Here is a 72,089-nt window from a genome sequence, read left to right on the forward strand (position 1 = left end):
ACACTTCAGCAAAATAATCACTAAATGCCCCTTCAATTTCTGCCTGATTACTCACTAAAATCCCTTGGGCATTAGTAATCTCAGAGATGGAATTCTTTTTCTTTCGTTGGTTGACACATGCATGAAAATATTTTGTATTTCGATCTCCTTGCTGCAACCAGTGAGCCTTAGCTCTCTGCTTCCACCAAATATTCTCCTGCTCAAGTAGCTCATCCAACTTTCTGCTAACATCTTTTATTTCAGATATATTTTCAGGCCCTTCCACTTCCTTTAACCTTTTGAGTCTGCTAGTTAAGAGCCTAATATTAGCCCCTTTGTTTGCAATCTTTTCTTTTGCCCATAATCCAAGAGCCTGTCTACATGAATTCAATCTTCTTTGTGCACTTGGTAGCCTTCCAAACCCAATACCATCATACCTCTTCCATGCCTTTTCTACTGTCTTCCCACACTCCTCTTCCTTATCCCAGCACATCTCATAACGAAACATCCTCTTACATTTCTCATAGATAAGTCTATCTTTTGAGTAGGTGAGGATTATAGGTACATGGTCAGAAACCCATGTTACCACAGTATCCACTACTACTTTATTAAAAAAACTCCTCCAAACTTGATTAGCAACAGCACGGTCTAACCTCTCTTTAACAAAAGAGTTGTTATCATGACCATTGCTCCATGTATACTTAATACCCCTCCAGCCCAAATCACACAACCCTCCATTAGATAATGCCTCTCTAAAATCCTCCATTTGCCCCTCCTTCCTCTCATTTCCTCCCCATTTTTCCTCCTGTGACACTATCTCATTGAAATCACCTAATATGCACCAACCTACATCAGGAGAAGGTTTTAGCATCTGCAATAACTCCCAAGAACCCCTTCTCTTTACAGCCTCTGGATGCCCATAAAAACCAGTCAAGAGCCACTTTGAACTCTCCCCTTTATTCTTCACCCATAGACTTATATGCCACTGTGAGTAATTCCATAATTCCACCTCCTCAACATACTTCCACATCATCACCAACCCTCCACTCAACCCTCTCGGTTCTACCACCATACATCCTTCAAAACCCAATTTTTTTTGCACTGCTTCTACTTTTTCAACTCTTAACTTTGTCTCCATAATGAAGATAAAGTCTGGCAACTTTTCCTTTGCAAGTCTACAAAGGAACTGAACTGTCCGAGGGTTGCCAAGCCCTCGGCAGTTCCAGCTTAAAGCCCTCATTGCTCTTGGCAGGTCTGCCTTGCAGCACCTGCCAATAACAGTACACTACCTGAGTGAATATCCTCCCTCCTAACTTTTTTTGTTTTTACCTCATCCCTTTCCTCCTCCCACTCATCCCTCCTAATCAACCTTTTACTCTTCCCTGCACACTTCCCCGGGCTTTTTGATTTTACCATCTCTCTAGCTCTCCTCTTCCAAGTCTTTTTAATCTCATTTATTTTTTCTACTTTTTCTAACCCAATCTCCTCCCTACCTGCCACCTCCTTACAACCCGTAACTTGTTGCCCCACCTCCTCCTCAACCACTTTTTCTAAACTACCCTTCCCCTCCCCACTTGTCATGCTATTTATTTTCTCCTCTAACCCCTCCTGCCTCTTCACCACCATTAACTCCCTTCCACTGCCCATCTCAATGCTTTCTCCCTCACCTTCCATTGGTTTTACCACCAATGACTCCTCTTCTCTAGTATCAGTAGCCTTATCCTTACTCACAGCCTCATAAGAAGCACTCTCCTCCCCTCTGCTACTATCCTCCTCATTTATTTTTCTCTCCCAATATTTTTTCTCCCCTCCTCCCTTATAACCTTTTTTTCTAACTCCCCTCTCAGCTCTAAGTCACGAGCCAAATTGCTCTTGAGAAGAGCTTTCATTCCTTAACCCCTCTCCTCCCATCAAACATCCCTTCTCCCCATGAGTTAACCACCCACAGTGAAAGCACATCCTAGGCATTTTTTCATACTTCACACTAGCCCATACATTCTGGCCATTTACTTTTATCCATCTCCCTCGAACAACAACCTTTTTCAAGGGAATTTCTACTCTGACTCGCAGAAAACCCCCCCAACCTATACCATTCTCCGGTATATCCACCTTCATTAATTTTCCTAGAGATTCACCAATCAAACGTCCCTTCTCTTTTATCATGCAAAACATAGGTAGATTATGGATCTGGATCCAAAACAGCTCATGATCAAAACACCATTCATGCGGTTGAGTAAACACATCAAACACCTTGAGGACAAACAACTGGTTATCAAATAACCATGGTCTGCCGTCCATTACTCTCAGTTTATCAGCCACAGTATGAAATGTAATTACAAATTTGTTTTCACTAACCTCACGAAATTCAGCTGGCTTACTAATGCGCCAGATTCTGTTCATCGTACTGGACAGAACCTCCTTACTAATCAACCTCTCTAGGCAGATCTTTCCAACCAAGCTGCATTCCCCCTGTTCCCAAACTTCACCTTCAACCTCCTCACCAACATCTACTACTACTCTCTCTTCCTCCGAAAGCCTCAGCTTCTTCCATTGTTCTTCCAAACTCCTCAATCCTCCACCATCAGACTCGTCCATGGCAGCCTCACACTCACTGTCCTATCGGTTAGTTATAACCGTTTTTCACCACCTCTATTTCCAGAGAGAAAATAGAGAGGAGACTTTCAAAATATATATTACTTATTTGAAAACTTAAATAATCACATCTATCATCAATGTGTAATTTACTTTTATAGATGTGGTGTGTAAACGTAGAAGGATTCTATATGTTAAGACTGATGAGCACGTGAAGAGAGAGAGAGTTTGGAGAGAATAACAGAAAGAGTAATGCTAGGTGGTCGGCGGAAAGGATGATAAAGATACACTTACAATCTCCTTATCACAGTCTTACTGAAATTTTTATTTATTTTCTTTTAATTATTTTTTTAACATTTAATCATTAAGAAAAATTTTAAAAAATATACAACCTTACTAAGAGTCACTTTTTTAACTATTAAGTAAATAAAAAAAAATAAAAAGAATAGTAAGATGGTAATAAGTTTATCATTATTCCGACAGACATCTCACCAGGGGTGCCTGCTGATAAGCCCTACTTAGCTGATTTTATTTTTTTAAACTTCAGCGGTAAGACTTCTAACACTATAAGTAAGGGGGCACCATTGGTAACTTGTGAGCAGTGAAATGTGATAGACGGCAAAGAGGCAAGGTGTGAAGTAGTTATGGAGTAGGCGAGAAATAGGTGTGTGCACGAGAGAGAGAAATGGTGAAAAATATAAGGAGAGAAAAATAGAAAGGTGATGACATTGCTTTAAACATTTCCCCATAACAAGCTTCATGCTTGCAAAAATAACATTGTTTTAATCATGTCCTTGTAACGAGCTGATGGAATTATGGAGATAATGTTGGTCAATTTTTATAATTAAAAGACTCAACCAAAAATATTTTGGTCTTGAGATTGATACAAGATCTGACTATGGGACAATGCAAGACATCCAATGATGGCGAATATAGTCCTTTGGGGGATGCATACCTTGTGGCAGGAGACTAATGGTGTAGCCGGTCTAATTCAATCAAATTTTAGATAAATTTTATAATCGAACCGGTATACACTGATTTTGAAAATTTAAAAACCGATACGAACCGATTAATCAGGGAAACTAGAACTTTCAATTTTTTTTTTTTTGTTTTGATTCGGTCCTATCCGGTTTGCTGGTTATTGTTTACACGTGTGGTACTATATAAGTTTAGTATTATTATTTTCTCAATACTAAACTTAATTGTTAGAACTAAGTATTTCTTATTACCAATTATTAATTCATTAAAGTTCAATTATATTAGTATAATATAAGTGGTGTCTAACTTATTTGTGAGATTAATAAAATTGAATAATAAAATTAAAATAATATAATTGATGTCTAATTATACTAGTATAAGTAGTGTCTAACTTACATAAAATATTATATTAATTTGACGTTATAAGATCAGTAGACTTGAATAATAAGATTATAATTTCATGTTATATTAATTACCAATTTAGCATATAATATATATACTATAATATAAAAAATTATATATATACTGGTCCGGCTCGATTTAAAACGTTTTTCAAAATATAAAAATCGATACCACACCGGTTTAAGACCGGTTTTAATCTTAAGAACCAATACCGCAATAAACCTATTACGAACGGGACCGAACCCACGAGTTAATCCAGTCTAGTTCAACATATATATATATATATATATATTTTTAACATCCCTACAGAAGACCAATAAGTCCTGTGAGGACAACCCTAGATGATGAAGGGAAGTAAAGGGCACACAACCCACTTTTTTCTTAGGGGGTGGGGCTGGGGGCGATAAAACCATATACGCAGGTTACAAGATATCGTGAACAGTGATAAATCTGAAAAATCTGGGATAATGCAATATAAAGATGAAAAATGAGCCTGTTGATAAATGATACATTTTCTTCATATGATTATGGCTCAATTATATTCAATTTTTCGTTAATAAATTGTTGATATTAGTGGTATTATTTTATTTGGATCAAGCTTAGTTCTACGTATTAAATGTCTATTTATTTCATGAGGAGGCAGACATGAGTGAAATTTTTCATAGGAAGGGCGGGATTAGTACCACGGCTGTCCATATATAATAGGAAATCTTGCTATGTGTTATAACCCTCTTATGTTTAATAACGTTTTGAACCTTTTTGTCAGTCATTTTGCTGTGTAAATAACAATCCACTTTTGATGTTTAATACATCTTCTTGATATGTCATGAGTTTCCAAACATATTTACTCCCATTAACCAATAATTACTCATGCAAAAATGCTCGCAACCAGGCAAGTATTATAGAATACAATTACTCGCCATTTGGTGAGCAACATAAGGAGTGATAGTGCTCATCATCTTGACTTGAAATATACATAGGGATAAATGCCCACACTAGGTGAGCATTATAGTGTTCAATAGAAGCACAATTCTCGTATCCTGAGCGAATGTTCTTGAAAGCACAGAGCTTGCCACTTTGGTGAGAGAAATAAAGAGAGAAGGTGTTGGGCGAGCACCTCAGTGACAATTCAGATAGGACGGAAAAATGAAAAGAAGAAGGATAGGTGATATTATCAATTTTGAGAAATATCTTAAAATTATCTATATGGAATATTATTAATGTATTTATTTTTTTCCGCGGCTCTTCCATTTTCATTTTTAATTGGCAGCACACCCTTCTAATATATATATATATATATTTAAAAAATTTTCAGTTCGCTTTTGAACACACTCCCCCTTTAATTTGTTAACTGCAATGGGTTTAGACAATCAACCGAATTACAAACGATCAAGGTATTACCACCTCTAAATCATGCGTCCATAGGAAACAATTAGGACGTTCAAACCTCTTTAAACAAAACTAACTGACGAGTAGTCCAAGGTCTCTCCAATACTTGGAACTTCCTATAGCATCTTATAGGCTAGAGTTGCCACCAATAAAGGTGTACCCTTTTTAAGACACAAATCGACATGGAAGCTAAATGATTTGCTGCTTGGATGGATCGAAAGTCTATTCTTGGAAAAATTTATCCATGCCAAGTGCTAGTAAGTCTTGACAACATCGAGACTTTGATTAGTCCCCATTTAGATTACAAGATGGTCTCATCTCAACATTCAAATATCATAAATACAAATAATTTTTTAATTTTAAATTTTCAACATTTTCATTAAATCATTATCTACTTATTATAAATTTTCTAAACTTAAAAAAAAAAAAAAAACACACACACACACACACACACACAAAAACAATTCAAGTTTTTTAAATTTTAAAATAAAAATTATATTCTAATAATATTTTAATTTTATAATATTTTTATTTAACTTTTTCTTTCATTTCCCAAAACCCCATAAAAAATATTTAACTTAAACTATTTCATTATTATTCTCAAACTATTTTACTATTATTTTCAAACTATTTTACTACTATTTACAAATTTCACAACTAGATGAAGTCAAAGTCAAATTAGGGACTAGTGACTGGTAGCTTTCAAATATTATAAATATGTTGTAAAATAACATTGTAAAATTGTATGACCACCTTGAGCTAGCCGTCAAATGCACAGTGCATAGTGCCAGCATAGTACTGCATAGTAACTGGCATAGTAAATGGCCGACATCGCACAGTGTGCATAGTGCCAGCATAGTACTGCATAGTAACTGGCATAGTAAATGGCCGACATCGCACAGTGCGCATAGTGCCAGCATAGTACTGCATAGTAACTGGCATAGTAAATGGCCGACATCGCACAGTGCATAGTACTGCATAGTAAATATGCACAGTACCAGCATAGTACTGCATAGTAACTTGCATAGTTCCCTTTGTACGCCTATATATATCGTTGAATTCTTTAAGAAATTCATAAGTTTCATAACTTCTCTGAGTTCTATCTCTCTCTCTCTCTCTCCTTTCGATAGTTTTATAACACGTTATCAGCACGAGAGTTCTGACGATCTTGAAGCTAATAGTCCTCTACTTCAAGTAAGTCTTTCAATATATTTTTTTATAGTTTTCAAAATGAATATGAAATATTAAACATACTTATGTTCTTGATTTATATATGTAGAAAATGTCAAATCTTACAAAATTGGAATTCGTTGCTCTTGACATTTCTGGGAAAAATTATTTATCTTGGATCCTTGATGCTGAGATCCATCTGGATGCAATGAACCTGGGAGATACAATTAAAGAAGGAAATCAAGGGTCCCTGCAGGACCGTGCTAAGGCAATGATTTTCCTTCGGCACCATCTTCATGAAGAATTAAAAACTGAGTATCTAACGGTGAAAAATCCACTTATTTTGTGGAATGATTTAAGGGAGAGATATGAACACCAGAAAACTGTAATCCTCTCAAAAGCTCGTCATGATTGGATGCACCTGAGGTTGCAAGACTTCAAGAGTGTTAGTGAGTATAACTCTGCACTCTTTAAAATTAGCTCGCTATTGAAATTATGTGGTGAAAAAGTCACTGATGATGACTTGTTAGAGAAGACATATACTACTTTTCATACCTCGAATGTGCTCCTGCAGCAGCAGTATCGAGAGCGAAAGTTCAAGAAATATTCTGAACTTATATCTTGTCTTCTATTAGCTGAGCAAAATAATGAGCTTTTATTAAGAAATCACCAGTCACGTCCTACTGGTTCTATATCATTCCCTGAAGTGAATGGTACTAGATTTACATCATTCCCAGAAGCGAATGGTGCATCTTTTCAAAGAAAAAGAGGGCGTGGACGTGGTAAGAAAAACTATAAAAGTGGAGGTCCTAGAAGTGACCACACTAAAAGGGAAAATAATAGATATACACCGTACCACCAGAAGTGGTTCAACTCAGACAAGGGCAAAGGTCCTCAAAATAAATTTGTAAAGAAATATGAAGATGAATGCCATAGATGTGGTATGACTGGACATTGGTCTCGTACCTGTCGTACAGCTAAACACTTGGTTGACTTATACCAATCTTCCATAAAAGAAAAAACAAAGAAATTTGAAACAAATTTTGCTGAACCATCATATGCTTTAAATTCTATAGATGGAGAAGATATTACAAGTCTTGATGTTTCTGATTTCTTTGAGGATTCTAGTGGTAGAGTTGATCATGGAAGTGTTCCTTTTTAATTAATGTATTTCCTTTATATTATTGTAAAATATTTTTATTCTGTAATGTTTTTTTTTTAGTAATGAAAGTTTTATATATTTTGTAGAATCATGAGTCTTATTGATGAACTTTCTATCTCCGAGATGAATAATAAAGATGTATGTCTGGCTGACAGTGCTACAACTCATACAATTCTTAAGGATAAAAAATATTTTCAAAATCTAACATTGAGTAAAGCCTATGTTCATACCATCTCCGGTTCATCGAATCTAATTGAAGGCTCCGGAAGAGCTTATATTGTGTTGCCTAATGGCACCAAATTTTGCATTGATGATGCTCTATTTTCTTCACAATCCAGAAGAAATTTATTAAGTTTTAAAGATATACGTCGTAATGGTTGTCATATTGAAACCATTAACGAAGACGATAAAGAGCATCTTCTCATTACTAAAATAATTTCGAGCCAGAAGCTCGTATTAGAAAAACTGCCTGCCCTCTCATCTGGATTGTATTATACAAAAATGAGAACAATTGAATCACATGTTGTAATGCACCAGAAGTGCATAGATCCTAAAATATTTATGACTTGGCATGATCGCCTTGGACATCCGGGATCAATAATGATGAGACGAATAATTGATAATTCGTATGGGCATCCCCTAAAGAATCAGAAGATTATCTTACCCAATGAATATCCATGCTCTGCATGTTCTCAAGGTAAATTGATTATCAAACCATCTATCTCAAAGGTTGGTTTTGAATCTCCATCGTTTTTACAAAGGATTCATGGAGATATATGTGGGCCTATTCAACCATCAAGTGGACCGTTCAGATATTTTATGGTTTTAATTGATGCATCAAGTCGATGGTCACATGTTTGTTTACTTTCCACTAGAAATGCTGCATTTGCTAAACTTCTTGCACAAATAATTAAGCTACGAGCACAATTCCCTGATTATCCAATTAAAACTATTCGATTGGATAATGCAGGAGAATTTACATCTCAAGCTTTTGATAATTATTGCATGTCAATAGGAATAGATGTTGAACATCCAGTTGCCCACACACATACTCAAAATGGTTTAGCTGAATCATTGATTAAAAGGCTTCAGCTAATCGCTAGACCTTTACTCATGAAATCAAATCTTCCTATTTCTGCTTGGGGACATGCTATAATTCATGCAGCATCATTAATTCGAGTTAGACCATCAGCATATCACAAATATTCACCATTACAGCTTGCATTTGGTCAGCAACCAAATATCTCTCATCTTCGTACTTTTGGATGTACTGTATATGTTCCAATTGCACCTCCACAACGTACAAAGATGGGCCCTCAACGTAGACTTGGGATATATGTTGGGTTTGATTCTCCATCTATTATCAGATACCTTGAGCCTCTTACAGGGGATATGTTTAAGGCACGTTTTGAGGATTGTCATTTTGACGAATCCATTTTTCCAACAATGGGTAATGAGAAGTCGGTGCCTGAAGCACGACAAACATTGTGTAAAGAGAAGTCGGTGCCTGAAGCACGACAAGAAATTACTTGGGAAAATAAAGCTCTTTCCCAATTTGATCCTCGTACAAAAGAATGTAATCTAGAGGTTCAAAAGATTATTCATTTGCAAAGTGTTGCAAACCAATTACCGGATGCATTTACTGACACTAAAGGTGTGGTAAAATCATATATTCCTGCTGTTAATGTTCCAGCAAGGATTGCAGTCCCTGAAGGACAAGTTGCCAAAATAGCAATAGGCGAGTCTAAGATACGCCTGAAGCGTGGACGACCTATTGGTGCTAAGGACAAAATTCCTCGAAAGAAGAAAATACAAAATGAATTTGGTACTCCTGAAGAATCCATACCAACACAGGCCATAAGAGTAATTGATGCTCATGAAGAGAGTAAATCTCCTGAGAAAGAACCTCCTGAAGAGGTATTTCATGAAATGTCTTCCCTTGAAGAGGGACAGGTACCTGAAAATAACGAGATCTCGATACATTTCATGAATACAGGAGAAATTTTGAATAGAAATAAAACTGTTGTCGACAACATATTCTCATATAAAATGGCTCTTGACATTACCAGAAGTAATGAAGAAATTGAGCCAAGAACTGTCGAAGAATGTCGACATAGAGATGACTGGCCAAAATGGAAATCAGCTATTGAAGCTGAATTAAACTCGCTAGCAAAGCGAGAGGTCTTTGGACCAATTATACAAACACCAAAGGGTGTAATACCCGTTGGATATAAATGGGTATTTATACGTAAACGTAATGAAAGTAATGAAATTGTGCGATATAAAGCACGACTTGTTGCACAAGGTTTCCTGCAGAAACCAGGGATTGATTATGAGGAAACATACTCTCCTGTTATGGATGCAATCACATTCAGATATTTGATTAGTTTGGCAGTTATAAAAAGATTGGATATGCAGTTGATGGATGTGGTCACCGCATATTTATATGGATCATTAGATCATGACATATATATGAAAATCCCTGAAGGATATAAAATGCCTGAAGCTTCTAATCTGAGTACATCCAGAAGTATGTATTCTATTAAGCTTCAAAGATCTTTATATGGGTTAAAACAATCCGGACGCATGTGGTATAAACGCCTTAGCGAATATCTATTGAAAGAAGGATTTGAGAATAATCCAATATGCCCATGTGTTTTTATTAAGAAATCAGACTCCGGATTTGTTATTATTGCGGTTTATGTTGATGATCTAAATCTTGTTGGAACTCCTGAAGAGATTAGAAGAACTGCTACATATTTAAAGAATGAATTTGAAATGAAAGATCTTGGCAAAACGAAATTTTGTCTCGGCCTGCAGCTCGAGCATTTGCCAAATGGAATTCTCATTCATCAATCAAATTATACAGAGAAAGTCTTGAAACACTTTTACATGGACAAAGCTCATCCCCTGAGTACTCCAATGGTTGTTCGATCACTTGATGTGCAGAAGGATCCATTTCGTCCTTGTGAAGACAATGAAGAAATTCTTGGTTCTGAAATACCTTATCTCAGTGCAATTGGAGCCCTGATGTATCTTGCAAATTGCACTCGGCCTGATATTGCATTTTCAGTTAATTTACTTGCAAGATATAGTTCCGCACCAACTCGAAGACATTGGAATGGCATTAAACATATCCTTCGATACCTTCGAGGTACGGTTGATATGGGATTATTTTATCAATATGGTTCAAGTCCACAATTAGTTGGATATGCAGATGCAGGTTATCTTTCAGATCCACACAGAGGTAGATCTCAGACTGGATATGTATTTACTTATGGAAATTCTGCTATATCATGGAGATCTGTCAAACAAACACTATCTGCTACATCTTCAAATCACTCAGAGATCATTGCAATTCATGAAACAAGTCGAGAATGCATTTGGCTAAGATCAATGATCCAACATATTCAAGAAAAGTGTGGTCTTCCAGTGATTAATGATAGTCCAACAACTTTATACGAAGATAATGCTGCTTGTATTGCTCAAATTAGAGGAGGATATATCAAAGGTGATAGAACCAAACATATTTCACCTAAATTCTTTTATACTCATGAACTTCAAGAAAAAGGTGAAATTAAAGTCAAGCAGATACGATCAAGTGATAATCTGGCAGATTTATTCACAAAAGCATTACCAACTGCAACATTTAAGAAGATTGTGCAGAACATTGGAATGCGGAGACTTGAAGACCTTTTATCATGCACTTTTCAGGGGGAGTAACGTCTTGAAGACTTATGCTGATTGTACTCTTTTTCCTTCGCTAAGGTTTTATCCCACTGGGTTTTCCTTCGCAAGGTTTTAATGAGGCAATCTTAAAGCATTTTACGGTACACATGAATATTGTACTCTTTTTCCTTCGCCATTGGTTTTTTCCCACAGGGTTTTTCCTTGGCAAGGTTTTAACGAGGCATATTCATTATAAGTGGTCATCCAAAGGGGGAGTGTTGTAAAATAACATTGTAAAATTGTATGACCACCTTGAGCTAGCCGTCAAATGCACAGTGCATAGTGCCAGCATAGTACTGCATAGTAACTGGCATAGTAAATGGCCGACATCGCACAGTGTGCATAGTGCCAGCATAGTACTGCATAGTAACTGGCATAGTAAATGGCCGACATCGCACAGTGCGCATAGTGCCAGCATAGTACTGCATAGTAACTGGCATAGTAAATGGCCGACATCGCACAGTGCATAGTACTGCATAGTAAATATGCACAGTACCAGCATAGTACTGCATAGTAACTTGCATAGTTCCCTTTGTACGCCTATATATATCGTTGAATTCTTTAAGAAATTCATAAGTTTCATAACTTCTCTGAGTTCTATCTCTCTCTCTCTCTCTCTCCTTTCGATAGTTTTATAACAAAATACAAATAATTTTTTAATTTTTAATTTTTAACTTTTTCATTAAACCATTACCTACTTATTATAAATTTTCTAAACTTAAAAAAAAAAAAAACACACACACACACACACAAAACAATTCAATTTTTTAAATTTTAAAATAAAAATTATATTCTAACAATATTTTAACTTTAAAATATTTTTATTCAGTTTTTTTTTTCATTTCCCAAAACCTCGTAAAACATATTTAACTCAAACTATTTCATTATTATTCTCAAACTATTTTACTATTATTTTTAAATTATTTTATTACTATTTACAAATTTTACAACTAGACGAAGTCAAAGTCAAATCAGGGACTAGTGACTGGTAGCTTACCCACACAACACACTTATTTTATTTTTATTTTTTAATTTTTTTGTTTTATTTTTTGTAAACAAATTGAATTCTTCTATTCATCATCTATATACCACACATTTGGTAAAGAAAAAAATAATTAAAAAATCATATGTTGTATATGGTGAGAAAATAATGAGTAAAATTTTTAAAAAGAGAACGTGTAAAATTTTAAGTATATGTAACATTACTAAAATAAATTATATGACAATAAAAAATAAATACAGCGAGCGGAAATAAGAACCAACATAAAATTGTTGGTATGATATTTTGGCCAATCGACTGTTGGTTAAGAGAAAAGCAACCTTGAAGGTGCTTTTGTTTCGTTCTTTTGTTTCCTTTTTGGTAAAAGTGAATGGACTGCAACGAAACATCAGCTACACCCACCAGATCATGGCAGAATAGGAGGCATTGAGTCTAATTCGACTTCACTATTGATGATGAATGCCTCCATGATCACCTCTTTGGTCAGAGAACTACGAGTGTGGAACCTTAAGCCTTGGTAAACAAGTGTGTCGGAATATAAGGAATCAAGGATCGATCTTGATTCTCATGTAGTAGATTTATAGACTTGTGGGCTTGTTAGATTTCCATTGGGTCTGGTGGGTAAGTGAGGGCCCAGACAGTGTTCTCAATAATCTGCTCACCCAATTGGTGAGTAGTGGACGACGACTGGAAGAAAAAATTTCATCCTGCCCAAGCCGGCTTTGAAATGGTTGGGAGGGAATCTCAACAAAACAATTCGTTTTCAATATAAGGGGCAGGGTAGGATTGATAATATATAACACGATCCGTGAATTTAACATAAACATAATATAAAATTAGTAGGTTTGAATTTGATGTTAATAGGTTCGGGTTAAAACGGACTGATCCGTTAAAATACGATTTATAAACGGATTAATAGCTGGTCAATCTGCTTAATACGAAATCAACTCGGGGTATAAATTGGTTCAGTCCAGTGATGGACTTATAAATTTTTTCGGACCAGATTGAATATCCATAGGGATTGAATCGGATCGGTAACTATCGAGTTGGTCCAATTGTTCTGTTCGGTCTGGCCTAATTATTTTATTAATTTTTTCATCTTTTTTTTTTTTAAAATTAATAAAAAAAGTTATTTAAGTTACTAAATTAAAATCAAGTAAATTATTAATGTGGATTATGTAACTAACTTATTAAAAAAATATTTTACTATAATTATATTTATGATGTTGATAGTTACTACTTACTAACTTAGACTTTATTCTTTAGTATGCATAATTATTAATAATGTCATGAATTTTATAAATGGTTAATGAATATCAAATAATTTTATTGTACATAGATTATTCATGCTTGCTTGCAACTTGGGTATTTAAAAAAAAATTACCTAATTAGTTTAATTAAGTGTAAATAGTATAGTATATATGAATGTATGATGTATTAAGTATTTACATATAATGACATAAATTATCATAAGATTTATGATTTATTAGTAATTGATAGCATATATTATTTTATATTTTCTATGGTTAATGATAATAAATTAAATGAAAAGTACATCATTAACTTTTATAATTATTATATAAAAATAATATATTAAATTATTACAAATATTTTTAAAAAATATATCTAGGGGTTCGGTCTTGTCCAATTCAAAACTTGCAGACTCCAAGACCGGACCAAATTTCATCGGTCCACATATTTTGGGACCAAGACCAATCAGTTTAGAATTCAGTCCAGTCCGGTCTGAATTGAAAATTTTGGTTTGGTTGGCTTTGTCGATCTAGACTAAATTATTTACAACCCTAAAATCAACTTGTTTTGGCCTATTTAGAATTTATTTCAAAATTAGAATTTTATTACTGTTAAGTTGTAATATTGATATTTCTTAATATACTTATGTTTATATTTTTTTATTGTTAGGATTGTAATTTTAGACCTATTCTCTTATTTGTTATTATATGGCTTGTAATATTGGTTTTATTATATGTTAAAATTTCAAAATTATTGATATATATATTTTTGTGGTTATTAATAAATATAGAATTTAACTTTTATGTGCAATTATGTTAACTAGGTTAAATGAGTTATGCATTTTAGTTCAACAAATTTACATGAAACAAATTGGTTTAAATGAGTTGGGTTGTATTAACATATTTTTAATTAATTATTCAATGGGTTAAAATGGGTGATACAACACGACTCGTTATTTAAATGGGTTGGTTAGGATTTGGAAGTTTGACATGTTTAGTTTAAAGAGTTGGGTTTAAGTTAACTTATATAATCGAATATTCATGATTTAACATGAGATGATTACGCCCAAAGAATAATACGGTAGTTATAGTACAATTTTGGGGTGTCGATTCCACAGTGAGACAAATTAAAGAAATAACAGAAGGAACAAAGAAACTAAAAAATAAGACTAAATGATTAATGGAGAACAAAAATTAATTTTAAATGCAAATTGAACTGAAATAAAGTTACTAACGGAAGAAGTAATCAAATTGACGAACAATAGAGCATCTGGAATCTCTTACACAAATTCGATATTTGGATTATTCTTAATTCATTAAATAACTCAATTGGCAACTCAATTCTCGAAATTTCCAATCGAAAGGTATAGATTTATCATCCAAAGTTAAACCAAATGTAACCGATTGAAAAATCATTCATCACTTTTAAATACGTAAATTATTATTTTTATTGAGAAAATCCAACGACGATAATATATTCAGGAAGCGATATTGCAATAAAGAACTAAATCAATATAGATAAATAATTAATCTAAACATAATAAAAAAACCAATCCATTCAATAGAAAAAATTCTATAAATAAGATAAATTCTATAATTATTCGGAAAAGAAAATATCAACAACGAATTGAAAATGATAGAAAAAGAGTTTTAATAATTGAAAATCAAATATATAAATTAAAAATAAATTAGAAATACTATCTAATGTGTAAGTTCATCTCTAGCCCTACTTAAGAATTTAGTTACCCATAATTATAATGTACAACAAAAATCTCAAGAGAAAAATAATGCAAACGGCGGTCATGGAAGTAGTTTTCTCCTCTTTTCAAATATGTCTCTTGTGCCTCTTCTTCTCTCCTATTTCATGCTAAAGATATGCTTATATAGGGTAGGAAAGAAACCCTAATGTCTTCATAATTTCCGTATAAAAAAATCGCCTAAATTTTAGGGCTTATCTTGATAGCCACGTACGCTTTTCAGGAATTTGAATTTGAAAATTCTTATTAAAGACAAATTTATAGAATTTTAAGATAGATTTTTAATGCATTAAGAATTGCATCAATCCGATATGTGAGTAGAAAGTTACGGTTAAAATACTAAAATATGTCTAGCAATCTCTTAGTGAATTTCATACTTGGACTTCCTGCAGTTTCTTTTTGTGATTTTTTTTTCTTGATTCAAATTTCTCTGAAATCTCATAAAATCCCTCATTTTAATTTGACTAGGCTTTGATTTGCTTTTTTATAAACTCTGAAATTAAACATAAAAAGCTACTTATGAGTATCCCAACGTAAATCAAAACTCAATTCAAGAATATACATTAATTTCTATTATTTCTATTCACATTTTAGCATTCTAACTCAATAATAGGGTATTTAGAGTGTACTTTCATACACCCATCATGACACGAACACGACATGGAAACTCGATTTGCCACCCTTGGTGGGGAGTGTGTCACTTGCACCTGCCTCACACAAGCGATTTGCACATCCCACTAGCGAACGGGCAGACAACCCACTGGCCTGGGACAAATGTGTGGTTGGGTAGTTTAGATTTATAAACATAAGTGGGCAGATTTCGAGTAGAGTATCCACTCTCCCGCTCGCTTAGGTATATAAAGTTAAAACCCTAACTTTTTTCTCCTCCTTCTAGCTGCACAAAATCTCCTCTTATTGTACTTGTATTCTTTCCTTCTCATTCTCTCCTTAACTGCACTCCACAACATAGTTCACACTCATGGCTAAGCCGTGTTGTGGGTGTGCGCAAACCCACGAAGCTTGTATTGTGGCAGCGGACAAACACATGGCAATTTTTTTTTTTTTTTGCTTGGATCTAAATCATTTTTAGATTTATGAATTTATCTTTGGATTTGCATATTTATTTTTAGATCTATGAACTTTGAATTAGGGGTTAAATGTTCATTTGAGGTTTGGATTGCGGTGGCTAGACGATGGCTTGAGGGATATGCCTGCTTATTCGGTGGGGACGAATGGCTACAATTGAAGAGTGAGGCTGGGGTGGAAGATGGCCATTCTGCCCAGGTGAGACTAGATGCAGTTGCTACTCACTTGTATAGGGCGTGTAATACTCCTAATAAGGGGAAAATGAGAACCTATTAAACCAAACAATGTATTTTACTTCCCTTCCCTTCCTCCTTTGCTATTGCCCTTTATCGAGGTCACCTCCTTCGTTCCAAGCCTTAGAGGCCTCCATATGTGAGATATCGTAAAGGAAAATAATTTGTACAGACTTAGATTCGCAAGCTTCGTGTTAGTATTTTGAAAAAATACAGGACCCACTTAAAAAAATTATTTTATTTTTTATTTATATATATCATGGTTCTCAATTTTTTCTTTTCTTTTTTTCCTAATAGCTTGCATGAGACTTTCACTGCCAAAACTTTATCTAACATTCCTTTAAAGGTAATACAATGACTTCGGTTGGACACCATAGCTTGAACCAATTGAAGCTGAACAAATGTTCTCATTCACATAAACAATTTCTATGAATATTGTTTGAGTTAGGCCATTTTTGGGATGATGGTGGTGGCCATCGCTATTACAACCCCATTCTTGTATGTTAAAGAAGAGGACGTGTCCACTAGAGAATTTACAAACTTGATTACGACTTCTTAGATGTTAAATCTAGGCTAAAAATTTCTTATAAAGTTAATGGATTTAACATTTAAAAAGTGGTAATCAAGATCATGTTCTTGTGCACATAACAATTAACATCTATACGTATAAACAACAAGATCACATTCAGTTTTTACATACTAATTGGAACTTTCTTCTGGCAAGCCTCATTCAGTTAACTCTCACTCTGCTTCTTCTAGAGTTCTATCTGCACCTCTTAGTAGTTTTCTCGACAACTTCCACAAAACTTCAAAGCTCCTTCTCATTAGATTTCTTACAACTACGGATATAGAGCAGCTGATTCACCAAACAGAAGCTCCTTCTTGGGAAGGTTTAAACCTATTCCCTGAACTTGATCTAGCAAATGGTGATTTTGAGTTAGCACTCATGGGTAGAACAGTTGCTACTCGACCTTTTAATAGGATTTCCCTACATGCTTCATTCAGAGCGGCCTAGAGCTTTCTTAGTAAGTTCCACATTGAAGATCTTGATGAAAATCTCTTCCTCTTTACTTTTCAAAATGCTGGTGACAAGAAAAGAATCCTGAACCAAATCTCTTGGAATTTTAAGGGGCATCTCCTCATCTTAAAGGATTGTCCTGCAGAATCCACATGGAAAGATATTAGTTTCAATACATCTCATTTCCATGTTCAAATTCATGGACTTACCAGGAATCACATGATGAAAAAAAATGCTTTTAAAATTGGGAGAGCTCTGGATAATTATCTAGGAGTGGATGTTGATCTTATGTTTGGTTTAGGTAGCAAGAAATTTATCAGGATCAAGGTGGATATTGACATCACCAAACCTTTAAAACAAGGACTTTGGGAACCAAGGGACTACAATCTCGACACTTGGGCCTTGTTTAAATATGAGCGTCTATCATATTTTTGTTACGCTTGTGGTAGAATTGGGCATTCCCAAATCTTCTGTAAATCCCTAAATTCTACTCAAGAGCTGATGCAATTTGGCCCTCGGCTGCGTGCAGAATCTCTTATATTCACATCGGTCAATCCAATCCATCGAGGTCAGGTAAGGGTCACTAGGATCACTATGGATCACTTTCCAGAAAAAGATATGAGTCAAGTAAACCTTTTCTTAGACTTTGAAATATTGGAGAATTTGGGTATTGGTTCTTCGACCCTAATTTTACCATTGTCCCCTCCGAAGGAAAAAATGAAAGGATCAGTAATTGAAGACAAAAGTGGGAAAGAAAAAGCTTTAGTTGAAGAAGAAAACCTATTTGTTAGAAGTAATGCTTTTGTTAGGGGAGAACTGGAGAATATTTGAGATTTTCATCAAGAAAAGAATCGGACCATTCAAAAGGCTTTCACTTCTCAGAAATACCCAATAAGGTTAAGTCACCCTATAAACTTATTTCAAACCCAAATCCTAACAATTATTATCATTTCAAGTCCCAAGCAGATGTAAGAAGTAGATTTAATCAAGAAGATCTCACCTCTCGGTTGAAATTCAACTCAGCCAAGGGAATTTGGCCCGTTTCTAGAACTTCGTCTGATTTCTTCAGCCCCTTGTAGTGGCAATCTTGCAAGCAAAAATCCTCTGGGTTGGAAGGTGGAGATGAGTCCTTCTATTGTAGTCCCTTGCAAGAATTAAATGCCTCTCCAACAACCAGGAAACTCTCATTCACTACGGGTGTAGTTTCTCCTCCACCAAACACTATTCCATCAATTACTCAAGATACACTAGCCTCTCAATCAATTGACCCACAGGCTCTCTACAATGATTTTACAGGGACGGTATTGCAGAGCTTAAATATGGAAGAATGGGTCTCTCTCTGGTTGAAGGCAAGTGCAGAGTTATTTATGCAAACTAAGCTTTTGGGTTTCTTGTTGGTGGAAGGTAGTGCATCTCATTCGGTTCTTTCACAGATGCAAGTGGATGGGTCTCTTAAGATGGGCTTGTGGGGGAAGATTGAGGGCTTTCAAAGCCCATCATATGTAAAGCAACAACAGGCCAACTCGGAGGTTATAGACTAGGAAAGGAAATGAAGGTCTGGCCCCCCCTTTAATGCGCAACATCCATTGGATCCAAAATCCAAAGACTTAAATTTCAGGCCCTCCATCACTTATCTTCTAGTTAAGTTAAGTGTTTCTCCAGTAATTTCAAGCCATCAGTCTGCTCCACAAATGCCAGGGCCCACCAAACATTATGTGGCTAAAAATAATTCTTCTCTTCAGGATGGTCCTCTAGCCCACGACCTTTCTCATTTCTCTTAAGAGAGCTCAATTTCACTAATTCCTCTTATGAATTGGAAATTTCTCAAAAAAGGGCGGCTCCTATTCTTGCTTAGGAAACTAGCTCACTGAGATTTAAAGCGTAGAAAATATCTGAAGCTGGTAATCCACAGTCAGGCAACATTATCAAAACTATTGGTGATGAGGGAGAAGAAGCGGCAATCATGTTACTATCTATTAAATCAAAGCCCCCAAGGAAAGTTAAAAAAAAAAAAAAAGGAAGCTGCTAGATCAAAACCGTACATCAGAGCAATATCAAAGGCATCACCATCCAGAAAGTCTAAAAAAGGTGACGAGGCAGACTCTACCATACCTCCAAATATTCCATGAAATCTTTGGTATGGAATTGCAGGGGATTAGCCAGCCCCAAAGCAATTAGGAGTATTAGGACTTTTATTAATAAGTTTAATCCAGATATTATCTTTTTGTCGGAAACCTTGGTGTCTAATGATAACACCCCTACTATTGTAAATAGACTAGATTTCCTTCATTTTGTAAACTTCCCTGCTTTGGGAAAAAAAAGGAGGCCTTTTGTTATTATGGTGTGGATATTGAACCGGTCTATACTAATGCTAATGCTATTTCTATTTTGGTTTATTCTAATTCTCCCAATCACTCTTGGTTAGCTACTTTTGTCTATGCATTGGCTCAATGGAAACAAAAAGCAAATTTTAGGAATCTATTGGACTCAACTCATAGTTCATTTACTGGACCTTGGCTTTGCATAGGATACTTCAATGACTTATTAAACCAACAAGTTAAATATGGAGGAAGGCCAGTAACGTCATCATCTATCGGAGGTCTACAATGCTTAATGGATTCTCACGGCCTCATCGACATTAGATTTTCGAAACCCATATTCACCTAGACAAATAATCAAAATGGGAAAGCGATGATCAGAGAAAGGCTAGATCATGGTATCGCAAATGCTCAATGGAGATTGCTTTTCCTAGAAGCTATTATTCAGCATATAGTCTCTGCAGCATCAAAACATAATCCTCTCTTACTAAACACTATGAAGATAAGGAATAATTTCTCTTCCTTTAAATTTGAGGAATTCTGGACTCGAGAGCTTCTCAGCAATATAATCATTCAAGAAGCTTGGCACCAACAATTCTACGGAAACCCAACATTCATTCTCTACAAAAAAAAAATTAAGGAAACAAAAAAGACACTCAAGCTTTGGAATCGAAATCATTTTGGGAAAATCCAAACTAATATCCAGTAACTTGAAATGGAGCTTAGCAATTTTCAGAGAAATCTACCAAACCCGTGGAGTTTACAAAGAGAAAATTTTTTTCTTCTAAAGCTATAAGAGCAACTGAAGTATGAAGAAACCCTTTGGAGACAAAAATCAAGAATAAGCTGGCTCACCACAATAGACTTGAATACAAAGTAATAACATTTGTCAACGACTATCTGTTGAAGAAGAAATGTGATTGAATCAATCAAGATTAGCCCAGGTAATTAAACAATGGATCAAGATATTATTGAATCTACTTTCATAAATCACTTTGAATCCATTTATACCTCATCGACTCCTATTTTTCCCAAGAATCTTGAAAATCTTTTTGAAAGTCAAATTTTAGAGGATGAAAATGAATTCATAATTGCTCTGCCCTTAGAATCTGAAATTTATGGAGCTCTTAAGCAAATCCCAAACCATAAATCTCCAGGACCAGATGGGATGACAGCCCTATTTTATAAACATTATTGGCACATCATCAAGATAGACATGGTTGCGGTGGTTCAAAAATTTTTTAGAAATGGGAAGTTTCTGAAATACATAAATCATACTCACATAGCTCTCATACCAAAGGTTGTAAGCCCAAGCTCCCCCCAACACTATCGACCAATAAGGATGACCAATGTCATCTATAAACTCATCACAAAAATCATTGCAAATCGTCTAGAGCAATCTCTCCCAGGTATAATGTCCTCATTCCAAACCGTTTTTGTTCCTGGTCGTAATATCAAGGAAAATTTCACAATTGCTCATAAGATGTTTCATCATCTAAAACACCACAAAGGGAAAAAAGGTCAGTTGGTTTTAAAGCTCGACATGGAAAAAGTTTTCGATTTTATTGAATGGAACTTTCTATTTGCTGTTATGAAAGTTTTGGGGTTTAGTCGAACCTAGATAAATCTCATCAATGAATGCATTTCGACAGCTTCTTTCTTTATTCTCATTAATGGATCCCCTAAGGGTTTTTTAAAACTCAAAGAGGCCTTCAGCAAGGTGAACCTATTTCACATTTTCTATTCATATTGTGCACAGAGGTACTCTCAAGGCTATTGGCTAGATCAGAAGCACAATGGACATTATAATGTATTAAAATCAGTAGGGATTACCCCCCAATTTCTCACATTCTTTTTGCAGATGATTTAATTATCTTTGAAAAATCAAAAGAAAAGTCGATCAAGGTCATCAATAATGTTTTAGAAAAATATCAAGATTGCTTTGGCCAACACATCAATCAAAGCAATTCCTCTATCTTCATTACCCAAAATACTAGTCAGATAACAAGTAGGATAATCTTGATGAATCTATCATACAAAGAATCAGCATAAAAAATGAAATATTTGAAAATGTTGACAACTTTTAGTCGATCTAAAAAAGAGGACTACAAAGAGATGCTGAAGAAAATAAACAAAAGACTGGATTGTTGGAAATAAAAAATACTTTCTCAAGCGGATAGAACAATACCCATTAGGATAGTAGCAAGCATCATTGTTACTTACCAAATGTCAATACGCATGCTTCCAAAGTCCATCGGTAAGTCATTGAACGTTAGCTTCAGAAAATATTGGTGGGGAAAGTCAAAAGATCAAAAGCACAAGTTGTGCTTGAAATCATGGAAAGCAATATGCCAGCCGAAAAAAGATAGGGGATTGGGACTATGACTTATGTAGAACCTAAATGTAGCACTGTTAGCGAAGACAAGATGAGAAATGTGCCAACCAAACAATGGTATTTGGCACAATCTTTTATCAAAGAAATATTTGAAATCAAGTGTTTTTGAAAAAACACTCTCAAAGGTTACCGACTCAAATATCTGGAAAGGAATATTAAAGACTAGACCTTTGCTAGAAAAAGATATGCATTTCAAAATTTTTAATGGTATGTCCGTAAGAGCTTGGATTGATCATTGGATCCCATCTCTGGAAGTTTTGAAGCTTATTCCCTTTCTCCATACAACTGAGATTTCCTCTTCATTCAAAGTCTCATACTTGATTATTTAGGCTAATCCTCTCCATTCAAAGTCTCATACTTGATTATTTAGGCTAATAGATGTTGGAATCTTCCAATTTTAACAACTCTCTTCCAACAAGATAGCATCAATGAAATCCTAAAAATCCATTTGCTGTTTTCCACTCATAGTCAAGACAGTCTCATCTGGACTAAAACTCAAAGTGAGAGATTCTCAGTAAAAACTGCCCATCACATTGTTTCAAATTTTATAAACTTGATTAGGGAAACATCTTCAGATATCCCATGGAGGAAAATTTGGAATCTCAAAATCCACAATCGTCACAAATTTCTTTTATGGAAAATATTTTGAGATATTCTACCTACGGGAGAGCACATTAAAAGATTTATCCCAATCATTCCCTCCATTAATTGCCCACTTTGTGATGAAAAAGAAGAAACCTTGCCACACATTTTCATAGAATGCTCCATATTTAGAATTCTTTAGAGTCAAAGCAATTGACCTTTAAATCCTAGGAATAAATTCAATGAAGGAATGGTTTCAATTCATTCTATATCCAAAGCACAAACTCGGACTTAGTTTCCAGGAAGAATATCATTTCAAAATATTTGCAACTCTGATTTTAGACTTTATTTGGAGGCTTCAAAATGATATTGTCCATAACCACAATGAGCTATCTCTTCACAAAATATCACAGTAGTTGAATCTCTCTTATCAAGAAAATTTACAGGCTTATAAAGAAAAATTCAACACCAAAGTGGAAAAAGAATGAAAAAAACTCCCACAAATCAAATTTGCATATATTTTGATGCAGCAGTCAGAAACTCCTTATCCTTGGCTTCAGCAGTAAGCCGAAACTCTATGGGAGAAGTCATTGAAATATGGACAGAGGAAAATCCCACTACAATTCCGGTGATTGTAGAAGCACAAGCGACAAAACTATCTTTCAAAATGACAGAACATCTCAACTCTCCATATATCTCTTTCGTTGGTGACTCACAACTGGTTATATCTTCAATCAATGAAGAGGAAATGATTTGGCAAATATCCTCTATCTCAAAGGTATTGCAACCTCCTTAAAATCTCATAGTGGTTGGAGCTTTAACAAAATTGATCAATCTCAAAATTGACTTGCGCATTCAGTGGCGCAATGGGCAGCTACAAACCCCATGTTTGGTAACATTCCATTAGATATTATTCCTACTTGTATTTTGCTTTTAGACAGTGGAAAAGACCCTCCTTGACGCTTTGTAATATTTTTTTATATAATATATGCAAGCTTGCTTAGAAAAGAAGAAGAAGATCACATTCAATATGCGCATAACATCTATACATATAAGACTTTTAGAAGATATGTGCGATAGTATAGATTCTGAAGATATAAAGATGATGCAATTTGGAGGCTTTTGGATTGTCACTTTATGAAATACAAGACGCAACAATTTGAAAATTTGAACTGCATTTGAAGACTAGGGGGAAAATGACATTCTTCTAGGGGAGAGAGAATAAACTATACAAGAGCAGGTGTAAAAGTATCACACACAAGCATTGCCCTACCGTTCGTTTGGATTGAGAAATTATCTCACCTCACTTCATTTCATCTCATTATTATAATTTTTTTAAATTTCTACACAAAATATAATAAACAATTCAACTTTTTCAAATTCTAAAATAATAATAATATTAAAAAATAATATTATAACAATATTTTATTCAACTTTTAATTTTCATTTAAAACTATCTTATCTCATCTTATCTCACTATCCAAACAACCTAGCCTAGTTTGGACAGCAAAATACTCTCGTCTCATCCCATCTCATGTTTAAGTGTTTTTAAGCTAAACACCCTGTGCGTGTGGTGTGTTCGGGTTTTAGAAGTTTCACGATTTCAAGCTTCAGCATAGCACAATTCAGATGAGGACCCTCTACACAGTCACTGGAAACCGAGCGAGTGAGAAAGGAAGTCATGTAAAGTTCACAACGATAAGCCTCCAAATTTCATAGGTGTGAGATGGCTTATTGTCTCTCATCAGTGGCTAACCAGGTGTACAGCTATCATATATATTTTTTTCCTTCTTGTTTTTACCTACTCCATGGCAAACATACAATACAAGATTGTTACCAATCAAGTTTGCTGTTGACGGAATCCAATTAGAAATCGTTGAATGCCAGCAAAATCGGATACTATATCCACATTGCAGAAGCTGCCCCTGAGATCACTTTCCAAGTACTTTATCAGACACTTGCACTGCTGCTCACCATTTGTCTATGGAAAGAATGGGAAAGAAAGAAACAAAAACAAATTAACCGGTTAAATCAAGAATAGAAACACAACCCAGAAGAAACATTGTAATATTTTCCTCCTAGTTGAACTTAATGACCTCCAAGCTAACTACAAGTTTGTGTTAATGCTGAGGAATCAATTTAGCTCATACATTCCTGTAAATTGAAAACAAAGTCAAAATTGCTATGAGAACAGTATTCTTTCTTCATGGCAGTCTTTAAATTATTTGTTTAACTGGTGACTAGTATGTAGCATAAGTCCTAGGAAATAATGTATATAAATCAAATCCTATGTGCAATTATATGGAAATCTAAGGGAAACAAACATCAATCTTACTGAATGAAAGGAAGAGATCAATACATATGACAGTCAACTTTGTACTCAGGTTTGTACCTCTAAAGAGATAATGTGAAGTTTAGCTAATTTCATGACAAGAAGCAAGCCTTTATCACAAGAGACCACAGTTTTTCCCTTCACATATGGTCTCATGGGATTAAGGATTCCCCATTACTCGATGGTCCCCAAATAAATCATCAGTTTTTCACCGATGGAACATGGCTCCTAAAAACTGTTTGCATCAAAGGGTTCAAACCTTAAACCTGAGTAGAACATAGCCACAAGACCAAGGCTCTTACCACTTGAGCTAACCCCGAGGGGTTTCCATCAATTAATATATAAAACTTCTTTTGATCAGTAATTGATGACGAAAAAAGTCTTACCCTAGCATGCAGGAAATATACAAGAGCGCCATCAAGCTAGCAAAATGAAGAAGTGCAAGAAATTCTAGGAAAGAAGGAATTGAAAAAGCAACACTATATTGGGCCAGTATCCAATGATAAAAGGGTACTAAGTAAGAAAGACTTGAGCTGAGAGGAAAAAAAAGAAAGAATGAAAGACATGAGCTCTGACACCGACACTGTACAATCACCGACGCAATGTTTGTTTCTTTCACTCCACAAACACCATAATTAGAATAATGGGATAATTCTACACAAAGTGTACATCGTACATTGATTGTTGCCAAACTGTCATTTCCAACATGTTATGAGTTCCAGCACCTGAGAAGGCATTACCCAATCTATTTTGTAGATTTTGAAGCCTCAATTATTACCAAAAATAAAAGATAAAACAATTTGGTATCATGATCATCTGACTTCTGCAATTTGAATTCTAGGTATTAGAAGATCCATACCTCGAAAATGAAAAGTCCACCAGGTTTTAACATTGAAGCAGCCCCGTTGCAAAGATGAAAAAGATAATCCATGCCAGTGAGACCACCATCTAATGCAAGCTTCGGTTCATGTCTACAAACTTCAGCTTGTAGCCCAGAAATATTGTCACTTGGTATGTATGGTGGATTACTTACAATACCTGCAATGTTTCCTTCCACATCCTTCAATGGTTCGAACCATGATCCTTGCCTTAATTCAATTATATCCTGAGTGGTTTGTTAGAAAGTGGAGCATTATTCTTTGGGAAAGAGGAGGAGAAAGGATGAGCGAATAAAATTATGAAACTTTAATTTGTAACCAATATACTTCTAACTTCTCGTGATAAAATAAAATTTATTTCACCAAGTGGTTTTCTTCCATGTATGAAAGCATCTTATACCAACAATACATTCATCACAAATCTTTTAAAAGCAAATATCACCTTAATCTCATTGTTTGTTGTAATCTAATCTATAATTGGAGATAAATTTTAGTTGTCTCAAGTCTCAACACAATGCTTTTCAAGAAAATGGAGAAACTCTATATCTTAGCCACTTCATATTCCATCTTGCGGAAGAAGAGGAGAAAGGAGGCATTTTTTTGGACTAGAAGCAAGTTCTGCTAATACATCTACCCTGGTACTCACAGGCACCTGCTCCATGTCAACAATTGCATCTATACATTGCAATAGATTCTTAGATAAATTATAAGCAACTCAATTAGCATCCATAGGTACATGTGCAGCCTGCCACTTGTAGAGTGGAAGAATCTGCTTTGCTTCCTCTATTAAATATACACACTCATTTTCTTTTATTGGCACTGGGTGTCCGAGAACATAGTTGTGACTAATCACGGGGGTGCACAGGCCCTTGGCAATGAGTTTCCTGCAAGTGCACTTTTGGTAATTCAAGCGGAAGTTCCTCCAGTCCAATGGCTCCAGAAATTGTTTGCACCCAAGAGGATTCAAACTTTAGACCTCGAGGGAGCATACTGCCAAGACCAAGGTCTTTACCACTTAAGCCAACTCCTAGGGGTTATTAAATATAATATTCATGTTTTCTGCCTGATTATTAATTCCATTAACGACCTCTATGGAATCACCCCCTAGGATTAGCCTTGATAGTCGCAGATCCCTGCAAAAAAATATAGCTTGAAAAGGAAGCATTATTTATAACTACTGAAGGAACGTTATTGATCATTTATTACAAAGTCCAAAACTTTGGACATTTATGTCTTTAACAATGTCTAAATTGTTTCCGCTGGTTAATTCAGTACCTAACAGATTCTCCCAAAAGCGTTTGCTAGGACAATGTCTGAGCTTAGCCTGCATATTGTTCTCCAAAGTTCCTTTTGTATTTAGGCACTTTGGACACTGACCTGTCAATGTACTTATCGATTCAAGATTATGACCTCATAATCTTAAAAAGACTCATAATCCTTTGTCCCTAGCTTGTATTTATTTAGGTGTTTCCGTTTGTATTCTTCCTGCATACTTGGGCTATGCCTATTTACTTGCCTTAATAAAACTCTTATTACTTATAAAAAAAAAAAAAAAAAAAATATTATGAGGATGACAAATGTATCCTAGTATATTTAATTTAAGGATTATCTAGTCCAAAAAGATTTCCCTCGCATTTGTGATGCAAGACGCTCAAATACTACATGAACTCTCAAAAGAATTCACATTACAGCATGATAACTAAATTAGGGCTGTGGTTTGATATAGCAAGATCGATTGGTGGTGAAGGTATGGTAAAACAGAGAATTGGGAATGTAGATTAAAGTATTGCCTTACTTCCATTAAAGCATAATTTTTGAGTTTGAATTCATGAGCTTACCCTCCACCCCACTCTAATGGGAGGAGGAACTGCTGTTTAAATAGCAACTCACTATCATTAAAGTGTAATCTTTTAGGAGATCTCGCAAGATGCAATACAAATACATTCAAAAGAAACAATAGTGACAGTTTTGCATCAACTAGATTACTTAATGATCTGAAATTGAGGCCATATTTCACCTTCTATGTTGTATAAATAATCTAATAGAAGAAAATTAGTAACTTCAGGAATTTGATCTCCATGCAGAACAAGGAACAATATGTGGGATGAGTACCAGCATTGTGATAGGGAGTTTTCATGTGAAATTTTTGGAATTGAAACCGTTTATTAGAATGATAAATTTACTAACCTGCAAACCATACCTCTGCAAATTAAAAGCCGCCACAGACAGGGCGATTGGGTTTAAATCTGTTGCAATAACCATCCCCCGACTCCCTAGAATCCTTCCAATTCCAACAGCAAGTGCACCACTTCCAGTACCCAAATCTGCCCACAACCCTTCTCGTAAATCTTCATTTTCTGAAACCACATCAGCCACCAAGTCAACAATGAGTTCAGTCTCAGGTCTTGGAATCAAAACCCCTTCTTGGACGCTTAACACCAAGTCCCTCCAATGCTCACACCCAACTATGTACTGAAAAGGCTTCCTCTCTTCAATTCGCTGCTTCCACATATTGTAAAGATCTTCTACGCCGGCCCTTAATCTTACACTTCTTTTACCGTTTTCAATACTCATTTGCGAAAGTACTGAGTGATCTTCAATTGTATCTTCCACGAGCCACTTAAGCTCCCTGCACAGCAGGCTGGAATCAGGGCCATTGTCACTGTCCAGGAACGTTGTCCCAACTGAAGAAGCAAGGCATTTGGCCCAATCATGCCACTTTTGGAGGTCAGAAACGGTCGCTGAATGCATTGGTGGTCTTAGAAAGAGTGGGATTTGAGGTTTTAAAGATGTATGCGAGGATGACAATGAAGACGAGCAGAGGGGCCGATGGAGATTGGTACAAAGAGAGGGTTTAATAAAAGTCGAGAAATTAGAGGGACAACATACACGTGTGAAGTTTAGCTTCATTTCTGAGCAATGAAAATGGCAGAAAACTCGGGTATCTCAATTCCATAATGCCATGCTTCAACCCTGATAAAAAGAACAAAAACATTAGCATTATCATCCATTAATTCCTAAGCTGCCCTCATTAAACGTAAATAAATCTGGACACAGTTTAAACCCGTTAATAATGCCTCTGAAGAAGAAAGAGGCCTTCTCCGAATCTCCAGGCTTTTAAAGAACCAGTTTTCACTCCCTGAGGTTTCGTGGCTATTCCCCATTTTATAAGCAAGCAAACAAAAGGCTTAATAATGAGAGAACAGGAACGGAACATGGAAAAATCCACAACCAGTTAAGGAGAGCTCATCGCTTCTCTTGCTGTCCTTCGATTCGGTCTTCCGTTCGTGCGTGAAATAGATAGGAGAGAGAAAATGGGAGGGAGAGTGAGATAAAACTGGCGTAAAAAGAGGGCGGGGGATTATGTAGGCACCCCCACGCTGGGCCTGGTATTCGCCCGGACCACGAGCATTTCGAGCCGGAGACGAGAAGCATTCTGTTATACTGGGATAAGGACAGAGAAAGAAACAGAGAGATTCGGCTACACTTACCAGAATGAAGGGAAGGAGGAGACGAGCAGAGAGAGAGAGAGAGAGAGAGAGAGAGAGCGCCAAAGTGCGGCGGGTGCTGGCTGCTGCGCTGGGTGGTTCGTGAGGGTAAGGCAGAGGATATAAGTCGGAAGGATAATGATTTACGCGCAACATTTTTTATAACACTTTACACGATTATGTTCTAAATGGAAACTACTTTTGTAAAACATATTATAAAAATAATATAATTTTACAAAATTACCCTCATCTTATAAAATTATTGTGAAATATTTTGTAAAACTGTGTTGTGTGACTATCTTAAGTTAGAAATATTGAAGCAGGGTTGAAAAAAAAAAACAGGTCAACCGATGGATTGGATCGGAACCAGTTTGGCATCACCGCATCGGGTTTGGTCTGGCATGGTATCAATTTTATTTTTCTCAAAATCGATCTGGTTTCAGTTTTTATTTTTCTAAAATCGGACTGAACTGGTTTATATATATATTTTAATTTTTTAAACTGTATAAAATATTTTCTATATGATTTTTTAATTATATATAATTTTTCTATATAATATATATAAAATAATTTTATATTATATGATAAATTATTAATTAATATAATATTAAATTTAAAAATCCTATATCACTATAGTCTATAATAAAATTATACTATATATTATAATATATTACAATATATTATTACTATATTATTTTTTTTTTACAGTAAACAACTCCTCCATTTGCATTACTTATTAATCATGTCAGACAATACATAATCTGAAATACAACTCGGTACAGAGTCCAAATCTATACATTTAGAATTACATAACAATGCATTCTTTGCAAGAACATGTGCCACTTGATCAGCAGACCTGCTAACATAGCATATCCTCCGAGCAGCTACATCTGTTAAGACAGACTTAATCTCCTCAACAATATGCCCATATCGTTTGAAGTTCTCAAGAGGAGTACTTGCTGCATCAACCACAACCTTAGCATCTCCTTCCAACATTACTTGATCAAAACCAAGCTCACAGCAGAAAATACAAGCACACAAGGCTACTCTAGCTTCAGCAGAAGTAGAATCTGCATTGAAATCCAAAGGCTCTCTCAACACTGCTAAGACCTGTCCATTTTCATCTCTGACCACCAACCCCACACCATCTGTGAATGAGCATTAGACACGGCGACATCCCAATTAATTTTAACTCATGATCTCTCAGGTGCCCTCCATCCTTGCTGGTTTACTTGTCTCACACTGCTATGGGTAATCCTATCAGCCTGAACTATCTGAAAGTCCTTCAACTGCTCCCTAGCTTGACAGACCAGAACTGTTGGATGGATAAAAGACTGCTCATATATCACAGCACATCTTCTGAGCCAAATTCGTCTAGCAATAACTACCATTTCAGCCAGTTCAGTTGTATCCAAAGTAGTAGACATATGTTCCATAAGGGATAAAAAATCCGAGCCCCATCCATTCATTTTCTGGAGTTTATGACAACCCAGACTCCACACATCTGCTGCCGACCCGCAATTCCAAAGAGCATGGACTACATCTTCACAAAAAAGACCACAAATAGGACACATAGCAGAATCAAGCACCCTAGCAGAATCAAGCACCCTTCTTTTTTTTATGAGATTAGCTCTGGTTGGCAGGCCATCGTTACAGGCCTTCCAAATATAAACCTTATCAACTCTTGGAATGGTTAGAGACCATAAGGTTTTCCAAAACAGATTGCTAGCTGGTCTGCTCGAAGGTTCACCTGAAATCCTATCTTTCAGCATCTTCTGCAAATGATATGAACTTCTCACAGAGAAATGCCCAGAGTTAGTACAATGCCATAAAAGTTTATCTTCACTAGCCATCAAACCAAGAGGGAGCTTAAGGATACAGTCAGCATCACTATCATTAAAGTTCTATCTCACCAAATCAACATGCCATCTCCTGTTATCTCCATCTATCAAATTCTGAACCTTTGCTGTGTGGGGTAGAGTTGAAGGGGGAGTTTGAACTTTAAAGGTCCACGGTTTTGGAAGCCATCTATCATGCCATATAGATACTGATTTCCCATTACCAATTCGCTAGATCAGTCCCTTCTGCAATAAACTCTTAACACCATAAATTTATCTCCAAGCATATGATGGCTGAGAGCCCAATTTAGAATTCAAAAAATCCCCATCTCTATAATACTTCTTCTGCATTACAGTTGCCACCAGAGAAGTAGGGTTCTGAACTAACCTCCACCCTTGTTTGGCTAGGAGAGCCTTTTTGAAACATTCAAAATCCCTAAAACCTAGTCCACCAATCTCTTTTGTCTTGCTTAGAACAGACCAACTGATCCAATGAATTTTATTATCCTGCTGCTTTTGACTCCACAAGAATTTTTATATCATTTTACTTATGCCTTGCAGTTTCCCTTTTGGGAGTTGGAACACTGACATACAACATGTGGGAATGGCCTATACAAATGCCTTGATAAGTATCTCTTTACCTGCTTGTGACAGCCACTTTAACCTCCAATTACTGATCCTTTGCCAAACTCTGTCCAGAATATACTGAAAAGATCGACCTCTAGCTCTCCCACTCATAATAGGAAGACCCAAATATTTCTCATAACACTAACAGCAGGCACCCCAATCACTAAACACAAAAAATGTTAAGAGTCTCCCTTCGAGTATTCTTACTGAAAAATAATGAAGTCTTGTCTCTATTCAACATTTGACCTGAGGCCATCTCATATTTATGCAGAATCGTATGCAGACACCACCATTCATTAATTGTAGCTTTGTAAAATATTAAGCTATCATCAGCAAAAACAATTGTTCAATCTGAAACCATCTCTACCAATTGGAACCCTATGTAAACTACCATTTTGGCCAGCAGTCAACAAAGCTGAACTCAGCACTTCAGCACAAAGTATAAAAATATAAGGGGAGATAGGATCCCCTTGATGCAGACCTCTTGATGGAAAAAACTTCTGACTTGGAATCCCATTGACCAGAACAGAATAAGAAACATAATTGAGCCATCTCATCACACTGCTGATCCAGCTTGAAGGAAAACCCATCTTATTTAAAACAGACTCAATGAAAGGCCACTCCATTCGATCGTAGGCCTTACTCATATCTAATTTTAATGCCATGTACCCTCCCCTACCTTTCATCTTAGTAGCCATAAAATTTAGTGTCTCATAGGCAACCAAAAAATTATCTGATATTAGTCTATTGGCAACAAAAGCACTTTGAAATTGACTAATAACAGAAGGTAATATTGGTTTCAATCTATTGGCCAAGACTTTATAACATAACTTGCAGAACACATTACATAAACTAATTGGCCTATAATCTACCACATTCACTAGATTTTTCTTTTTTGGTATCAAACACAACAAAGTAGCATTAATTTTCTCCCACGATCCCTGCCCATTTAGTAAGTTAATAATAGCAACACTGAACTTATCACCAACAAGATGCCAATATTTTTTGGTAAAAACAAGCTGGGAAGCCATCAGGTCTAGGAGATTTTAAAGGATCCATTTGAAACAGTGCATGTCTGTCTTCTTCCCTCGTATAAGGTTTCTCCAAATCTGCCTGACAGGCATCAGGAATTCTTGTATTAAAATTATGAAGGAGGTCCTCAATCCCAGTTGGAGTAGAAGTAGAGTAAATCTTCCTATAATGGTCCATAAAAACCCCATTGATCTCCTCATGTGTTTGATATAAATTACCCCTAGTATCCTCAACACAAGCAAGAAAATTACTTTTCCTTCTTTGATTAGCACAGAGATGAAAAAACCGGGTATTATTATCTCCATCCTTCAGCCAATGCTGTTTAGCTCTCTGTTGCCAAGCAATCTCTTCCTGTTCTAAAAGAGCATTAATTTCTGTTTGAATTCTCTTCATATCCTCCGCATTAGAACCATCATCATTCTCCTGAAGATGAGCCATTAAATCCGTCTTCTCCTTAATTAACTTCTTCACATTTGACCCTGTAGCTATACACCAACTTTTCAGTTGGAGACGACATTTCTGTAGACAAGATTCAACCTGATGAATACTATCATTGGATATCTGAGCGTTAGACACTATATTAGAACATTCCTCTGATAAAGCCCAACTGGATGCAAACCTAAAATGTCAATGATTCCTTTTATAACTAGATTGGGTGTTCAACTTCAGCAGCAATGGGCAATGATCTGAACTTCTTGGTGGTAACACAATCACTTCCATATCAGGATAGCTGGCACACCAACACTGATTAGCCACCACTTGATCCGATCTCTCTTTGGTGAAGTTCCAATCCATCCTATTATTACACCACGTATACCTTGAACCTTTAAAAGGAAGGCTTCTTAGATCACAGAAACTCAAAGCTCTTTGGAAATTTGTCATCTGCCTTGGAGACCTCCATGTAGCACCATATTTCTCAGCTTGGCATAAAATCTCATTAAAATCTCCAAAGCATAGCCATGGCATAGGAGCATAGCACTCAGAAACTTAAGCAAGCTCCAACCTTTCTCCCTTTGGGCAACCTCTGGATAACCATAGAAGCCTGTTAATTTCCAAGAACAATCAGCACTAGAATCAGTAACCTGATCATTAATATGATGCTGAGAATAATTATGGATTTGCACATCAAGTCCTTCCTTCCACAACAAAACCAATCCATCCTTAGTACCAACACTATCCACAAGAAACATATTCCCATAACCAAACTTGTGCCGTAACTTAACCATTCTATTTTTATGTGATTTTGTCTCCAAAAGAAATAGAATGTCGGGACTAAAATCCTTCACCATTTGATGAAGATTGCGAACATGTCGAGGAGTCCCAACACCTCGACAGTTCCAACTTAAGATATTCATAACTGTCGGCGGGGCTGACAACCGGAAGTATTAGTTTACGGTGCGACATCGGTTTTTCAAATCTCAAAACCTATATATAATGATTCAGTTCTAAAATATATCTAAAACTGGTTTGAACCGGACTGATTACACCCCTAGTAGTAGGTTACTTTGGAGTGATTTTTATTACCAAGTGTATATTATTTAAATATGAAAAATTTTATTTGTAAGATTTAAATTTTAAATTTTTTAGGAAATTAAATTATGTCATGCAAAAATTTTACTAGTGATGCCACATGGCTTATAATAGTAGTAAGGTGCTACTTCCATTATGTATTTTCTAATAGGATTGATCGTAGTTTAAAATCTATTTTAATAAATAATATGTAGTTTAGACTACAAATAATGTGTTACCTTCATACTTATGGATGATGAATTGTATTGAAGCTTTCTTATTGACAAGGAAATAGAAGATCTCCACATCAATTCTACAATCGTAAATACGTCTCTAAGGAGAGGAGAGTTTTGCTTGATTGCTGGAGTTATTGTTAATAAGACTATTTATAGAGATGTCATTCAACAAACCATGAATAAAAGTGTTAACATGATTGATGCTAACCATTTATTGATAGGTTTTAAAACAGAGGAAAATAAGAATAGGGTCATGAGGTGAAGACCCTGGTTAATGGAACTACTTGAAGGGCTTATGATATTTGTATAGAGAACGAAGCTTTTTGGATCAAAGTTTACAACATGCCACTTGGTTGCATGACAAGGGAAATAGGAGAGTAGGGGTGTGCATCCGGACCAGTTTTTTTCGGGATCCGGTCCGAAAATCCGGATCCGGGTGAATCCAGGCGGTTATCTGCCCGGATTACACCCGGGCGGTTGTTATAAATCTGGATCCGGTTACGGATCCGGTTTTATAACCCGGTAATCCGTAACCGGGTTATACATCCGATTACTATTTTTTCCCCCCGAAACGACACCGTTTCTCTTTACCATTTTGATTTTCCGGAAACGTAACCCGGTCTCACACTCGTCTTCTCTCACTCGTCTTCCTCACGCTCGTCTCTCAAGAACCCTAGGGCCCGTGGCGATTGCATAGCAAATCTTCTCTCTCTGTCTTGAAACCTAAGGTATGTTAATCTCTCTCTCTCTCTCTCTCTCTCTCTCTCTCTCTCTCTCGATTTGGGTGGATTCCTTTTTCTGAGTTTAGGTTTGATTTTCGCGTGATGTTATCTCTTTTCCGATTTACACATTTCGGCTTGTGATTTACGAATTTGGATGTTTTGCTAGTTGAATCTCTCTGTTTAGCAAAATTGTGGCTCTAATTTACAGTGTCGATCTCTCAAGATCTGTTTAGGGTTTGCCATTTGGGTTTGCGATTTTGCATTTGTATTTGTGATTTTTTTGGTTGTGAGTTTTCTGATTCTTTGTGATTCTGTTGGTCTAGGGTTTTAATTTGATTTCACATTGATGCATTCATTATTTGGGTCTGTGAGTTTGCACTTGAAATTTTCATGCTTTCATTTTCACATTGATGCATTCATCATTTTTCATGCTTTCATTTTCACTTGAAATACTTCATATTTGGGTCTGTGAGTTTGCATTTGTACTTGTGAGTTTGCAGGCTATGATTTTGCATTTGTCTTTGTGATTCTGGTAATGTATTTGTTTTTTTGAATAATGGTAGATAGAGTTGTAGCTAGCCTGAAATTCTCCATGCACAACCCACAAAAAAAGCGAGAGATCGAACAGGCTTTAACGAGAGAAATAATATTTAATGGGACAGAAACAAAACCCACATAGTTTTCTTTTGTGAGCATTTCTGGATTTTCCTTTCAGAATTGAAAGAGTTTCAATTCAAGAAAATATTTTTGTGGCTAGTCCAATGCGCGCAAGAGTTTTCGCTCAAAATGTTATATATTGAAATAGCATGCACGTATGCATGCAGTTGACTCTATATGGATTAAGGGTTAGAAATACTTAAATCTATATTATCTTCACAAAATTGCAGTTAGAGAAAAGAATTAGGCTAGAGGGAGACATAATAGGCCAGGGTAGGACAAAGAAAATTTAGTATTTAGGTTAATTTCAAGCCAAATGGGATGAATCTAGCGTTCTAGAAATGTGCATTGGGATTTAGGATTATGAATTCCTAGTTTTAATAACAAAATAAAAAATAAAAAATTCTACAATCATAAATATATTGATCAGTCTTGTCAATATATTTACATTCCCCTCTTGTAAACTATGTGATCAGTCTTGTCATGCATGTCAATACTTGTGGCCATAACTTCATGAATGCATGGTTACTTATAGAAAATTAAAGTGAAAAATGTGATGTTTTCTTACAAAATTTAAGATGATGATGATCTTAATTAATTGATGGTCGATTCTAATAAAACTAAAAAATAATAATTAAACATGCCAACCCTTCAAGACCACATGGTCCACATGATTATTCTTACCAACCCAACATTTGTTGCATATATTAATGGCGTTACACGTACAGTCATGGTCCAGTACTGCTGACCGACACTCATTGCCGTCCAACGAGCGAAGAACAAACGTACGTGTTAATGTCAAATCGCGTTAATAACTCGTATTTACGTCGTTCAAATCATATATATTAGGGTTATGCTTACAAACCATTCTTTAATTGTATGCATTTACGTACTTTAGATGCTAACATAGTTTTTTAGATAATATATATATATCGATTAGGATCCTAAAATATTAATTTACTTCCTTCCTTCTTCTATTCTATACATTATTTTATCCAAACAGTTGAAGTTTGGTTTACAACAAAGTTATAATAATATTAGTTGGCAGTTTATAATTATTGTTTTGGCGTTGCAAGTTCGATGCCTCTTTAACTTAACTCTTATTTTTATATACATGTAGAAAGAACAGTGGGAGTATTTGGATATTCATTGAATCTCGCGACATTCATAATCATAATCATATAGAATATCTTCTGTTGTCTATATATATTAGTAACTTGCACTTTCTTAATCCCATGTGCATGTAACCTCTATATATGTTTATCACTTTCCTATCATTATGTTTTTGTATTCTAGTAATTATTTAATTTACGATGTCTTTTTCTTTAATCGAAATGGAGAAAGGCACATAATGCAGCTTCATTATTTATATAATTATTTCCCTGGCAGCACATGAGATCAATGCTTCCCTATAGCTAAGAAAGCTGTGGCATAAGTACAGTTTGACCAAAAGTAAGCACATTGTGCCGTAAAAAGTTAAAAATGCTTGTGATAATGTTTGCTTGTAATTATTTCCATGCATGCATGCACATTCCCCTGCCCTGCATATATATATATATTTGTATTGTTGCTGATTTGATTTTTATTATATTTCTTTTTCTTTTCTTATGCTTAAAACAGATGGAAGGTAGTTTTAGTGATAGTATTGGTGGTTCTAGTTCAGCTCATATTTTATTAGACATGGAGGAAGACACTAGTCCTTTAGTACATTCCTCCATAAATACCCCAAACCCCGGGCCCGCACCATCTCTCCCCCCAAAGCTAAAAAGAGTCAAGAAGGCTATCAACCAATCTCATGTATGGGATCATTTTACAAAGATTGAACCCGTTGATCCCATTGCACCGAAAGCTCAATGCAATTATTGTTTCAAGATTTATGGATGCCATTATAAAAATGGTACTTCATCAATGTCACACCACCTAGGATATTCTTGTCTGGAGTCTCCCATTAGACGGGATAAAAATCTTGAGAAGGATAAATCACCATCACACATTGGAGTTAGAATGGATGGTAGAGGATCTAGTCCTCAAATGTTAGGACAATATGACCGTGAAAAATTAAAGGAGATGATTTCTAATTTGTTTATCCAGTGTGAATTGCCATTCAAGGTTATAGAGCATCCGGCATTTGTTAAATTCTTGGGTTATTTAGAGCCTAGACACAACTTGCCATCCCGAACCACCTTCCAAAAAGAGTGTATTGGTTTATATAAGGAGGAGAAGCAAAAGTTGAAGGCTTTGTTGAGTAATCAAAGAGTTTGTTTGACCACCGATATATGGACATCGGTGCAAAACAAGAATTATATTTGTGTCACATGTTATTATGTTGATCAAAATTGGGTACTACACAAGAAAATCATAATGTTTTTCAAGATTCCTAATCATAGAGGTGAGACTATTGCTTGGATGTTAGAGTCTTGCTTGATGGATTGTGAGATTAACCGCCTTTGTACGATCACTGTGGATAATGCCACCTCTAATGATGTCGCTATTGATCATGTGAGGAGGAGCATAAGAGATAAGGAGTTTACAATTTTGGAAGGCGAGTTTATACATGTGCGATGTGCTGCACATATTTTAAACCTCATTGTTTGTGATGGTTTAAAAATTATATATGATGCTATAAATAATATTAGAGAAGCAGTAAGATTTGTGAGGTCCTCACCGGCAAGGCTTGATATGTTTAGAGCATGTGCAAAGGAGCTGAATATTGTGTGTGGAAAAATAGTGTGTCTAGATGTTCCCACTAGATGGAACTCCATATACCTAATGCTTAGTATTGCTGAAAAATATGAAAAAGCTTTTGTGCTAATGAGAATGAGGGAGTCACAGCTTGCAGTGCCTCTATTTGAAGATTGGCAAAGGGCTCGTGTTTTTATTAAGTTTCTTAAAGTTTTTTATGATGCCACTTTGAAAATCTCCGGCTCATCTTACGTGACATCTAATATGTTATTTCAACAAATTTCTACAATTGAGCACAATTTGAACAAAATGGGTCAGAGTGAGGATGATTTGTTGAGGAAGATGACGTCTAATATGAAACTTAAGTTTGATAAATATTGGGGGAATATGAATAAAATGAACATGATTGTTTATGTAGCTTTTGTCCTTGACCCTCGATATAAGATCACAGCCTTGTCATATTGGTTAAAAAAGTGCAAAGGGGATGAATGTGGAGATAGAATTGAGGCCAATGTAAGATTGCTCATGAATCGTTTGATTGAGCAATATCACAAGTTTTATGGGCTAGATAGTGGAAGATCAAATATGGCACAAGTTTCAAGTTCCTCAAGTATCATTGGTGACGACTTGGAATATGAAGATTTTGATACATCTCTAGATCAATATCTTGAGGGGCAAAACAATTCGGTATTTAGCTCGGACTTAGAGAGGTATTTGTCGGATGTGATTGAACCAAAAGTACTTGAGTTCGATATTTTGGATTGGTGGAAGAGGAATTCATTTAGATATCCCATCCTTGCGGAGATCGCACGTGATATATTGGTCATCCCTATTTCGACCGTCGCATCCGAGTCCGCATTTAGCACCGGTGGACATGTAATAGACCCATACCGAAGCTCATTAGCACCGGAGACTGTCCAAGCACTAATCTGTACGCAAAATTGGTTGAGTTGTGAACCACTTAGTTCTTGGGAGGTGGAGGAGCATGTAGAAGATGTTGCCATCGAAGGTAAATGCTTTTATTTGTTAATTTTGATTTTTTATTGCTAGTTTATCCATTTAACTTAACCTCTACATTTTTTTCTTCTAAAGGTATCCCTCTTCCTTCAACTTCAGCAACTTAATTTAGTGGTTCAGCACATTTGACAAACCTTCTGTAACTGTAAGTATATTATGCTATCTTGAATACATGTATCTTATTTGCATTTAGGATTTACTGTTTGCTTTGTGTTAATTTTCTGGGAACATTGTGTTAATTACACCACATTAATTTCCTGCCAGAGTTTGCTTTGTTGGAGACAAGGGCATAGTGGTGTGATGGTGGATAAGAAGCTTTGCTATAATTGTGGAGAAGGTAAACAACCTTATGTTTGCTTTATGGATTATGTCTTTGCTGAATCAATTTATAGTCTGTTCGGTTTAAAATCTCACTGTATTAATGATTTAGCAGAGATAGTCAGTGCATTTAAAAAGTTCTTGAGCGAATTGCTTCTGGGAATGTTTTGCAGCGAAGAAATGCTGTTGATGTTTTGTCCGAACTTGTTCATATATCATCTGATTCAATGAATAAACTCTCTCATTTGGCATGGTATAAGTCTACTGTAGCCATTGTTACTTCTTATTTAAAAAAAATTACTTTAGCTAATGTTATTTTCCAATATCCAAGGATTTCACTTTTTCATTTTTTTGTAAGTCGTCTCCTCTTTCACTGCCTATGACAGGCAAGATATAGCAAAAAAATTGCTAGAATGCCTAGGAGATGAGGAAAGTATTATTCGTGAACAGGCATCTAGTTTGCTTCCAATGATAGGTTAGTATAGCTATCTGTTTTGGGCAATGTGATCTTGCATGAAACTTACTTGCTGCTATATTTGTTTTTTTTTTTTTGATAAGTTACTTGCTGCTATATTTGTTAGTGCACAATGGTTTAATTTAGTACTTTGCATTGCTGAATTGTATAATTCTTCTTGTAGACCCGTCATTAGTTTTTCTAGGAATTGTTCGTCTTGTTTATTCTTCAGATGAAAGAGTCCATTCATCTGCTAGTGATGCCTTCATTAGGGTGCTCAAATATCATAATCAGAAATTTGAAGTTATCTGTATGCTGCTGGACTCTCTGAGGTATGCTCCTTCACCCACCCTTTCAATTCCTAAACCAGAAGTTATTGGTTTATATCTAATCACTTGTAGCTTGTAATTTTGAATAATATCATATTGGACTGATTTTTCACCTATTTTCACCCATTTTCTCTCACAGCAACCTCAATGCAAGCCTAGATTTTCAGCAAACTACAGGAGACATAGGGGAAGGTTTGTCTCTCTTGTTGTGATGTATTTGTCAAATGATGCATGATTCTCTTTTGTTCTTGTTTTTACCTTGAAATTTCTCCGTTTGATTGTATGACCACATTCTCGGTTTGATCTATTAGTCTCTTTTACCTTCTTAAATCACCAAAACTTAACTTTTGGATTGAATGATATTTTTTAATAGAGAAGAGGCTGAAGTTGCTTTTACACACCTTGTTTCAACTAAGCTCTATTAATGGGTTTTCTGAGTTAGTTCTTTTATTGTAAAATGAAAGTCTAAAAAATTCTTGAACATTGATTATACAGTTTCTTGAACATTGCTGTTTGGCTAGTCAGTTGAATTTTGGTGTCCTCTTTGCCCAGGTCAAGGCTAAGAAACTTTCTTGGAAGATTGGTTCCTCGTTTGCTACCAAGAAGGCCACAAAAAGTTCACCTAAAGTCCAGATTGATGCTGATTTGGACCTGATTTGGTTCCTCATTGTAATTTTTTTTTTTGAAATAGTAGCAGCATTATATTAGTTTAATTAGTTATAATGTATTATTATTTATTTTGTTCTTTGTAAATTTATGTTTTATTTTGTTCTTTGTAAATTTCTGTTTTGCATTTAAATTGAAACAAGATATCAATTTTTTTTTTTTTTTTAGAGTTTTAAAGTCTTTGAAAAAAAAAAAAACCCGGATTAAACCCGGTTATAACCCGGATATCCGGATTTTTTCAAAAAAACCGGATATCCTGTTATAATCCGGATATCCGGATTAAACCCGGATATCTGCCCGGATTGAAATCCGGGTGAATCCGGGCAGATAACCGCCCGGTTTTTAGAACCTGGATCCGGATCCGGTTATGGCCTGATATTCAGATCCGGATCCGGTTGAACACCCCTATAGGAGAGTATATTGGAGGACTGCTAGTGCTGGTGTAAAATCTAAAAATCATGCTAAGAAGGAGAATCTTAATAGCGAATATAATTTAGGAAATATAAATGTGTACCTGCGGAAGTCATGGTTTAGGAGATGCAAAGCCAAATCTTCCCCTCCTTGCTTCTCACAAAATATTAGCTTTCAATGGGGCAAGCCAATGGACGTATGGAGAGAAGAGGGGACCTATCCTCATAATTAGAAAACTTATGGAGTCCTCCTTTAAGGACTCAAATCACAATAGGGTCTAGGAAAATTCCAGAATAAGACCATAAGCTTCCAGGTCTACATATGTAATTTACCACATTAAATAGGATATAATCCTATATTACTAAGGTGCAAAAAATCCCAAATGATTACTCAACTTAATGGGTTTAACCAAAATACCATTGTGAGCTATATATATCTAATCCGTTTTATAAAACATGCAATCAACTAAAGCCCATATTTTGAAATTATTCTAACATTCTCGCACTTGGGCGAACATGGGTGGCCACACAAATATATAGCTCAAATAATAGCACCTTAGAAAACACGATCCAGTCTAACAAGAATATTAACATCGAACATGGAGGTCATTACACCACTTGGTTGATGTACGACCACTCTATAGCTACAAATGCTAATATCCTCATTGACATGGATCCCCATCCTCCGACCAATGTGGTAATATGTGGTATGAACTTAGCACTAATGTGATCAAAAGCTGTGCTAATTCATATTAGTTCTCATAATGCTTCAAAATGAAGCCACATGTCTCTAAAAGAGACTCATCATCTTATGTTTTTTATTTGTAATATCTCGAGATCTTAATGATATCATAGTAAAAGACATAAGCCAAATGCATGCTTAAAATATAGTTTATGAACAGGGGAGATATATATTATATTTGAAAGAATCTGTACCCAAAAAACATATGGGTTGCCTATGCACCTCGTAAAGGGATCAAGCCAAAATGTAGTTCTGTTTACATAAGTAACTCCTACTAGCCAAAAACATCAAAAGTTTCCACAATACCCATATTAGCAACATGTGTTTTAAAAACTTTAGAAGCGGGTCCCTTAGTCAAAGGATTTGCAATCATCACCTCTGTATTTATATGCTCAATCTTTGTCTGCCCTTCTTTAACTCTATCTCTAGCCACCAAATACTTGATATCAATGTGCTTGGATCCACTAGAACTCTTATTATTATTTGAAAATAACACTGCTGCACTATTATCACAATAAATAGTAATTGGCCTTGAGATGGAATCAACAACTTTCAATCCAAAAATAAAATTCCTTATCCAAACAGCTTGGATCGTAGCTCCATAACATGCCACAAATTCAGCTTGTATAGTAGAAGATGCCACTCGAGTTTGCTTAGAACTTTTCCAATAAATTGCACCCCCAACCAACATAAAAACATAACTTGAGGTTGACTTCAATTCATCTTGACATCCAGGAAAATCAGAATTTGAGTAGCCTATTTGTAACGCCTCGGTCCCGTAGGGGTCAGAGAGTTATTTCCTGTAACTTAACGCTCACATTTCATCAAGATATTTACAGACTCCAAAATATAAAATCATCATAATACTAAAAAATCTCTTAATAAAATCTGTCAATCCTCAGAAATCTTCTATGAATAAACCACTATGCTTAAATAATCATCTCACCCATGCTCTATAATCCTGATCTTTATTTGAACTATTCCAAAATCATCTGAAAAATATTGTGGAGATAAGGAGTGAGTTATCAATAACTTAGTAAGCAGAGAACATATACTAGTGTGCAAATATGAGCATTTACATAGTTGAGAATGCATAACAAAATATTTTTACTCTTCATTTTCAGAGTGCAAAAGTAGAAACATGTTATCAAAAAAATGTCAGAGTGAAAGTTCAAAAATATTCTTATTCAAAATTATCTTGGCATAGCATAACTAACCACCATCATACAAGAACATCATATTACATCAGAGACCATGTTTAACTCCCGTGGTAGGATTGTACAAATCCCAATAGCTAACCTAGTAGAAACAGAATGTGAATCTTCCACTTATTACTCTTAGAGCCCCGAGTGTGCACACAAGAAAGACCACTAAAAAACCACTTTGTTTCTAAAGTGAGTGCACCAGAAACAGAACGGTTGGTACCAACCCAAACATAAGCCACTATTAGCACTCGTGATAGGTCAAACATATCACCATATACAAATCACATCCCAAATTCAGAATATCATGCTAAAAGTTTTCAGAAATCACATTATATCATATCAGAGTTCAGAATAGAACATAATCAGATCACAAAAATATAATTTATGCACAAAATTTTATATTCGCTATCTTTTGCACAATTTAGAAACAAAATGTCGAAAATAAGCTCATGTCTACATTAGTCATGACAAAAATACTTTCCTTTTTATCAGAGTTCATGAATGATGTTGAACAAATAACTGAGATTGTTTTCATAATTCTTTTCAAAAAAGAAAAGATGCATATTTCAAAAGTCAATCTCGTTTCATTTTCATTTTATGCAAAGTCTAGCATAAGAACCCCGCTTATCTGGACTTCTTAACTTTCAGAAAGTCCTCACAACAGTGCCAAATGAATAATCAATCATCACCTATAGAAAAAATAATCACATAACTTCTGTAAATCCCAAATTAAACAAGTACTTCATAATTTGAACCCGAGATATTAAAAATTTCAATTTTCCTAATGTCTAAAATCCTCAAAATCTTAAAATATTGAAACTCTATAAATAATACTTTAATTTTCATCTGATTTCTCCAAATAAGTTATAACTCGTATTTACACATGAAACACCTGCTTTAATTCCTCAAAGCCTAAAATTCTCTTAACTCTAAAAATACTTGGCTTTCTAAATTCATCAATCCTCACTAATATAAGTGCTAGCAAAAACTTTGTTTTTTTTTAAAAAAAAATAGACTAAATCAAAGTTAAAGTGTTCAAAAATAGGACTATATTCCTACTATTTGCTTTTGAAATTCAATCTATTAAAAGTAATGTAATACCAAAAAAAAAAAAATTTATAAACTTATTTATTTGCTTTTCAAATTCTTGAATTTAAAACAAAGCCCTCATAAAGTAGTTTTAATAAATAAAACCCAATTATGGTCAAGGAAGAACCAGCCTAATGACAAGGGGTATTCTAGGCATAAAGCAAAATAGGTATGGGTTCCTTGGACGGCTGTAAAATTTAAAAGTAAACTTTTTGAACTACGAACTACTCTTTAGACTAACCAGTGCCATCAAGAGGAGACTTCCATACCGAGAGAGAAGGAGTCTTGCGACTGAGAAGGGGCTGGGCAGTGGTTGTGCACTGTGGGAGGGAGAGAGAAAATGCTGAGAGAGAGAGCAAATGGAGAGAGATAAGATAGAGAGAACAAAGAACATGATGTGAGGGAGAGAAACAGGGAAGACGTTGGGTGCTTATCGAGATGCGATAGTCGTGGCTATGCATGGAGCATTGGCCTTGTTCTTCGAGTGAGAAAGCTTTGAGAGTGGCGACTCGTGGAGTTGGGTGGACATGAGACGGCTCAAGGTGCAATCTATGGAAGTTGGATGGGTTGCTTTATTTTTTGAGAACCAAAACAAAGGTGCTTCGGTGATGTGTGAGGCAGTGCATCGGTGTTGGATAGCTAAGGAGTATGGGTTAATGGAAGTCGGGTTGGCTGCTCGCGGTAGTGTTGCCATGCGTGTGGGTGTCTATGGCTTTGCATGACTGGGCAGCGACTAAGCAGGAGTGCTACGGTGTAGGGACAATGGCGGGAGAGGTTTGGCTTTGGATGAGGCTGGCGGCAGTAACACTATACTCATAAAAGACGTGTATGTGCATCTATAAATAGGGATCAAAAGGCTAAAACCCAAGAGAGTACGTGCATGCGAAGGACGCGGACATGGTGAAGCCGTACATGCACAACGGGGATTTTACTTTATCTCATGGCTTGGGCTTTTGGGTGGTCGGGTAGGGTTTGTTTCAAATATTTGGGCCTATGGTTTGGATAGTATAGAAAATTTATAAAAGGGCTCTTTCTTGAATTTTTAGATGTTGACTCAAACTAAAATATAATTCAACTTGCTTTAAAAAAAATTATAAATCTCCGCCCATAAAAAGATTTTTATTAAAACCCAAGGTAAAATCATAAACTACCAAAATAGAGATTTTAGGTCCGTACTCTATATTTTAGAAAGATATTTGACAAATCATATGGCCTTTTTGCACATAAAAAAAAAAAAAAAAATTTGAAAACAGTTTGGCACTAGACCCGGGTGTTACACTATCACCTTAAGATGATTTGAACGCTGGAAAGTAAGCATGAAACCTTCAATCTTCTCAAGTATCTCATAACTTTCTGAGCTGTTTTACATTTCTCTTACCCTGGATTCAACTAAAACCTACTAAGAGCACTGACTGAATGAGCTATATCTGGTCTAGTACAAACTTGAGCATACATCAAACTCCCCACAACACTAGCATATGGTGTATTCTTCACAGATTCCCTTTCGAGCTCATTCATAGGATATTGAGTTTTGTTGAACTTATCTCCTTTTATGATGGGTACATCACCAGGTGCATAGTTTTGCATTTCAAATCTTTATAGTACACGCCGTATATAAGATTTTTGAGAAAGTCCCAACAAACCACGTGCTCTATCATGACCTATTTCAATGCCAAACACAAAAGAAGTTTCTCAAATATCTTTAATCTTAAAATTAGCAGATAGCATTTTCTTTATTTCATGAAATAATCCTAGGTCACTGCCAGCAAGCAAAATTTCATCAACATACAAAATAAGAAAAATAAAGTTTCTTCCACTAGTCTTGCGATATATGCATTGGTCAACTGTATTTTCAACAAAACCAATGGAAGTTACAACTTCGTCAAATTTCAAATACCACTGTCGAGATGCTTGCTTCAGGCCATATAAGAATTTGTTTAACTTATATACCAAGTTTTCTTTTCCCTTCACAATAAAACTTTCAGATTGTCTCATATAAACCTCTTCATAAAGATCTCCCTTCAAAGATGTTGTCTTACATCCAACTGATAAAACTCCAATCATAGTGTGCCACAAGTGCCATGATAATTCTAAACAAATCCTTAGATGAAACCGGTGAAAAGGTTTCATTTAGTCAATGCCCTCTCGTTGAGTGAACCATTTTTCAACTAATCTTGCATTCTTTTGTTCAACATTTCCTTTTGAGTCTAATTTACTTTGAAGATCCACTTGTTGTCTATGGCCTTAACATTTGGAAGAAGTTCAATAAGTTCCCAGACTCTATTCTTTTTCATAGAATTCATTTCATCTTCAATAGCACTTAACCATTTATCTGACTTAGGACATGTCAAGGCTTGCTTAAAAGTAATAGAATCAACTATATGCCCAATATTAAAATCAATATCTAACAAATAAACAATGTAATCATTAGGTAATGTAGACATTCTTTCTCTTTGAGATCTTCTGACTTGTGGCTCAGAAACTGCCTCAATCGCCGTTGAAAATTCTTTTTGTTGTCTAGGTTTTTCACTAACAATTTCTATTGGCTGAGAAACAACTTTTTCCTATATAATAGAAACTGGAACAACAACTGGATTAGGTTCAACAAAAAGTTCCTTCAGTACTAAACTTCCACTATCACCAATGTCATTCTCCAAAAATTTGGCAGTAATAGACTCAACAATTCTGGTGCCATGATTAGGACAATAGAACTTATATCCTTTTGATCTATCTTGGTATCCAATAAAATAACCAGGAGTAGATTTTGGGTCTAATTTCTTTTCAAGAGGATTATAAATCTTAACCTCAACTGGGCATCCCAAACTTTGAAATGAGTCAAACTTGGCTTATGACCTGTCCATTCAAAAGGAGTTTTTGAAATAGCTTTACTAGGAACCCTATTTAAAATGTACATAGTAGTTTTCAAAACTTCACCCCATAAATATTCTAGCAAATTTGTTCTGCTCATCACACTCCTAATCATATCATTTAGAGTCCGATCTCGTCTTTCAGAAATACCATTCTGCTTGGGTGTCCCTGGCATGGTGTATTGAGGCACTATCCCACACCCTTGTAAAAATTTTGCAAAATCACTCATGTTTTGACTAGACTCATCATACTTTCTATAATACTCACCACCACGATCATACCTTACAACTTTAATATTTTTTCCACATTGTTTTTCTACTTCCATTTTGGATATCTTAAATTTCTAAAGAGCAATGGATTATCATTAATCAAGTGAACATATCCATAGCGAGAGAAATTATTAATAAAAGTTATGAAGTACTTATTTCCACATATGGTAGAAGGTAATGATCCATTAATGTCGGTGTGTATCAAGTCTAAAATATGATCGCTCCTAGTAGAACACTTCATTGTGGATTTAGTTAGCTTTCCTCTTATACAGTCTACACAAGTGTTAAAATCTGAAAAACCCAGGGAGGGAAGTATCTCGACTTTTACCAATCTCTCCATTCTTTCCTTTGAAATGTGTCCTAACCTCTTATGCCACAACATAGAAGATGATTCATGGATTTAAGACATTTTCTTCTCTACCTTAGTAACACAAGAAATTTCATGAAAACAAGCCAAAGACATTTTATATAAATCATCACATAGAAGACCATTTCCATCCAAATAGGAATCATTAAACAACTCAAACTTTCCATTACCAAACTTAAAAGAAAAACTATAGAAATTAAATTTCATCTCATTGTCGATACAAAAATCGTGTTCTCCAAAACAAGAGAAAAACCAGACTCCAAAGATAACTTTACTACTCCTATAAACTCAACCGTCACTTGAATTCTATTCCCAACACACAAGCTCACTTCATTCTCATTTGGCTTTCGTTTGCTTATTAACCACTACAAGGAACTCGTAATATGAATACTTGCTCTTGAGTCTATCCACCAAGAATTTAAAGATACATCTAGTAAAGAAGACTAAAAAAAAAATTAAGGCCAAGAAGGTACTTGCCAAGTTCTTTTTCTTCTCTAACCAAGCCTTAAACTTAAAACAATCCTTTTGCCAATGACCCTTCTTTTTACAAAACTTACATTGATAATTTTTCTTTATAGTTCCTTTTGGATCACCAGAAGTCTGACCTCCAAACATTTTATTGTGCTAATTGCAGTGTGACTTATTGCCTTTATGGAACTTAGACTTATGATTATGAGAAGACCCCTTGTTCTGTTGTGGCTAAAAAGACAATTGCACAGTGTCAACAGTCTCACGATGCATCCTATAGTCCTCTTGGGCACATAATGCAATTAAATCATTTAAATCTTATTTATCTCGCTGAGCATTATAAGCAACTTTAAGATGATTAAACTGGCTAGGAAGCCTATTGAGAACATGATAGACCAGAAAAGGATCTATGACGCCCCCAGATTCTGCTTGGGATCGAACGGATATTTGAAACATCGAGACATGCAACACAAGATTACTTGCCCCCATGCATGACATATAAGATGCAATATTCCTAACATGCATCTAGCATTATACAATATTCGCAGTGGATAATGTTTTTTTGAGCAATACTATGCGCCAAACTTATAATATCCCAAATAGTTAAATCGTAATTCAAGCATACTTAACAAAATAAATATCCACGATTTCAGTACGAATCTCAGAAGACTGTAATCTCAAAAACATGGGAGACTAGACTCCACATTTACATTACCAAAATACATTATTGAGAATGTTTATCAAATAACTCATGTAACTCGACTAATAAGGCCAGAATACTGTCCAAAAACTAACTCTGGAAGCTATAAGCTCCGCATCATGTCTATAGCGTCTAGTCAACCTCCTTCAGTCAACTAGTGTCCGCTCCTTGCTCTAATCTTGACACATCATCTACCATTCGGGAGGAATGATGGTTGGGACTACCACGGTGAGATTTGATTACAAATTTCAGTAAGTTAATAAGAAATTTCTACACAGGTTAATGATGCATACATGGCAGTAAAAGAATGAATGCATAATTAAAGTCATAAGTAAGCATAACATAACTTGACATATAGCATGGTATACCTTACATAACCTGAACTGAAACGTGAACTGAATTTGACTTGACATGACATGAACTTGAACTTAAAACATAACATGGACTAACAACATAACATGAACGTGAACTTGAAACATAACATAGACTTGAAATATAGCAGAAACGTGAACATACATAACATAAACTGAACTTGATCTGAAACTTGACTTAACATGAACTTGATATGCAATTTGACTTAACATGCACTTGATGTGAAACTTGACTTAACATAAACTTGGAATCTTGCTTCTTTAATTGCTTAAACTCAACTTCTTGACATGAACTTGAACTGAAACTTAACTTAGCATAAACTTGATCTGACCTCTTTACTTAATATGAATTGGACTTGAATTCTGACAATCAAAATAATTCCGCCAGCCATTTCCTCAAGAATAGTGAACAATCAGAATGATTCCAACCAACATATTCCATTGGAGATACTCAGATAATCAAAATGATTCAATAATGAGTATTTTAAATCACGTACCTTAGCAATTAGAATAATTACACTAGGAGTACCTAGTAATACTCTAAAAATCAGAATGATTACATCACGAGTATTTTAAATCACATATCCTAGCAATCAGAATGATTATACTAGGAGTACCTAGTAATACTCTGACAATCAGAATGATTACATCATGAGTATTTTAAATCACATACCCTAACAATCAGAATGATTACATCACGAGTATTTTAAATAAGATACCCTAACAATCAGAATGATTATGCTAGGAGTATTTGCATAACTGAACTTGAATTGCATTCTGACAATCAAAATGATTTTGCCAAAAGTACCTCGTGTGAATTACAAATGTTAGATAATCATAATGATTACATCCCGAGTATCCTAGACATAACTGACTTGAACATAACTCGGAAGACATGACTTACTTTAAATGGAAACATTTGGTGACATGACCTAACATGTAACATATCATATTCAACATGACATACTTGTAATAGTGAATATTACATGATATGACATACATGTAACATATGGCATACTTATAATATATAGCAATACGTGAGAGAATAAATTGTATAACAGATAAATATTCGTGACAGGATAAATCATTCATAACAGATAAACATGTAATGATGTGGCATGGCATGACATATATAGTAACATACATATATAAATGGTAGTTCCCTTACCCATCTTACATACATAGTAAACTGATAGTAAGTTAAGAGCAAACTTAGCTTTATTGTCGCGTTTTACGATAATAAAGCGTAAAACGTGAGGAACTATAAGAGGGTATTCTAAAAATTAGAAATTTAATTACTAATAATTAGAAACATGAAAACAAACTAACTTAGAGTAAAATTACCATTTTACCCTCTACATGTGGGAAAATGACCATTTTACCCCTAACTTAAAAATTTCACATCCTAACTCCAAAAATTCCTAAAATTTACATTCCTCATGGAAAACACACTATGGCCAAAATATCCATAAGTCATTTCTCTTATTTTTGTTGCAATTGCTTTCAACTTTAAAACTCATGCTTAAACCAAAATGTTGCAACAATGATCTTCATATCCTAAGTTTAAAACCATTCTAAAAACATCCATTTAGAAAAAGCTAATAATCAACACCAAATTTTTTGTAAAACGATCCAAACCCTTGAATCATAAGTTTTAACCCTAAATCAAAATATCTCCAAGAATTTCAAAAAAATCAAATCCTACTTCTAACATATTCATAACATCATCCTAAGATCAATCATACTTTAAATCATCAAACTAAATTCACCAAAATCACAAAATAACACTTGGAGTTTTTGGTTTTACATTTAGTCTAAAAACAGAAACTTTTTTCTTAACTAGTTATGATCAATCTCTTGATCCATGGCTTAAAAAGATGAGATCTTCAAATTAAAATATCACATGGTTTAAAAATATGTCCTAAAGAAGATTAACCATCAAACTTAAAATGACATGGCTAAAACTCAATAAAACATGGATCTAACCAAAAAAATCAAATATTAGGCTTAACCAAAATCTTCTTGCATAGAAAAAAATCATATCTTTAAAACTAATACTAAATATCTTCAAAATAACATCCCAACATGTATGTAAGAGGCTTAGGATCATCATAAAAATATCAAAACCTTTGGAATAAGATTAAACCATGAAATATTCAAACTTTCTCCAAATAAAAACTGTTTTTCCACTTCCAGTTTTCAAGTTTCTAGATCTAAGAAAATCTATCATCAAAAGTTTTAGTCATGCAACTAAACCTCAATGAACACTTATAAACACATGCTAAAAACACTTCATAAAATTTTCTTACCAAGATATATCCATTAGCTTGGTCAAAACTTCCAAAACATAACATACTCTCTAGTTTCATGCCCATAATGACTTTTCCATGATTAGAAATACTCTTGACCAACCAAATGACCATGCGATTAGACGGATAATATATCTATAGAAACTATACTCAAAGAAGAACAACTTTTAGGAAGGAGTTATTGGGTGAAAATACTTACAAAGGGTAAAAAATCTCCATGTAAAAAGGCCAAGAAATCTGTCCAAGAGAGCTCTTTTGGGTTTCTCCCTAAGAATAGGGTGAAGAATTGATGAAAGGGAAAGAAATGTGTTTTGAACGACTTTATACTTCTGGAGGTGGGAGATATGGGCTTGAATGATACTTGATTGGAGGTGGTTATGTGACATAAAGTGGAGAATAGTGAGGGGCAAAGGACTGCCTGCAGAATCTGTGAGGTATGAAGATTGATGAGGTAGATTTCTCCTTCACATTAAGGCACTATTGGGTGTAGCCGAGGATAGTGAATGGTCTGTCATGTGGGGGAGTAAATTTCTTCAAGAAACTTTGCCAAGGTGGCTAAATTCGTAGGTCTTGGTTGGCCTCAACCAAGTGGGCTTCAATTTGGGGTTTAAAGGGGGTTTGGTTAGGGTTTGAGATACTATCAAGCCCAAATCTAATTTTTCTTAGCCCAATAAAATTTTCAAGATTTAAAAGGTTGGATAATGATATCATAATAAGGATTCGATGAATTAATAGCATGTGTAAATGATTTAATCAAGTGACTAAACACAATAATAGAAATCGGATCAAAAGGGTTTGGAGGCCAACTTTAGGGTTTAGGGAAACCGTTTAGGGTTTTAGTTTTCAACCAATCTTTTAGGGTTTCAATTGGATTCCAACCATTTAGGATCTTACTAGGGTTGAAACCTTTTTTGGTCTAGGAAAATTTGGTTAATCAGTTGAAAAAAAGTTTTGCTTAGGTGGTATGATCTCACACCTTGATTTTCTTCACAAATCCATCTAATGGTTTCTCTTTGTACCAAGTATTTAATACTATTTTCTATGTGTGGCTAAGATCTTGCCAAGTGTCCCAATAAAACTTATCTAACCTAATTTGGATACTCCACACTATAATTTTGAAAACACTGCACTTAATATGCTTATTGAGATTACTATTCATGTCAAAAAAATGCATAATAAATTTAGTACTAAAAAATCCTGAATATTCATATTAACTTACGGTGAAAATCGTTTACCAAAACTCAACCTCAAAGTGCCCCTAAAAATAATTTCACAGTTTCGAATAGGCATTTCGTTTGAAATTATGAAAATGAGTTATTGCGCCATAAAATTCTAAATAATCAATTGAGTCTAATGGCGCAGACCATAACATATTCTAATACTTCTAACTACTTCAAATAATTAAAATCGCATTTCTAGCACTATAGTAAGTGATAACATTGACTATGTTGACAGACTAAAACTAGTGTGATTGGTCAATTTATGAAAACTTATAGGATTTTCACGAGATTCCTAAAGTCAATAGAAATTCCAACAGTGAATTTCTAGTGGGCTCTGCAATAGAAATTTTAAAGGCTTCTAACTTAGAGGATATATGTATCATTTTCATAATGTACTCCCTAACTCCATTTGTACCATTATATTTTATACTCATTAGTCTATCCATCAGGTCTCTAGTTTTAGTTTTATTAGACTCAACAAATCTTTGTCCTATGGTATTCACAGAATTTTAGCATTGTCATTGTCCGGAATAGCTCCCATAATGGAATCTAATATAGAACGTTTGATGATCTTTAAACAAAGCATGTTTGCTCTTTGTCACTTTTGATACCCAGCTACATATTCAGCAGTGCTCTTATTAGTAGGTTTTGAAGGCAGCTCCTCCAAGGCAAAATCCGATCCCAAAAGACCAAGTGCTATTTCTATGTCTCGTTTCCATCTCACGTGATTATTACCAGTCAAAGTTTCAAAACCAGATAATTGACTTGAAAGAGAGGAGGCACTCAAAACTATGGAAACGTGAAACAATACATTTTATATATTTATCATCCAAACTTTATGCATGCAGTCAATGGATAATAACACATCTATCTAATTAACATGGGCTATTAATTAGAAATTTCATAATTAAGTTCAAAAACATATGAGCTTCATTACGGTAAGAGCCTTGGTGCATCATTGTAAAGTCACCTTTGGGTTGACTAAACAACATACTATAAGCTACTCTTAAAAAAATATTATGAAACTAATCAATAAAATCACATCAGTTTTTGAAATACCACCACTTTTAGGCAGAAGGGAATTCTAGACTAATGCAATCTCATTAACTACTTATTGCCATTTTCTGAAATATTACACACAATAACACATTTGGGCAAGATATTATGTGCAATAATTTAAAAGCTATGATATCCTTTTTTTTAAATGAATAAATATCAATGAGTGTGCCACTTTGGCAGCTACCACCTACTAATATTTCAAAAGATTTCTCTTAATGAGAAAATAAGGATAGTCATAATGCTCATAAAATTCAATCACAAAATAGTAATCATAAACTTGACACAATCAAAGTCACGGTTCAAATGTGATTGAGAGAAAAAAATAGTATGAATAGATGAAGCATATAAGACAACATAAATGTCTAAAATTAAATATGAACTTGAAAAGCATATATTTTCAAAAGAATGCTTATAACAAGTTACAAAATTAATATGCATTTACAAACATGCTTAGAGAGAGAGTACATATATGAATAGATCATATAAGACACTGAATATTCACTAGAAAATTCATCACAATAATCAATACACTGTAGCCCCTAAACAAATGTGTAAATAATATTCAAAATTATAAAACAGTGTCTTATTATGGTACTAAAATTTTTTAGAAAATATATAAAAATTTAATAGGGTGAATAAATAAATACTAAAAAAAGAAAAGAACAAAAAACACTGTTCCTGGAATTGGACATGCTACCAGATGTGTATGAGCTTCGACCTAGCTGGAGGAGAAATCATCTTCAACCTCCAGCCGGGTCTGTAAACGGATTGCGGGTCAATGGGTTTTCAAAAGGGGTTTTATCAATTTCTTGCAATTCTTGAGTAAAAAAAAAAAAAAAATTTATTTAAGGGAAACAATACTTAGTACCCGAAAAACACATATATGGTGTTTTAAAACAATGGGTATCAATTTTTTTTTTTTAAAAAAATGAAGATTTTTCAAGCTTTAAAAAAAAATTGGTATGAACCCTAATTGTTTTAAAACACAATTCATACATGAAAAATGTATGATTACAGTTGTTGGGACTATGACCGAATAGGTGAGGTGGTTATGAATTATAGTTGACCGAATACACAAAATGGTACCTAGAAAATACAACTTTTGTAAAACACAAATCTGGGACAAAAGAAATGAAATAGAAGCTTCAACATCCCATAATTAGTTTTGATAAACATTTGACGAATTGAATGAAGAGTGTTTGGGTTGTATAGAGAAAACCTGAAAATACAAACTTATGAACTTTTTTTTTATAAGAAAGATTCTGATCCTAGAATGTAGTCTTTGATACCAAATGTAAAATCTAGAAATCATGCTAAGAATGAGAATCTTAATAGACAAATATAGTTTAGAAAATATAAAAGTGGACCTGCAGAAGTCATGGTTTAGGAGATGCAAAGCCAAATCTTCCCCTCCTTGCTTCTCAAAAAATATTAGCTTTCAATGGGACAGGCCAATGGATGTATGGAGAGTAAAGGGGACCTAGCCTCATATAAATAGAAAACTTATGGAGTCCTCTTATTAAGGAATCAAATCTCAAAGTCACAGTTCAAATGTGATTGAGAGACAAAAACAATATGAATAGATCAAGCATATAAGACAACATAAATGTCTAAAATTAAATATGAACTTGAAAAGCATATATTTACAAAACAATGCTTATAACAAGTTACAAAATTAATATGCATCTTCAAACATGCTTAGAGAGAGAGAGAGAGTACATATATGCATAGATCATATAAGACACTGAATATTCACTAGAAAATTTATCACAATAATTAGTAAACTGTAGCCCTAAAACAAATGTGTAAATAATATTCAAAATTATAAAACAATATCTTATGATGGTACTAGAATTTTTTAGAAAATATATAAAAATTTAATAGGGTGAATAAATAAATATTGGAAAAAGAAAAGAACAAAAAACACTATTCCTGGGGCCGCACGTGCCACTAGATGTGCTTGGGCTTCTACATAGCTAGAGGAGAAATCTTCTTCAACCTCCGGCCGAGTCTGTAAACGAGTCATGACTCATGATTTGGGTCAATGGGTTTTCAAATGGGTTTTTCTCAATTTCTTGCAATTCTTGGGTAAAAAAACAAAATTTATTTAAGGGAATCAATACTTAGTACCCGAAAAACACATATATAGTGTTTTAAAACAATGGGTATCAATTTTGTTTTTTAAATGAAGATTTTTCAAGCTTTAAAAAGAATTGGTATGAACCCTAATTGTTTTAAAACACAATTCAGACATGAAAAAGGTATGATTGCAGTTGTTGGGACTATGATTGAATATGTTAGATGATTATGAATTATAGTCGACCGAATACACAAAATGGTACACAGAAAATATGGCTTTGTAAAACACAAATTCAGGACAAAAGAAACGAAATAGAAGTGACAACATCCCAGAATTAGTTTTGATAAACATTTGATGAATTGAATAAAGAGTGTTCGGGTTGTATAGAGAAAAATCGAAAATACAAACTTAAGAACATTTTTTTTATATGAAAGATTTTGATCCTAGCATGTAGTCTTTGATACCAGATGTCAAATCTAGAAATTATGCTAAGAATGAGAATCTTAATAGACGAATATAGTTTAGGAAATATAAAAGTGTATCTACAAAAGTCATGGTTTAGGAGATGCAAAGCCAAATTTTCCCCTCCATGCTTCTCACAAAATATTTACTTTCAATGGGGCAAGCCAATGGACGTATGGAGAGGAGAGGGGACCTAGTCTCATATAAATAGAAAACTTATGGAGACTTCCCATTAGGGCTGAGCAGAAATCCGAAAATCCGACTCCGGCTCCGACTCCGCTCCGGCTCCGCTCCGACTCCGCTCCGACTCCGACAAGTCGGAGTCGGAGTCGGAGGTGGAGCTGTCCCGACTCCGCTCCGATCCGACTCCGACTCCGACACACCGACTCCGACTCCGATTAATCCTCCGACTCCGACTTCCCTTTCGACTCCGACTCCGACTTCCATCCCGACTCCGACTCCGATTTTCACTCCGAATCCGACTCCGACTTCCACTCCGACTCCGACGCCGACTTCCACTCCGACTCCGACTCCGATATTGTGCATATTTTATAAAAATATGTGTTATCAATATATTAACATCTAATAAATAATAATGTATAAACATTATAATGAATAATATAAGTTAATATAGTTAGTATAAGTTAATTTGCATTACTAATTTACTATAAGTTACTATAAGTTAATATAGTTATTAGTTACACTATAAGTTGCTAATTACTATACCTTATATAGTTAATTTACATTACTAATTTACTATAACTCTATAAGTTACTATAAGTTACTATACCTTATATAGTTAATTTACATTACTAATTTACTATAAGTTACTATATAAGTTACTATAGCTTATATAGTTAATTTACATTGCTAATTTACTATAAGTTACTATATAAGTTACTATAGCTTATATAGTTAATTTACATTGCTAATTTACTATAAGTTACTATATAAGTTACTATAGCTTATTTTATATTTTACATTACTAGTTTACTATAAGTCAATATATAATATATAGTTATATTATATATAATATATAGTTATATATATACTATATATATTAAGGGCTTATATAGTATATAGTTACTATACTATGTATTTTTTATGCATTAATCATATATATATTTATATGTTTTACTAGGTAGAAGTAACGTGCAATGCACGTTTATCTAGTTTAATGAAATAATTATTTTAAAAAAAGGTATATATTTCATAAAAAAGAAAATTGATTTCAATCGATAATTTAAAACATATGGAAAAAAAATGTGAAATCTAGTAAACATTTAGGTTAATGATAGTTAAATATAGAATAATAATTACATACTTGTATAGATTAAAATATAAAAATATTAGTTCAAAATAAGACATAGTTTAATACATATTTATAACATCGATAGTTTTAGCAAAATTTCATATTTAATACAAACCTAACAAAAACATTTGTTCAAAACATAACATAGTCCAACACAGAAATAAAATGATTATTTTGAATATATTTAAGATGTGATATCGTTCGTTTAAATGCATGGTTTGAACTTTTTTTATAGTTATATTTAGAATAAATATAAAAAAAACTTGTTCAAATATGATTTTTTCAAAATGCTTGCCCGTATTTTTATTTTTTAAAATTTTTTTAATAGTAAAGAAAGTAATTACTAATGACTGTTTTTTTTAATATTTAAAGATGTTTAAAAAGATATAATTGCATACAAGAGAAAAACCACGAAGGATATATTTAAAGATGTTTACTAACAAGGGGTTTGTTGGTGATTTTAAATAAAAAGTTACAAAATATAAGAAAAAAAAACTAATTGTTTGTTGGTGGATTATTTTATGAATTTTAAGGTGTGAGATTTATTTTAATATGTTTTCTTGATATTAATTATTGATTACATTTAAGTTACTCTTTGATGTTTTAAAATCTTAATATAATTTTATGTAGAATTGATATATTAAATAGAAAAATTTAAAACTTAAATTTAAGAGAAAAAACATTTTAAATTGTTAATAAAATTTTATGCAAAATTTACACATTAAGTGAAAAAATTTAAATGAACTATATACTAATACTTAAGCAATGAAAATTTTACAACATTTTAAATTTAATTTTCATATTTTAAATTGTTAATAGAATTATATGTAAAATTGAAATATTAAGTGAAAATATTTAATTAGAGTACTCCCAAATGACGCTGTTTTAAACCCTTAACCCACCCCATCCCTAACCAAAACGGCGCCGTTTCACACCACAAAACCCTAACTATAAAAGCTCCTCAAACGCCCCCCCCCTTTTTGAGTCTTCTTCCCCGCACCCCCCACTTCGAGCGTCTTCTTCCCTGGCCCCCCCTCCCCTTCTTCTGCTCCTCTTACATCTTTTTTGTTTGTTTTTTCTTTTTAACCCCCGTAATCCACCATCGTCGCGTTGCTCACGCCTGGCCGGTGACAATCACTCAAAACATCACGGCCTCTCTGCCATTGCCTTTGAAGAAAAGGGTAAATTTCGAAACTTTTATTTTTGAAGGAGTTTTTTCTTTGTTCAAATGGAGTCTTTGAATGGGTTTCTCGGTTGCAGAGTTTTTTTTTTTTTTTTTTGGTTCAAAGGGAGTTTTTTTTTTTTGGGTTTCTCGGTTGCATATTAAATCTGTTTTTCTCTCTTGTGGTGGTGTTTTTTGAATTTTTTTTGTTCATCCCCTTTCTTTTATGTCGATGGGTTATATGTGTGACCCAAAAGTAATATGGCAAATTTGTGAAGCTTTTAGGGTTTAATATGTGATTATCGGGGGTTCATGAATTCTTAATATGAAAATTTATTCTTGTAATCTCTAGCCTTTAGTTTTACATCTTTTTTGTTAGTTATTTATAGTCTTTCAGGATTTTGGAACTTGTGTGCAAAGCACAAAAATTGCTTGAATGTTTATGATAGTTTTATGGTATAAAACTAAAAGTAAAAAATCTATATATCGACTGAATTTACTAAAAGTAAAAAATCTGTGTGCGTTTTTTTTTTTTTTTGTAGTGTTTTGGTTCTGTGAGCATGTGGGAAAGGATTAGGGTCTGTTTTGGATTTGGTGGTGATCTTGTAATATTAGTCTACAATTGTAATATTAGGGTCTGTTCTGCAGTATGTGAGCATGACAGCATGATTGAGCTAACATTGGGTGAATGAATTTGGTGGTGATCTTGTAATATTAGTCTACAATTGTAATATTAGGGTCTGTTCTGCAGTATGTGAGCATGACAGCATGATCGAGCTAATTATTCAATGAATTTGGTGGTGATCTTGTAATATTAGTCTACAATATTATATAATATTATTCAATGAATTGGGCATATATGCATGACAGCATGATCGAGCTAAAGAAGATTACCAAGCCCACGTTCTTGGTAATTAGATGCATGCAGATTAATTGTTTCTCTTTTAAATACAAAAAAAAATCAAACAAGTATGATCTAATCATCATAACAATATTTAGTGAACATGCATGCATGTGAATTAATTCTCAACTCCCTTAATTATAAGAGTACTCCCAATGGATGTTTCAAAATATAGTTTTTTCAAAATATGGTCTAAAAAATGGCAGAGGGGTCATTAGACAAGAATCTTCCCACACCAGATATCTCTCCAAAATTTTATTTTTATAAAATTTATATGGTATCTTATTTCTTTACTAATTTTGTTTTTTTTTTTACAGGCACAAGTTGAAAAATGACACTTTTGGACCTTTGGTTATGTATTTTTAATTTTATGTTGTAATTTTGGACCTTTGGTTATGTATTTTTAATTTTAGGTTTTAATTTTGGTTATGTATTTTTAATTTTATGTTGTAAATTTGGACCTTTGGTTATGTATTTTTAATTTTAGGTTTTAATTTTGGTTATGTATTTTTAATTTTATGTTTTAATTTTGGACCTTTGGTTATGTATTTTTAATTTTAGGTTTTAATTTTGGTTATGTATTTTTAATTTTAGGTTTTAATTTTGGTTATGTACTTTTAATTTTAGGTTGTAATTTTGGTTATGTAATTTTAATATGTGTATTTGGTTTTAATTTAGTTTTTAATTTTGGTTGCACATTTGAATTTAGTTTTATTTTTTATAGTGATAGATTTTGAATTTAGTTTTATTTTCTAATGTGATAATTTTGGTTAGATAAATTAGAAATCTCAAATTATATTTTTTAAAAACATTGATATAGAAGCTCAAATCCGATTAAAGTTGCAAATTGTAAAATTAAAATGTTAATTAGGTCAAAGAAAAAAGGCTAAAAAAAAGCCCAATAAAAAGCCCAACTCCGACTCCGCTCCGACTCTGCTCCGACATGTCGGAGTCGGAGTCGGAGCGGAGTGGGGTGTAAGCGGAGTCGGAGTCGGAGGTCGGATTCGGCCTCCGACAAAGTCGGAGTCGGAGTCGGAGGAGGCCAAATCCGACCCCGACTCAATCGGTGCTCAGCCCTACTTCCCATTAAGGACTCAAATCCTAATAGGGTCTAGGAAAATTCCAGAATAAGACACTTAAGCTTCTAGGCCTACATATGTAATTTATCACATTAAATAGGATATAATTCTATATTACTAAGGTGAAAAAAACCCCAAATAATCACTGAACTTAGTGGGTTTAACTAAAATACCATTGTGAGCTGTATATATCTAACCCGTTTTATAAAACATGCAATCAAATGAAACCCATATTTTGAAATTATTCTAACAATGTGGAGATGGCCGATGTTGATGAGGATAGCCTTGGTTGGAACAAATTCTAACAAAGCCATATCTAGAGGTAAAATGTTAGCTTTGGATGGTAAGCACATTTAGAAGAGGTGTTTGCCAAGTACTGATTGATGATAGAGTTATGAGCTACTTTGGGGTGGTTTGGATAAAGAATCACCATCAACATATCTAATTATTACAATTTTTTTAAACTTACAAACAAAATAAAATAAATAATTTAAAATTTTCAAATCTTAACACAAAAATAATATAAAAAATTTTATTTTAATAATATTTTATTTAACTTTCAACTCTTATCTCATCTCAACTTAATTCACTATCCAAACCTCCTCTCCACTAGAAATTATGTACATAATGTATGTACATAATGTAACAATCCGCAATAAATTCAATGATGGAATTTCTATAGACTTTAGGAACCTCGTTAAAATTCCATAAGTTTTCACAAATTAACCAATTGCGTAGACTTTAGTATGTTAGCATAATCAGTGTTAGCACTCACTATGGTGTTAAAAGCGTGATTTTTAATTATTTGAGATAGTTAGAAGTGTCAGACTGCGATATGGTCTGCGCGATTAGACTCAGTTGATTATTTAGGATTTTATGATCAATAAAATTATTTTCAGTCTTTGGACAAAATGCTTGTTTGAAAAATTTTAAGGCACTTCGATGTTGAATTTTGATAAAAAAAAAAAATGCACAATTAGATTAGTGTATATGTTAGGACTTTAAAGTGCAAAGTTTATTTTCACTTTTTCCCGAATGAATAGTAACCTTGACAATAACACCAAGTGCATTGGTTTCAAAATCACATTGTGGAATATCTAAATTAGGTTAGAGAAATTTTATTTGGACACTTGGAAAAGATCTTAGCCATACTTGATGAATATTATTGGACACTTGGTATCAAGAGACCATGAGATGAAAATGTAAAGGAAATTAAGGTGTGAGATCATGCTACCTAAGCAAAACCCTATTCCATCCAATCAATCAAATTGTGCTTAAATAGGATTTCAAATAGGATTTCAATCCTAGTGAAACCCTAAAATATTTAGAATCTAATTTAAACCCCAAAAAATTGGTTGAAACAGAAATGCTAAATGGTTTCCTCAAACCCCAAACTTGATTTCAAAGCCCTATTGATTTCTAGTTTGGTGTTTAATCACTTGATTAAATCACTTTTTCATATTATTAATCCCTCAAACTCTTGTTACGACATCATTATTCAACCATTTAAACCTTAGAAATTTGATTGAATCAAGACAAATTGAATTTGGACTTGATAGCATCTCAAACCCTAACCAAACTCTTTTTAAATCTTAAAATGAAGCACAATTGTTTAGGGCCTATTAAAACCCATGAATTTTGGCCACCTTGGCAAAAATTCTTGAGGAAGTTTCCATCCACTCATGGTAGACCAACCTTTGCCCATGACAGCCACAAATAGTCAGTAGCAACAGCCCATTCTCACTCACTATTTGCACCTTTTTATGACCTAATCACCAACTATCAAGGTATCACTCAAACCCATACATCACTCTTCAGAAGTGTGTTAGGTGTACAAGTCATCCTTTCACTCATTTTATCCATTTTCATATCCATTCTTAGAGAGAATACTTAGAGTCATCTCTTGGGTAGTTTTCTAAGCTTTCTTGCCTTCAGTTTTCGAAACCCTTGTAAGTATTATCTCACTGATGTTCTTACATTAAAGTTGTTTCTCTTTGAGTCTAGCTTCTATGAGTATATTTTGTGTTTGACTTCATGTGTTTTGAACCCATGACCAAGAAAGATCCAAGACGAAGGTGTACCACTAGGTTGCTGCTTCTTCTTGTGATAGGTAGGGTTCTATTTTGCTTATGATCTAATTGTGCCGAAAAAAAAAATATTTTTTTTTTGGCATGATTATTTTTTCGAATACATGATTGGTTTATGAAATTATCACTGGATTAGTAAGGCTATTTATTTTTTGTTTTGGCCCAGAAATAATTTTTTTGAAGTGATAATTAGTGGATGTACGGTTGGAATTAAATTGATTTTCTCCATACAATTTAAAATTGCACGAAAATTAAGTTATAAGTTAATAATTAGGCACTGTGGTGTAAGAGATAATTAGGAAGCCTAGCAAAATTTTGATCTTGTGACATGTCTAAATTATTTTGACTTTTAATTAGATTAATGTGGCAATTTTTTTTAGGTGTGTGTGTAATATCTAATTTGTGCATTTTTTTTTTCTTTTTGGTAGTGAAATTGCATTGAAAGGTATTGTTACCGCTTTGAACAAAGGAGAAAAATTAGATGGAGAGAATTATGACATTTGGCATCGTAAGATCCAATATATCTTGAATGAGTAAAAGGTCTTGGAGACCTTAACTCACTCCCTAATTGAGCCTGAAAATGGAAACTCTAAACAACACCGACAGGATCATGAGCCCTTGGAGAATTGGCTCAAGAGGGATTGGTACGCGTGCTTTACTATGTTAAGCAGTATGCACAATGAACTTATCAGTGAATTCGAGGAGTACAATACTGCTTAGAGTAGGGGTGGCAATATGTTACACGATTCGTTAACCTAACACGAATACGGTACAATAATAGCAGGTTAGAGTTTAGTCTTAACGGGTTCAGGTCAAAACGGGTTGACCTATTAAGACACGATTGCTTCACGGATTGATAATAGGTCAACCCGTTATGACACGTTAAGAAAGTTAAAGTTACAATTATACCCTTATACTTAAAAGTAAAATTGTTAGAATTTCAATTTCGATATTTTTATTGTTTGAATTGTAATTTTAGACTTGTAGTTAGTTTAATAATTTTTATAAATATTGTCATTTTAAAATTTATATAAAATTATGCTAAATTTAATCAAGTCAACTGGGTTAATTTCGGACTTATTTAACCAATTTACATAAATAGTTTGAAATGGGTCATATTATGTCGTGTTAACCTATTTCATAATACTACTAATGGGTTAAAACGGGTTGACAAGACACGACACGACCCGTTATGTTAATGGGTCGTGTTAGGATTTTAGATTTTGATATGATAAGCTTAATGGGTCGGGTTAGGGTTGAGCTATATAGTATAATATACATGTTTTGACACGACACGAACATGATTTGTTAATGCAATTTGACCCCCCTAGCTTAGAGTATGTGGCAAGCATTGAAAGTGAAGTTCGGGGGAACTTCTGCCATGAGGTTGCTCGACTAACTATGAAGTTTGACTTTTACAATATGCGCTTTGAAGACACGATAAAGCAACATCTTAGAATGATGTCATCAATGATTCATGAACTCAAAGTGGTTAGAAACAATCTGATTGATGTGCAACAAGTCCAAGCGATAATACACTCACTACCCAATTCTTGGGAAGCCATGAGCCAGAATTTGATGCACAATGAGAACATAAAAACATTTGATGATGTGTCGCGTAAATTGGAACTTGAGGCCAAGTTCCTAGAGGCTATTAAGCTTGAAAATTCATCCTATGTGTCTGAATCTGGCTCGCGTAAGACAGTTAAGCCTAAGCACAAGAATAACAAGCTTAGGGTATCTACTAGATGTGTGCAAAAAGAATCAGGAACTTTCAAGTGCACCAAGAGAGGCAAGCATAGGAAAAACATGTTCAAACTGGACTATTTTAATGTGGAAAGAAAGGCCACTTTGCTTGTGACTGTATTGAGCCGAAGAAGGTACAATCTGACTATTCTCTTTTTGTTATGTAACGAGTCATATGATGGTTACTCACTCCTATCCTATGTGGACTATTGATTCAAGGGCGACCGAGTATATAGCAAGAGACAGAGTCAGATTTGTGGAGTATCGTCGAATTCTTGTTAGGAGTCATGATATCAAGGTGGGGAATGGAGCTAGTGTCGAGGTGCTGGGAGTTGGTACCTACAAGCTAGTCTTGCGCGGCAGTTGCATTCTATTACTCTATCATGTGTTATAAGCTCCTGGAATGCGACGAAATTTGCTTTCCGTAGTTACTTTAATTAGACTTGGTTTTTGCATTTTATTTGAAAACAATGTGTTTTTCGTATTCTTGGGTAAGTTTGTTATGGTTCTTCTTTTCTTTCAGACAGTTTTATGATAATAGATTTGGATTATTCAAATGTAAATAAATCTACTATTTTTTTCACTGAATTTGATAATGTAGATTCAAATAAATGGCATGTTAGGCTTGGCCATATTGGGCAAAAGAGGATGACACGGTTAGTTAGAGAAGGCATAATAGGCAATCTCGCTAAAGTCATGTTGCCCACTTGTGAACATTGTTTGATGAGAAAATAAAAATGAAAACTGTTTAGAAAAGCAGTAAAAGAATCTTCTCTATTGCAATCAATCTATTTAGATATTTGTGGCCCAATGAGTGTGAGGGTGAGACACGGGGCTATATATTTCACCACATTTATAGATGATTTTTCATGATATGGTCATGTTTATTTGATCTCCCATAAGTCTGAAGCATTGGATTGTTTTAGACAATACCTGAGCTTGGTAGAGAATTAATTAGACAAGCGTATAAATGCTCTAAGAACTGACCATGGATGTGAATATCTATCTAAGAAATTAAAAAGGCTCTGTGATGAAGAGGGAATTAAAAGGCATTTGAAGATGCCATATATGCCACAACAAAATAGCGTGGTAGAAAGAAGAAATTGAACACTGCTTAAGATGGTTAGATCGATTACGGCACAAGCAAACTTACCAATATCATATTGAGAGGATGTACTTTTGACTGCAGCCTACATCCTTAACGACGGCCATCCGAATTAGTGCCATTTACTCTATATGGACTTTAGACTGGTGAGAAACCCAATTTGAATAACTTTCGGCCAAGGGATTCAGTGGGCTTCGTCCATGATTTTTTTCATAAATATTTAAAGCTGGGTCCTTGAGGGAAGAAGGGTGTCTTATAAAGATACCCTGATCACTATAAGAGATATGTATTAATTGATAAACAACCTGATGGAATGGTATCTGAAATTGAGTAACGAGATGTGAATTTCATCGAGGATGAATTTCTAATTAGAGCTGAGGTTGATGGAGTTTGGAGCTCCAAGAACTTGTGGATCAAGATGAAGTCGCTCCAAGTATCCTAGTTGGGAATGATGGAATTTTTTAAACTCCTAGGAATAGTGGGAGTGGTTTACCTCCAAGTAATGAAATAGTACTTGTTGATTATCCACCACAGTTTCAACCACGTAGAAGCTTACATGGAAATGTTCACCGTCATCGATTTGGGATTAAAGGGAAAATTGTCATGGTGGGGCTGCAAGATGATGATGAGCCCAGAATCATTCAAGAGGCTCTCTCATCTTCTACAAAAGATGAGTGGATGAAGCACTAAATGATGAGATGGAGTCTATGAGGACTAATAGGTATGAGATCTGGTAGACCTACCATCAGAGTGAAAGGCCATTGAGAACAAATGGGTTCTAAAGGTCAAATGTAAAATGGACGGGTCAATAGAAAGGTATAAAACTCACCTCGTGGTGAAAGGATAAAACCAACAAGAGGGTGTAGACTATGAAGAAACCTTTTCTTTAGTAGTAAGGTTTGCCTCAATTCGCCTAATTCTAGCCATTGTAGCACATTTGGATTTGGAACTTGATCAAATGGACATTAAGATGACTTTTCTCAATGGAGAACTAAATCAAGAGATCTATATGGATCAACCAACAGGCTTTGTGATCAAAGGTCAAAAGTGCAAGTGTGCAAGCTCTAACAATCTATATATGGCATAAAGCAATCATCTAGACAATGGTATCTTCGACTCCAATGAACTATTCTTTTGAATGAGTTTACTATGATCACAGAAGACCACTTTGTTTATATAAAATGGTCCAAAATGAGTTTTGTGTTGTTATCATTATACATTGATGACATTTTGATGGCTGGAAATGATAAGGGGATGATTGTCGCCACTAAGGAGTGGTTGTGCCTCAATTTTGAGATGAATGAAATAGGTGAGGTAAAATATATTTTTGGGGTTAAGATCTATAGAGATTGCTCAAAGAGACTTTTGTGTTTGTCTTAGCAGACTTACATAAAAAAGGTCCTTGAACGCTTCCAAATGAGTAATTGCAAACCCATTGACAATCCCATTGCTAAAGGCGAGACCTTATGTCAAGAAATGTGTCCTAAAACTCCAAGAGAGATAAAGAAGATGACTCGTGTTCCCTATGCTAGCGCTCTTAGTAGTCTAATGTATGTGATGATGTATACTCATCACAGTGATGCTGACTAGGGTAATGATCTAGATGAGCACAAATCAACAATTGGATATGTTTTCTTGCTGAATAATGGCACCACTACATGAAGTAGTACGAAACAGCCCTGCATAGCTTTATCCACCATAGAGGTAGAGTATATAGCATGTTCAATAACAGTTCAGGAGGCTGTTTCATTGAGGAGGTTCCTTCTGCACCTAAATATCGGCACAAATTATTATGATCCAGTGACTATTTTTTGTGACAATATGGCTGCTCTCACATATGCTAAGGATCCAAAATATCATGGAAGAAGTAATGTAACAGCCCGCTAGAAATTCAATTGTGGAATTTCTTTTGACCTTAAGAACCTCGTGAAAATTCCGTAAGTTTACACGAATTGACTAATCGCATAGGTTTTAGCCTGTCAACATAGTTAGTGTTATTACTCACTATGGTGCCAGAAATGCGATTTTAATTATTTGAGATAGTTAGAAGTGTCAGAATACATTATAGTCTACACCACTAGGCTTAATTGAATATTTAGGATTTTTCAGTACTAAGTTTATTACGTTTATTTTTGGAGTGAATAGTAATCTCGGTAAACGTACTAAACGCTGTGTTTTCAAAATCACAGTGTGAAATGTCCAAATTAGGTTAGCAAAATTTTATTTGGATACTTGGCAAGATCTTAACCACACATAATAAATAGTATTAGATACTTAGCACAAAGAGAAACCATTAGATGGAATTGTGAAGGAAATCAATGTGTGAGATCATGACACCTAAGCAAAATACACATTTGGAAAATATCTTAAGAACATAGATTTAAAATACACATGGAAATATTTTAACCACCTTACTCTTCCAAGTCTACTCCACATTTAGAAAATATTTTAAGCTAATTTCGTGGATATTATTGGGTAAAAATATCTTGAGTTGATTTTTGTAGATATTATTAGGTAAGAGAGTCCTACACTTAACTCTCACTTCGGGTAAGAGAGTCCTACACTTAACTCTCACTCCAGCCTCATCTCTTCCATATCTTATCCACAAGTATCTCCAGCCACCCCTCCCCACGAAATTATCTTCATTTATGCTTTCCATTGAAAGAATACCAAACACTCTCTCTCGGACAGCTTTTAGGAGTTCTTTTGCACACCCATTTCGAAGCTTTTGTAAGTGTTTTATCATAAAGTCTCATTCATATAAGTTGTTCCTCTTTGAGTTTAGTTTCTGTAGATGTATTTTTCATATCATTCCATGATCATTTGGTCAGTCAAAAGTATTTTTAACCATGGAAAGGTCATTCTGGGCGTGAATCTGGAGAGTATGTTATAGTTTGGAGTTTTTGACCAAGCTAATGGATAGATATTGGTCTGAAATTTTTATGGAGTATTGTTAACATGTATATGTGACTATTGGTTGAGGATTTTTGCATGATTAAAGGTTTTGATGAAAGATGTTCTTAGATTTAGAAACTTAGAAACTGGAAGAGGAAAAACAGTTTCTGTTTTGAGAAAGTTTAACTCTTTGGTGGTCTAAACCTATTCTAATGACTTTGATAATTTTATTGAAGGATCCTAAACATCTTATATACATGTTATATTATTATTTTGAAGATATTTGATGTTAGTTTCAAAGATATGAAATTTTATGCAAAGAGATATTCAAATAAGTCAAAGTGTGGATATTCTTGGCTAAATTTATATTTTGGTTAATTTCTAACCATATGATCTTGAATTATAAGCTTATATATGTTTTAGGACATCTTTTTAAACCATGTGATGGTTTGGTTTGAAGATCATATATTTATAAGTCATAGATCAAGAGATTTATCAAAACTAGTTGAGGGAAAAGTTTATGTTTTTGGACTAAGTGTAAAACCAAAAACTCCAAATATTATTTTGTGATTTTGGTGACTTTAGTTTGATGATTTAAAGCATGGTTGATGTTAGGATGATATTATGAATATGTTAGAAGTAAGATTTGATTTTTGAAATTCTTGGAGATGTTTTGATTTAAGGTCAAAACTTGTGATTCAAGTGCTTGGATCTTTTTACAAAAAAGTTTGGTGTTGATTATTAGCTTTTTCTAAATGGATGTTTTAAGTATGGTTTTGAACTTAGGATTGGAAGATGTTTGTTGCAAAATTTTGGTTTAAGCATGAGTTTTGAAGTTGGAAGGAATTGCAACAAAAATAAAGGGAAATGGCCTATGGATGTTTCAACCATAGTGTGTTCTTCATAGTTGTGTTTTGTTTTAAATTTTTCTGAGTTGATATTTAAGTTTAGGACAAGATTTACATGAGGAATGTAAATTTTGGAAACTTTTGGAGTTAGTATGCAAAATCCTTAAGTTATGGGTAAAACGGTCATTTTCCCACATGTAGAGAGTAAAATGAAAATTTTACTCTTTAAGTTAGTATTTTCCATATTTTAAATTATTAGTGATTTAGTTCTAACTTTTAGAATCACTAATTTCAGTTCCTCGTGATCGCACTTGAAGTTTTATAAGAAACGCGGAGATCGAGGTAAGTTAGCTTTTAACTTACTAGCAGTCTACTGTGTATGTGTGCTAAGTAAAAGAATTACAGTGTATGTATGTATGTTATCATATATGTCATGCCATGCCAAGTTATCATGTAATTGTCTATTATACAGAATTTATTCTGTCATCAATTTTTATCTGTTATACAATATATTCTGTTATGTATTACTGTACATGATAAGTACGTCATGCTAAGTATGCCATCTATTACATGTAAGTCAAGTCATGTAATATTCACTGTTGCAAGTATGTCATGTTAAATATGTTGTTTATTATATGTTATGCCATGTTACGAAATGTTTCTATCTCAAGTTGGTCATGTATTCTAAGTTATGTTCAAGTCACGTTATGTTACGTCAGGACTTCAGTCCTTTCGTATTCCAGTCACGTTTCATCTTGAGTATATTCAGTTTATGTAGAATACATGGGGCCACAACAACTGTGGAGTATGTATTTAACTGCATAGTGATGTATAGAATACATGGGGCCACAACAACTGTGGAGTATGTATTTTTAAATGTTAAGTCAAGATTGTGTAGAATACATGGGGCCACAACAACTGTGGAGTATGTATTTAACTACAATTGTGATGCGTAAAATACATGGGGCCACAACAACTGTGGAGTATGTGTTTACACGTAGAATACATGGGGCCACAACAACTGTGGAGTATGTATTTTTAAATGTTAAGTCAAGTTTGTCTAGAATACATGGGGCCACAACAACTGTGGAGTATGTATTTAACTACAATTGTGATGCGTAAAATACATGGGGCCACAACAACTGTGGAGTATGTATTTTTCATGTTAAGTCAAGTTTGTGTAGAATACATGGGGCCACAACAACTGTGGAGTATGTATTTTTAATGTTAAGTCAAGTTTGTGTAGAATACATGGGGCCACAACAATTGTGGAGTATGTATTTACACGTAGAATACATGGGGCCACAACAACTGTGGAGTATGTATTTTTCATGTTAATTCAAGTTTCAGAGCAAGTTCATGCTAAGTCAAGTTCAGTTCATGATTCAATTTAAGCTATGTCAATTATGCTATGTTGTACGCTAAGTTATGCTTTAATTACTTATGAATTTGATTATGCATTTATGCTTTTACTGTCATACATGCATCATTAGTCTGTATGGAAGTTTTT

At 34.4% G+C, this 72,089-nt stretch overlaps 1 protein-coding gene across 6 annotated transcripts; it reads right to left on the bottom strand.

Moving 5' to 3' along the window:
- Positions 1–24,705: 24,705 nt before the first annotated feature.
- On the bottom strand, positions 24,706–29,912 carry LOC122282929 (release factor glutamine methyltransferase). Of its 6 annotated transcripts, none has more exons than XM_043095010.1 (5): positions 29,483–29,912; positions 29,140–29,223; positions 28,438–28,991; positions 26,232–26,477; positions 24,706–25,021 (listed from the first exon to the last, which is right to left on the bottom strand). In XM_043095010.1, exons 1-5 carry the CDS (start codon positions 29,892–29,894, stop codon positions 24,881–24,883), a joined length of 1,437 nt encoding a protein of 478 aa, XP_042950944.1. In that variant the 5' UTR covers positions 29,895–29,912; the 3' UTR covers positions 24,706–24,880. The 6 variants fall into 6 exon arrangements, with proteins under 6 accessions (XP_042950944.1, XP_042950946.1, XP_042950947.1 ...); XM_043095012.1 differs by lacking the exon at positions 29,483–29,912 and adding an exon at positions 29,315–29,474; XM_043095013.1 differs by having other exon boundaries at positions 28,438–29,223; positions 29,742–29,885.
- Positions 29,913–72,089: the final 42,177 nt, after the last annotated feature.

Source organism: Carya illinoinensis, chromosome 11 (assembly GCF_018687715.1).
Source record: "Carya illinoinensis cultivar Pawnee chromosome 11, C.illinoinensisPawnee_v1, whole genome shotgun sequence".
Taxonomy (NCBI): domain Eukaryota; kingdom Viridiplantae; phylum Streptophyta; class Magnoliopsida; order Fagales; family Juglandaceae; genus Carya; species Carya illinoinensis.

Bases quoted from the DNA above. Each gene is read 5' to 3' on its own strand.
- LOC122282929 (XM_043095010.1), bottom strand. From the start codon at position 29,894: ATGTTGCGCGTAAATCATTATCCTTCCGACTTATATCCTCTGCCTTAC. The intron at 26,478-28,437 runs GTTAGTAAATTT...CAAACCACTCAG, and splicing joins TGCAGAGGTATGGTTTGCAG to GATATAATTGAATTAAGGCA. The intron at 25,022-26,231 runs GTATGGATCTTC...TTCTTTCCATAG, and splicing joins GTGGACTTTTCATTTTCGAG to ACAAATGGTGAGCAGCAGTG.